Source organism: Triticum urartu, chromosome 1A, assembly GCF_056163025.1.
Source record: "Triticum urartu cultivar PI428250 chromosome 1A, HENAU_Tu73, whole genome shotgun sequence".
Taxonomy (NCBI): Eukaryota; Viridiplantae; Streptophyta; class Magnoliopsida; order Poales; family Poaceae; genus Triticum; species Triticum urartu.
In genome coordinates this window covers 266,006,716-266,078,804 of record NC_141873.1, presented here as the reverse complement: position 1 = coordinate 266,078,804, position 72,089 = coordinate 266,006,716, and the positions used below count along the sequence as shown (strand labels likewise).

Sequence of the window (72,089 nt, the reverse complement as noted above, 5' to 3'; positions counted from 1 at the left end):
GCTACACCCACGAGGAAGCGCAGTGGGAGAGTGAAGAGGAAAGAGAATGATTGCCTCTTACTTAAAGCACTCATTGCCCGGAACCAAATTAACAGCAGCTTGTTTGAATCGGGAGTAATATTATTTCTGACGGCATGGATGATGAAGAATTACATTTGTTGCTTGCTAAAAGTAAAGCAGACGTACTTCAAGCACGCAATTACGTCCATGGCCAGCCATTTCTTGTTGGCAAATAGTTTGATGAGTGCAGCTCCAGTTGCCGCGAGTTACATGAATATTGCATGGATCAAATGTCAGTGGGTCATCATAGTTTGCTAGTCCACTACAACAGAGATCATTTCTGACACGATGCTGGTTCCATCAATGTGAGTTTCGAGGACTTACATCTCTTCTTCAACTTCAACGAGCTCGATGCCACTCTTTTTAGATGCCTGATTTTGTAAGCACTTGACAAAATCTGATCAACTTCTCCATACAAGGTTGTAAATGATAAATAGCTAACTGCATTTTATTCCTCTCAGGGGATTGAACGCGTAGAGAAGAAAAAGGGAGAGTGTGTATTTCATAGATCTTGAATTAGCACATGGCACAACAATACATGGTAAGGACCTATGGGACTGGGCCATTAATACGGTCGTCCATCTCTTCGAAAACACGTCCCATGCAGAATCATTTCTCTGGCCATATCATGAACGGTAAGTCAAGTAAACAACCACGCATACACTGATTGTCTTCCATATTTCGACATAATTCATAAGTTCATGGCTTTCTTAATATGTAGCAATCACTGGATATTGGTATTCATTGTTCCAAACAAGAACACAGTTTACTACATCAATTCTCTCAGAGAGTCAACAAATGCTTAGGATCTGACGCATCTTCAGCAATTCATGGATAGGTAGTGAATTCTATGATGTTGAAATTAATTTGCATTCATATCTGGTTCAATAATTGATGTTGTCAAAATTCATCTTCATTTGTAGTATGCTCGCATTGTGGAAAACTAAACCAGGGAACCTGCTCAAGAGGGAACTACCTCTACAGCACAAGATCGTTTCTCCGGTAACACACCGAAATCTGTTATTTTTGGAAAATTTATCCAACAGTCTGCAAATACCTTTTCTTACGCCAGTTAAATGTTGAAGCTTCTAAATAAACCTCTTTCTGTTTTGTCCAAAGAAAAAATAATACATCTAACACCGGTTAGGTTGTCCTAACAGGACAAATACATGACTAATTCTTTATAAAAAAAATCAGTGTCCTCAGCAAGAAGCAGGGACCAACCTTTGTGGATACTATGTTTGCAGACACATGATCTCCATCTGCAAATCTACTGATAGTTGTGATGATGCTCACAAATTAGTACCAGTAAGTATATGTTAATTAATATCTTCTACTCCACTCATATGGCACATTCTGATCTTAAAAATACTGCAGCTCGTCTTAGAACCGAGGACCCCTGAACCGCTCCCGACTGGTGAATTGCTGATGGTTCGGAGATTTATCAGCAACTTCTTCCTGAATCACTACATCAATCCCACTGGTGATAATGAAGAATTCAGCATGCGTTCTCCTAAAACATTGAGTAAGATTTAGCCGCTAAACATATATGCATGGGTCCATTGTTTTCCATCTGATGAGGTCTTCATATTTTGTACACTATGGTTAATTATGTAATGCATATATGTGTGGACAAATCATTGGAATTTAGCTACCATGTGTTCAATTGCAATTGTTACAAAATCTGATGAATGTTCTTCCTATGGACACTATTTATTCAATTGAATATTGTGGTGAATTTGCTTTTTGCGTGCCGATTCAAAATAGGATATTTTTGTTTATTTGTTCAACTGAATATTGTGGCGAATTTGCTTTTTGCGTGCCGATTCAAAATGGGATATTTTTGTTTATTTGTTCAATTGAATATTGTGGCGAATTTGCTTTTTGCATGCTGATTCAAAATGGGATATTTTTGTGTTAACCTGGCAATTGCTCCGCACACGGTTCAACTAAATGAGTGTGTGCGATCCACATCGGAAAGCATACGTTAATCGTAGCGGAACCGTCGGTGATACACAGCAGATCGCAAATGATTTGCAGCACTACTACGTGTGCGTAGGGTCTCCGGAACCGTTTGTTATATCGCATTATCACACACGAGAAGTCGGAGTAAACCGTGACCAATGTAAAATACAATCCCAGTCGTAATTTTTTTCAGGAAACGTGTGGATCCAAAACGAGAAGCACACGTCACTCTTGTCGCAACCGTCCGTGATACACAACAAATCACAAACATCTGCAACACTTGTATGTGTGCGAAGGGGCTCCGGAATCGTTTGTGATAGAACATAATCACAAACAGTAAATTTTGGGAAAAGTGTGCGACTGAGTCTTGCATGGTAGACGGGTTACGCAGAAAACTCGTGTGCGATGGGGCACAAATTGCACACAGTTCATACGTTGGCTCGTGTGCCTTACATACTATTTCTCAAACGGTTCATTACGACATACCGTTTGGTTTCACTGCATCATTAGAGAAATGTTTAATCACCGATCCCACACGTGCGAAAGAATTTGGTGTATGCTGCATCACACACGATTACATTTTGCAAGGCCTCTGGATCATTGCTCCATATCCCCGACGGTTTCTAGGTCGTGTGGGAAGGACCCCCTATCGCCAACACTCACTTGGCACGGTCCCAAATGTCATCGCGGAAAGGGGTTAAAACCATTTGTATAGCACTGACGCGTACCAGTGATTCCACATCAAAAAATCTGTTTTATCATTTACCTACTCGAGGACGAGCAGGAATTAAGCTTGGGGATGCTTGATAAGTCTCCAACGTATCTATAATTTTTTATTGTTCCATGCTATTATATTATCTGTTTTGGATGTTTTATATGCATTAATATGCTATTTTATATGATTTTTGGGACTAACCTATTAACTAGAGCCTAGTGCCAGTTCATGTTTTTCCCTTGTTTTAGAGTTTCGCAGAAAAGGAATACCAAACAGAGTCCAAATGGAATAAAACTTTCGCGATGAGTTTTCTTGGACCAGAAGACACCCAGGAGACTTGGAGTGCAAGTCAGAAGAGCCCCGAGGCGGCCACAAGGGTGGAGGGCACACCCAGGGGGTAGGGCGCGCCCCCCAACCTTGTGCGCCCCTCGGTGATCTCCTGACCTAGATCTTCCTCCTATATATACTCATATACCCAAAAAACTTCCAGGGGAGCCATGAAACCACTTTTCCACCGTCGCAACCTTCTGTACCCGTGAGATCCCATCTTGGGGCCTTTTCTGGCGTCCTGCCGGAGGGTGATTCGATCACGGAGGGCTTCTACATCAACACGATTGCATCTATGATGAAGAGTGAGTAGTTTACCACAGACCTATGAGTCCATAGCAAGTAGCTAGATGGATTATTATCTCTCTTTGATTCTCAATACAAAGTTCTCCTCGATGTTCTTGGAGATCTATTCGATGTAATACTCTTTTTTGCGGTGTGTTTCTGATATCCGATGAATTGTGGATTTATGATCAGCTTATCTATGAATATTATTTGAATCTCCTCTGAATTCTTATATGCATGATTTTATATCTTTGCAAGTCTCTTCGAACTATCGATTTGGTTTGGCCAACTAGATTGGTTTTTCTTGCAATGGGAGAAGTGCTTAGCTTTGGTTTCAATCTTGCGGTGCTCGATCCTAGTGACAGAAGGGGAACCGACACGTATTGTATTGTTGCCATCAAGGATAAAAAGATGGGATTTTCATCATATTGCTTGAGTTAATTCCTCTACATCATGTCATCTTGCTTAAAGCGTTACTCTGTTCTTATGAACTTAATACTCTAGATGCATGCTGGATAGCGGTCGATGTGTGGAGTAATACTAGTAGATGCAGAATTGTTTTGGTCTACTTAACACGGACATGATGCCTATGTTCATGATCATTGCCTTAGATATCGTCATAACTTTGTGCTTTTCTATCAATTGCTTGGCAGTAATTTGTTCACCCATCATAATAATTCCTTTCTTGAGAGAAGCCTCTAGTGAAACCTATGGGCCCCGGGCCTATTTTCCATCATATAAGTTTCCGACCTACACTTTTAGTTTCCTATTTACTTTCTTTGCAATATTTTACTTTCCGTTCCATAAACCAAAAATACCAAAAACATTACTTTGTCGCTTATCTATCTATATCAGATCTCACGTTGCAAATGACCATGAAGGGATTGACAAGCCCTTTATCGCGTTGGGTGCAAGTTGGTGTTTGTTTGTGCAGGTATTCAGTGGCTTCCGCGTTGTCTCCTACTGGATTGATACCTTGGTTGTCAAAACTGAGGGAAATACTTACTCTACTTTGCTGCATCACCCTTTCCTCTTCAAGGGAAAAACCAACGCAAGCTCAAGAGGTAGCAACGACGCATGAGTGTCCACCGCGCCCTGGATGAACAGGGGGAGGAGGACGACCTCTCTGGTGGGCTGGGCTGCACTGTGCCCACTCGAAGCCCAGTCCACCAGGGATTCTTTTCTTCTTCTTCTTCTTTATATATTTTTCATGTTTTTTTATTTTTGACCTCTGTTTTTGCATTTTATTTTATTATCAACTGATATTTCTTGAACATAAAATTTGGCACACAATTACTAGGAAATAGCATGGGTCTGTTCAACAAGTTTCAAACCATTTGGAATCACTCAAATTTGTATTTCAATTTCTATGGTTTTATTTATTTATTTTGGTCCACAAAATTGGTGCTAGGGACAAGATGAGAATCCCATTGACTTTGATTTCAATTTTACAATACTTTAGGTATTTATACATAAGGTAAACATTTTAGATTTTCCAATTGAAAAATTATTATTTTTGACTTGCATTTGGAATTTGAATTTGACTTTGCTTTTGGACAAATGGCAATTTGCATAGTAATCATGATGACATGGCCACCATTAGTGGGAGATTACTGTAACATGATTCTCGGGGTGTTACAGTGGTACTGTACACCAATATGACATAAATAAATACCAAAACACCTTTGCCCAACACAACATCAAAAATTGTGTTCATCGCCCCTTGGAAGGTAGTTGGTCCTCTAGTTAGTCTGAAGGGCATCACTAGGAATTCATACAGTCCTCGGTGTGTGCGTAATGTCATCTTGAATTCGTCTCCTTCAGCACTCGAATCTCGTGGTAACCAAAGAGCACATCCAACTTGGTAAACCATTGAGCAGTCGAGAGTTCGTCGAGCAACTCATCCACTATTGGCATGGGATGTTTGTTTGTTTACCATGATTGCGTTAAGCAATTGGTAATCCACACAAAAGCACCAGGTACCATCCTTTTGGCACACAAACATAACGGTGAGGCAAATGGGCTGGAACTGGGGCGAGTCGTGCCATTGTGAAGCATCTCCTAGATTTGGTGTTGAATTTCGTCCTTCTGATGAGGTGTGTACCGGTAAGGGCGTGCACTAACTGGTAGAGCCCCTCGAATAAGAGGAATGCAATGATTACTTGTGTGCCTTGTAGGAAGAGCTTTAGGCTCCTGGAACATATCGTCAAAGTCAGCTAGCAATGCCTGCACTTCCAGGGGAACAGGAGCAGACTGGATGATTGACTCCTCCAGTGCCATCATTATGGTTCCAAAAGAGCGGGGTGAACTTGCACTCCATGTTGTATTTCCCCTTGCTTCAACAACCCCTTCAACTTGTGGATGGTTACTGGTTCACATGGTATCAGGTTGACTTAGATTTCTGTCAATGTGACATGACGACACTGATGCATGAAGCTGATGTCTACTATGCAACTTTATCCTTGTAGACGTTGTTGGGCCTCCAAGTGCAGAGTTTTGTAGGACAGTACCAAATTTCCCTCAAGTGGATGACCTAAGGTTTATCAATCTGTGGGAGGCTTAGGATGAAGATGGTCTCTCTCAAACAACCTTGCAACCAAATAACAAAGAGTCTCTTGTGTCCCCAACACACCCAATACAATGGTAAACTGTATAGGTGCACTAGTTCGGCGAAGAGATGGTGATACAAGCATAATATGGATAGTAGATATGGATTTTTGTAATCTGAAAAAATAAAAACAGCAAGGTAACTAGTAGTAAAAGTGAGCGGAAATGGTATTGCAATGCTAGAAAACAAGGCCTAGGGTTCATACTTTCACTAGTGCAAGTTCTCCCAACAATGATAACATAATTAGATCATATGGCAATCCCTCAACGTGCGACAAAAGTCACTCCAAAGTTCCTATCGCGGAGAACATATGATGAAATTTCTTGTAGGGTATGAAACCACCTCAAAGTTATTCTTTCCAATCAATCCGTTGAGCTATTCCTATATGTGTCACAAAAAGCCCTAGAGTTCATAGTAAAATAACACCATATGAAAACACATCAATCAACCCTAATGTCACCTAGATACTCCAATGTCACCACAAGTATACGTGGGTCAATTATACGATATGCATCAAACAACTTCAGAAACATAATATTCAATCCAACGCAAAGAACCTCAAAGAGTGCCCCAAGATTCCTAGCGGAGAAACAAGGACGAGAACGTGCATCAACCCCTATGCATAGATTACCCCAATGTCACTTCGGGAATCCGCGAGTTGAGTGCCAAAACATACATCAAGTGAATCAATAGAACACCCCATTGTCACCACGGGTATCCCACGCAAGACATACATCAAGTGTTCTCAAATCCATAATAGTATTCAATCCGATAATAGTGAAACCTCAAAGGTAAAACTCAATTCATCACAATAAGGTAGAGGGGGAAGAACACCATAATATCCAACTATAATAACAAAGCTCGCGGTACATCAAGATCGTGCCAAATCAAAAACATGAGAGAGAGAAATCACACACATAGCTAATGGTACATGCCCTCAGCCCCAAGGGTGAACTACTCCCTCCTTGTCATGGAGACCGTCGGGATGATGAAGATGGCCACCAGTGATGGTTTCCCCCTCCGGCATGGTGTCGGAACGGGCTCCCGATTGGTTTTTCATGGCTACAGAGGCTTGCGGCGGCGGAACTCCTGATCTAGGTTCTGTTCTGGAGGTTTTGGGATTTATAGGAGGTGTTGGCGTCGGGGACAAGTCAAGGGGGGCACGAGGCGACGACAAGGACGGGGGGCTCGCCCTAGGGGGCACCCTCCACCCTTGTGGTGGCCTCGGGACTCTTCTCTGATATCTTTTCGTTCCAGTATTTTTTATATTTTCCAAAAATATTCTCCGTAAATTTTCAAGTCAATTGCACTCCGTTTGATATTCCTTTTCTATGAAACTCAAAAACAAGGAAAAAATAGAAACTGGCACTAGGCTCTAGGTTAATAGGTTAGTCCCAAAAATCATATAAAATAGCATATAAATGCATATAAAACATCCAAGATAGATAATATAATATCATGGAACAATCAAAAATTATAGATACGTTGTAGATGTATCAAGCATCCCCAAGCTTAATTCCTGCTCGTCCTCGAGTAGGCAAATGATAAAACCATAATTTTTGATGTGGAATGCTATCAAGTACACAAGTTTGATCAAAGATAATTTCAATCACTTTTTCTAGCATCATTATATATCATAACAGTAGCTCATATCATAAAACTTCTCATGATCAAGTAACAAGCTATTCACATGTTAAAGCATAGATCATAAACATTCTTGAAAACTAACAAACTATCTTCTCAGTCATCAAACAATTGCAATTCATCTTATTTTCAGGAAGGGTCTATGTAAGAGCTTTGATTTAGCAAATCCCACATACTCAACTATCATATAGTCTTCCATGATTGCCACCACTCAAAGCATATTTTTAGAACAAATAGCATCCATTGAACACAGAGAAAGATAGGGGCTTAATGTTTCGCATCCCAACTTACTTATCATATAGATAATTGTCAACAATAATAATTCATGATCAAATATATTTGAATGGCCATATATGCTTAGATCTTTCCCCATCACAAGATGCTTGCCAACTAAAGAGTAGGTTGGAATGGGAAGGAATACTACTAACTCTTGCATAAAAGTAAAAGATAGGCCCTTCACAGAGGGAAGCAGGGATTTGCAGAGGTGCCACAGCTCGAAGCTTTTAAAACAGAGATGAAAATAATTTTGAGAGGTATGCTTTCATTGTCAACATAACAACCAAGAGTTCCCAATATCTTCCATACTAGATACATTATAGGCGGTTCCCAAACGGAAAGGTAAAGATTTTACTCCCCCTCCACCAACAATCACATTCCACGGGTGGTCCGAAACAACGGGTACCGTTCAACTATCAACAATCATGGGGGAGTTTTATTTAATTTATTTGTGATTTTATTTTTGATCTTTTGATCATAGGACTGGGCATCCCAATTACCAGCCAATCTCTCATGAATGATAAGTGAATAAACACTCATCATGAAAATAACCCACCTAGCATGGAAGATACTGACAGCCCCTAGTCGCTACATGAGCGATTTGAGCATACAAAACAAATTATTATTTGAAGGTTTAGAGTTTGGCACATGCAAATTTACTTGGAACGGCAGGTAAATACCGCATACAGGTAGATATGGTGGACACTCATGGAAGAAACTTGGTTCAAGGATTTTTTATGCACAAGCAGTATTCCAGCTTAGTACAGAAATTTTGGCTAGCAAAAGATTCTAAATAGCAAGCACCACATGTTGGAGGATCCATAACAATATAACTTCTATACAAATATACCTAAGCATAACTCATTATATTGTCTTCCTTGTCCAACTTCAACTAATTTGCTCGAGTTGAAAATAATTAATGGGGCTCATAATCAAAGAAGATGTCCAAGATAGTATATTTATATGTGAAACCTCTCTTCCTTCAATATTCTTTCATGCATTGTTCAAGTGACCAATACTATGTTTGCTAACTTTCAATAAATTTACTACCTCTACTTCTTATATGTGAAGTCACTACTCCCCATGGGATAAACATATGAAACTTATATAAATCCATATTCATAATATTCAGTTCATTCAACCATTTACTCATAGGATATAAGTGAAGCATGAGAGTAAATGACAAACTACTCCAAAAAGATATGAGTGAAGATCAATGTGTAGTCAAATAATTATTTAGCTATGTGAGGACTCTCTCATTTAAGTATTTCATATCTTAATATTTTATTCAAACAGCAAGCAAATCCTAATAAAATAAAATGAAGCTCCAAGCAAAACACATATCATGTGGTGAATAAAAATATAGCCTCAAGTAAAGTTACGGATGAATGAAGATGAAAGAGGGGATGACATCCGGGGCATCCCCAAGCTTAGGCTCTTGCCACTTCTTATTCTGTAGTCCATCGAATCCTTACCCACAACTTGAAAACTTCACAACAGAAAACTCAACAGAAAATATCATAAGCTCCGTTAGTATAAGAAAATAAATCACCACTTTTGGTACTATTGTGAACTCACTCTTTATTTATATTGTTGTAATATCTACTGTATTCCAACTTATCCATGGTTCATAACCCCCCCCCCCCCCCCGATACAACCCATAGAATTATCAAAATAAGCAAACAACACATAGAAAACAGAATCTGCAAAAACAGAATAGTCTGTAGCAATTTGTAACTATCGAATACTTCTGTAACTCCAACAATTCTGAAAAATTATGACAGACTGAGCAATTTGTTTATTAATGTTCTCAAAACGAATCAGTATTTTATCACGCTTCTCTTAAAAATTAGAATTGTTTTCCTGAGCGCAAAAGTTTCTATTTTTTAGCAAGATCAAATCAACTATCACCATAGATCATCCCAAAGGTCTTACTTGGCACTTTATTGAAACAAAAGCTATAAAACATGATTACTACATTAGCATAATCATGTGAACACACCAAAATAGTAGGTATAAATATTGGGTTGATTCCCAACAAGCGCTTTTCTTTAATGCCTTTCTAGCTAGGCATGATGATTTCAATGATGCTCATATAAAAGATAAGAATTGAAACATAACAGGAGCATCATGAAGCATATGACTAGCACATTTAAGTCTAACCCACTTCCTATGCATAGGGATTTTGTGAGCAAACAATTCATGGGAACAAGAATCATCTAGCATAGGAGGGCAAAACAAGTGCAACTTCAAGATTTTCAACATGTAGAGAGGAAACTTGATATTATTGAGATACGTAGAAGCATATGTTACTCTCTCATAATAATTTTCAGTAGCATCATGAATGAATTCAACAATATAACCATCACACGAAGCATTCTTTTCATGATCCACAAGCATGGAAAATTTACTACTCTCCACATAAGCAAAATTCTTCTCATTCGTAGTAGTGGGAGAAAACTCAACAAAATAACTATCATGTGAGGCATAATCCAATTGAAAATTAAAATCATGATGACAAGTTTCATGGTTATCATTATTCTTTATAGCATACATGTCATCACAATAATCATCATAGATAGCAACTTTGTTCTCATAATCAATTGGAACCTCTTCCGAAATAGTGGAATTATCATTAAATAAAGTCATCACCTCTCTAAATCCACTTTCATAAATATTACAATAAGATTCAACACCCTCCAAAATAATGGGATCATTACCTAGATTGACACTCTTCCAAACCCACTTTCATCAATATAATCATCATAAATAGGAGGCATGCTTTCATCAGAATAAATTTGCTCATCAAAACTTGGGGGACAAAAAATATCATCTTCATTAAACATAACATCCCCAAGCTTGTGGCTTTGCATATCATTAGCATCATAGATATTCAAAGAATTCATACTAACAACATTGCAACCATGCTCATCATTCAAAGATTTAGTGCCAAACATTTTAATGCATTCTTCATCTTACACTTTGGCACAATTATCGGAATCCTTATTTTCATGAAAGACATTAAAAAGATGAATCAAGTGAGACAACCTAAATTCCATTTTTTGTAGTTTTATTTTATAGACTAAACTAGTGATAAAACAAGAAACTAAAAGATTCGATTGCAAGATCTAAAGATATACCTTCAAGCACTAACATTCCCGGCAACGGCGCCAGAAAAGAGCTTGATGTCTACTACTCAACTTTATCTTTGTAGACGTTGTTGGGCTTCCAAGTGCACAGTTTTGTAGGACAGTAGCAAATTTCCCCCAACTGGATGACCTAAGGTTTATCAATCCGTGGGAAGCGTAGGATGAAGATGGTCTCTCTCAAACAACCCTGCAACAAAATAACAAAGAGTCTCTTATGTCCCCAACACACACAATACAATTTTAAATTGTATAGGTGCACTAGTTTGGGAAGAAATGGTGATACAAGCATAATATGGATAGTAGATATGGATTTTTGTAATCTAAAAATATAAAAACAGCAAGGTAACTAGTAGTAAAAATGAGCGAAAATGTTATTGCAATGCTTGGAAACAAGGCCTATGTTTCATACTTTCACTAGTGAAAGTTCTCCCAACAATGATAACATAATTAGATCATATGGCAATCCCTCAACGTGCGACAAAAGTCACTCCAAAGTTCCTATCATGGAGAACATGTGTAGCGACCCGACCTCAAACGGTCAAGTCTCTGTGCTTCAGTGTCATCCCTGGATCGGTAATGCTGACACACAGTACTCGAAGGATTTAGAACAGAGTAGCAATCACACACTTATTACATCGAATGTCTCAAAAGAGAACTTATTACAATAAATATGGCATAAGGTAATCTAATACGATAACAGTAGAAGGCTTGGAAGATAAAGTGAGTCCATCAACTCCAACGGCATAGCTGAGCTGCACGGCAATGACCTAACGAACCTTACTCCTCGTCTGAAAAGTCTGCAACATAATACGTTGGAGCCCGAAAATGGGTTAGCACATGGAATATGATGGCAATGTAACACAGTAGAGCAAGAACAGAATAATGCTATCATTACATGCATATTTGGGCTGGTGGAAAGGCTCTATGGTTATAGTTTTGCGAAAAGCCAATTTTTTCCTACAACAAAGGAATAGATTTTATTTAACTATCATGGTAGTTGAAACATCATTGAGAAGGTTCCTCCAACTCAATCCCAATTAAAAAGTAATTATCAACCCAACAATATTAAATTAGAGTGATGAGATACAAATGATAATTCAAGTACTATATACTCAAGATGTCCTTAACCGGGGACACGGCTAACCATGATTAGATTGTACACTTTGCAGAGGCTGCACACTTTTCCCCACAAGACTCGATCTCCTTCGTTGGATTTCTCGCACTACATGGTGTTTGAGAAACGGATGACCGAGACACAGTCTTTCAGAAGCATTAACTGTAAGCCCGGGTAGACAGCACCAACATAAATCCCTCTACATCTGCTAGCCTACCACTGGAAGAGGTCATGCAACTTACTCAACTATGCTAGAGCCCATAATAGCTTGTGGCTGCACACGGAAGATTCTAGCATGAAATATCTCAGTTCCCTTTGAGCCTGGGTGGCGGACCTTAGGATTATCACACGGGTACTCCGGGATATCCTAGGACAACACTGGATTCTCCAGGTGCGTGACAAGCAATCCACCCAGATGTGTATTAAAGTTGCCACCTTAAGTTGAACCATTATTAACAATATCACATCTGTCATGGATTCACTCACCCAAACCACGTCTACGAGCATAGCATAGCAATATAAGCAATACGTAGAAGTAACTCCCAAGGGTTTGATAATAACAGGGCAATAGGTTCTACCTCATCAACTATTTCCCAAACCCACAAGTTAATCACAACCAAATCATGCAATGTTTGAGGATTGGAACTAATGCATAAAAATGGGTGATAAAGGGTATGATCAAAGTGTTACTTGCCTTGCTGATGATCCGTGAAACCTAGAGACTCGTAGTAGCATGCTTCCCACTCCGGGTGTTCTATCGCAAACAAACAATAGCATACATAAGCAATCAAGCAAAGACGCGCGAATAAAACTCAAGTAAGAAGATCTAACCAGAAAGTTCAACTTAAGAACTCTGGTTTGCAAAAAGAATCAAATCAAACGGAGCAACGAAACTCAAACTGCGAAAGAACCAAGATCCGATACTAATTTGTACTAAAGTCAAATTTTACAGTGACAAAATCTTGTTCAAGTTGGTTAAGCGGAAAGAGGGCTTCGAGGCGAAGATGTAGGTGCCTGAATCGCCTGATTCCGATAAACGAGCAAAAAGATAAACTAAAACGAAAATCGCATCAGAAATCACGATCGAAAATAATCGCGAGAAATCCGAGAAAAAGAAAAACTGACGAACAGGCATACGAACGAACATTCACTGTCTGCGGGTAACGGTTGAAAACCGTTCGTTAAAACGAACGAACGAACAGGCACTCACTAAATAAATAAACCAACGGAAAAAATGATCTAAAAGAATAAACCAGAATTTAAAAAACGGATCTAGATTTAGGGTTTACCGAAATAAACCGACGAGAAAAAACGGCGGCGTCTCCGGCGAAGTCGGCGGCGGCGGCTAGCGCGGCGGCGCGATGGCGGGCTACAGCGGCGACGGCGGGCTGCAGCGGCGGCGGCGGAGCGGCGGCGGCGAGGCGGCGCTGCGGCTCGGGGCAGCGGGGCTGGCAGCGGTGGTGGTGGTGTGGGGGTCGAGGCGAGGCCGGCTCGGCCTTTAAAGGGGCCGGGCGAGGCAGCGGCTTGGGCAAGGGGTCGGGGGAGGAGGAGTCCTCCCCGGACTCGACGGTGGCGGCGTGCACCGGCCGGACTCCGGTCGGAGTCGGTCGGGGCGGGGGCTGGCTGGCGCGGCTGGCCAACTAGGCCTCGGCCCAGTTCGGTCCGGCGGAAAAACTTTTAAAAAAAATCCGTGCAGAAAAATGCCAAAAATAAATACTAAACGGACGCCAAAAATCTCGAAATAAATTTTCCCCGTGCTCTAAAAATCTACCGGGAAAGGTGAACATTTATTGGGTCTAAAATGCAATTTTGAAAAACGCGAATTTTTCCTATGCAAATAAAATAGCAATAAAATCCCAAATAAAATATTTATTTGTTTTTAATATTTTTCCTCCAATATTCCATTGTTTTTGGGGAAGTCATATTATCCCCTCTCATATATTTTTTATATGAAATATTTTCGGAGAGAAAAATAATAAAACAAATTGATCCTCGTTTCGATATTTGATAAAATTCAAATATGAAAACAGTGAAACCACCAACTCTCTCTGAGGGTCCTTGAGTTGCTTAGAATTTCGAGGATCGTGAAACGAATATGCAATAAAATATGATATGCATGAATGATCTATGTATAACATTCCAAATTGAAAATTTGGGATGTTACAAACCTACCCCCCCTTAAGATGAATCTCGCCCTCGAGATTCGGGTTGGCTAGAAAATAGGTGTGGGTGGTCTTTGCGAAGATCATCCTCTCGTTCCCAGGTGGCTTCATCCTCGGTATGGTGGCTCCACTGAACTTTGCAAAACTTGATAACCTTGTTGCGGGTGACTCGGCTGGCAAATTCAAGAATCGTGACTGGCTTCTCCTCATAGTCATAGGTCAGATCACTGTCCAACTGAATTGCTTACAAGGGTACTGTATCTCTTAGCGGTATATCGGCCACCTCAGCATGAGACTTCTTCAATTGTGAAAAATGAAACACATCATGAACTCCTGACAGTCCTTCGTGTAACTCCAACTTGTAGGCAACCTCTCCCATACGTTCCAAAATTCGGTACGGTCCTACAAATCTCGGGGCTAACTTTCCCTTAACTCCAAAACATTTAACACCTCGCAAGGGTGACACTCGCAGATATGCTCTGTCTCCAATTTCATAGGTTACTTCCTTGCATTTCGAATCTGCATAACTCTTCTGTCTGGACTGAGCTACCTTCAGTCTATCTCGAATCAACTTAACCTTCTCTTCAGACTCCTTAATCAAATCTGGTCCAAACAACTGTCGGTCTCCAACTTCATCCCACAACAACGGCATCCTTCACCTTCTTCCATACAGGGCTTCGAACGATGCCATCTTCAAACTAGCCTGGTAACTGTCGTTGTATGAGAACTCCGTGTAGGGAAAATTGTCATCCCAACTAGATCCATAATCTAGTGCACAAGCTCTCAACATATCCTCCAGAATCTGGTTGACTCTCTCGGTCTGTCCATCTGTCTGTGGATGGAATGTACTGAACTCTAGCCTTGTACCCAAAGTCTGGTGCAGCTGATGCCAAAACTTTGAGGTAAACTGTGTTCCTCTATCTGATACGATGGTCCTTGGAACTCCATGCAGACATATGATCCTGGTCATGTATATCTTGGCCAACTTCGCACTTGTATGCGTGGTCTTCACTGTGATAAAGTGAGCCACTTTGGTCAAGCGATCAACTACTACCCATATAGAATCATATCCTGATTTGGTCCTGGGCAATCCGGTGATAAAATCCATGCCAAGCTTATCCCACTTCCATTCGGGTATCGGCATAGGCTGTAACAATCATGCTGGCTTTTGATGTTCCGCCTTCACTCTCTGACATATATCACATACGGCTACATACTCAGCAATATCCTTCTTCATACCAGTCCACCAGAAATGTTCCTTCAAATCCACATACATCTTGGTGTTTCTGGGGTATATCGAGTATGGTGAGTCATGAGCCTCTTGAAGTATTAACTTGCTGATCTCTGTGTTATTGGGCACATAAACACGGTCCTCAAACCATAAGGTGTCGTGCTCATCCTCACGAAAACCTTTGGCCTTTCCTTTGCTCATTCTCTCTTTTATATCAGCAATATCTTTGTCATCCTTCGGAGCTTCTCGAATCTTTCCTAACAATGTAGACTGAACTTCCATTGTTGCAACAAAACCTCTAGGAACAATCTCCAATCGAAGTTCCATGAGATCCTCTGCTAACTCCTTTGGCAATCCTGTGCTTACGAGGGTGTTAGCATAACTCTTCCGGCTCAAAGCGTCTGCTACGATGTTGGCCTTGCCTGGATGATAGTGAAGCTTCATGTCATAATCCTTTATAAGCTCCAACCATCTCCTCTGCCTAAGGTCCAGCTCCTTCTGTGTGAAAATGTACTTCAAACTCTTATGATCAGTGTACACATCACAACGGTTTCCAATAAGGTAATGTCTCCAAGTCTTGAGCGCATGCACTATGGCTGCTAACTCCATGCGTGGCATAATTCAATTCGTGCGGTTTTAGTTGTCGTGAGGCATACGAAACAACTCTTCCGGCATAAGCACACTTCCAAGTCCTAAGCGACAGGCGTCGCAATACACTTGGAAATCCTTGTGTATATCCGGCAAAATCAGCACGGGGGCTGTTGTCAGATGTTTCTTTAACTCCTGAAAACTTGCCTCACATTCTTCCGTCCATTTAAATTTGGTATCCTTCTTCAATAACTCTGTCATTGGCTTCGCAATATTGAAAAAATTCTCAATAAATCTCCGATAGTATCCCGCGAGTCCAAGAAAACTACGGATCTCTCCAACTGAGGTGGGTGCCAACCACTCAGTGACTGACTGAACCTTGGTTGGGTCTACTGCTATACCCTCTCCTTATATAACATGTCCAAGGAATCCCACTTCCTTCAACCAAAACTCACATTTGCTGAACTTGGCATACAACTGATGTTCCCTGAGTTTCTCGAGAACTAAACGCAAATGCTCCTTGTGCTCCTCTTCATTCTTCGAGTATACCATTACATAATCTATGAACACCACAACAAACTTATCCAAATATTCCATGAACACCTTGTTCATCATGCTCATGAAATAGGCAGGGGCGTTAGTCAGTCCAAATGACATGACCGTATACTCATATAACCCGTACCTTGTGGTAAATGCGGTTTTAGGTATATCCTTCTCCCGAATCTTCAGCTGGTGATATCCTGATCGCAGATCAATCTTTGAAAACACCTTAGCTCCTTGCAGCTGGTCAAACAAATCATTTATCATCGGTAGTGGATATTTGTTCTTGATCGTCACCTCATTCAACGCCCGATAATCAACAACCATCCTCAATGATCCATCCTTCTTCTCAACCAAAAGCACTGGGGCTCCCCACGGTGATGAACTTCGTCAGATGTAACCTTTCTCCAATAACTCCTTGACCTGCTTCTTAATCTCCTCCAGATCATTTGCGGGCATCCGGTATGGTCTCTTCGATATAGGCCCGGTGCCTGGCAATAGTTCTATCAAAAACTCGATGTCCCGATCTGGCGGCATGCCTAGTAATTCCTCTAGAAATACATCTGGGTAATCCTTTACAATAGGCACTTCTTCTTGAACAATTCCTGAGAGGGAATTTACTTGGGTTCTCCTTGTCGCATGCCTGGATACATACTTGATCCTTTTTCCCTCCGGGGTGGTGAGATAAATCGACTTACTAGCACAGTCAATGCTTCCTCCATACTTTGACATCCAGTCTATGCCTAATATCATATCCAATCCTTGTGACTCCAAAATTATTAGGTCTGATGGGAAAACATGGCTACCAATGGTTAAGGGTATCTGGTCGCACCATCGGCTAGCCATATACTCTGCTTCAGGGGAACTTACTAACAGAGGGGTCCTAAGGGCTTGGGTTGGTAGTTTAAACTTATCCATGAATACCCTTGATATGTATGAATGTGATGCACCAGTATCAAAAAGAACAAGGGCGGTAAAAGACTTAACCAAAAACTTATCGATAATTGCGTCTGGCTGCCCTTCAACCTCCTCCACATTAACGTGGTTCATGTGTCCTTTGTTGAATGGATTGGGCTTCTTCCCAGCGCTCCCATTACCGTTTCCATTCTTCGCTTCAGGAAACTCCGTGGCATAGTGTACAGTCTTCCCGCACTTCAAGCAAGTAATGTGACTTAGGTCTCTCTTGGCGGGTGTGGCTGGATTGGAGCGGTTCTGATTGTTGCTTGTTCCGTTCCCAGTCCCATTCTTGGAACCATTGTGGTTATGCAAACTTCCTCCATTGTGGTTATGACCTCCATGGTTATGAACAAGTCCTCCTGAGTTCGGGGTTAGACGAGGCTTCTGCTGAGCTCCTGAGTTGTATCTTCCTTGTCCATACTTCCTCTTACGGCTCTTGATCTGCTGTTGCTTCCCTTCAATCATAAGAGCCTTATCTACCAACTCCTGGTAGTTTTTGAATGTTGCCACCATCAATTGCATGCTCATCTCATCATTCAGCCCTTCCATAAACTTCTCCTGCTTCGCGACATCTGTGGCCACATCATCAGGGGCATAACGAGACAGCTTACTAAATTCATCTACGTACTGAGCTACAGTACGGTTCCCCTGGCGTAAGTTGCGAAATTCACGCTTCTTCATGCTCATAGATCCAGTTGAGACATGGGCGGTGCGGAATGCTTGCTGAAACTGATCCCATGTAACAGTGGCTATAGGATAGGTGACAGTGTAATTCTCCCACCATGAGGCTGCTGGTCCAACCAACTGATGTGTGGCAAAACGCACCTTCTCAGCATCTGTACATCCTGTAGTGGTTAACTCCCTTCCAATCCGGCGGAGCCAATCATCCTCCACTATCGGCTTGGTGCTACTGGAAAACACCGGCGGCTGCAACCTCAGAAAACGGGCTAAGTTATCAACTGGTGGTGGTGGTGGGTTGTTTTTGTTGTTGCCTTGGTTCTGAACTAACAACTGCATTAGTGTATTCTGCTGTTGGATCAACTGAGTGAGCTCCGGTGGGAAGGTAAATCTGGGGTCACGTCTCGGAGGCATCTAAGGGTTTAGAGGGAAGAGAATAGAATAGAATAAGGTCTAGTGAGAGAAACACTACCCATATGCACATGAGACAAACACAATCATATCACTCAATCAATCAAGCAAGGGCATACAATCGATCTAACTATCGTTACAAAAGTGCTCGGACTATACTACATACATGGTGGAATACTACTACTGATGTGGTGGTCTACTAGAAATATTGATCAGTCGAAGACTCCATGATGTCCTATCCAGCTTCATCAACATAGTCATCGTCGCTATCGTCGGGGTCCGAGTCGGTGTCGTCGATGAGGATGTAGTCTTCAGAACGAATCACCTTGGGTTCATCGTCTTCTCCTCCTGGCGCGGGGTCTCCCATGAATACTCCTAACTTCCTTTTCAGATCGTCATTCTTATCCACTAGTGCGACGATTTCCTCCTCATAATCTTCGCAAGTAGCCTTGAGTTCTTCCTCCAGTTCTGTGATCCTTGTCATCGCCTTCTTCAGATCTCATGCCTGCTCACATCTGGTTCTCCTGGCGACGAATGTGCTGGTTTAACTCCTGGATGAAAGCTGCGATTAATCTATCCTTCCTGGTGCTGATCATCTCCCATTGCTCATCTCGGCGCCCACAAATCTGGTAAATAGTATCCTTAAGCTCCTTATGGTAAACTTCTCCAATGTGTCCCATGGTGATGTGGGCTGCCATACTCTTTCCTAGACTCCAGGTTGGTGCATCAAAGGAAAACTCTATGGGCTTAGTGACTGGCGCGAACGTCCTTCCTGGAACTTGAACTTGAATCATCCAGCGCTCCTCTTCTGGTAAAGTGGCATTGTAAGTCCCGGTGAAGCTTGGTATTCCAATGTTCAGGTACTTAGTGACTTCCTTCAAGTGTCGTCCAAAAGGTGCTTCTTCATCCAGTTGTGCAAACTTGTTCCTTGCGTCCGCCATCCTAAAGAGTAGAAAAAAGGAGAGGAGTCGGGAATGAGAAGAGAGTAGTGATCTAGGGCTTTAGCTTAGTGGTCGTGTCCTACACTCAGCGTGTGCTCTGATACCATCTTATAGCGACCCAACCTCAAATGGTCAAGTCTCTGTGCTTCAGTGTCATCCCTAGATCGGTAATGCTGACACACAGTACCCGAAGGATTTATAACAGAGTAGAAATCACACACTTATTACATCGAATGTCTCAAAAGAGAACTTATTACAATAAATATGGCATAAGGCCATCTAATACGATAACAGCAGAAGGCTTGGAAGATAAAGTGAGTCCATCAACTCCAACGCCATAGCTGAGCTGCACGGCAATGACCTAACGAACCTTACTCCTCGTCTAAAAAGTCTGCAACATAATACGTTGCAGCCCGAAAACGGGTCAGCACATGGAATATGCTGGCAATGTAACACAGTAGAGCAAGAACAGAATAATGCTATCACTACATGCATATTTGGGCTGGTGGAAAGGCTCTATGGTTATAGTTTTGCGAAAAGCCAATTTTTTCCTACAACAAAGGAATAGATTTTATTTAACTATCATGGTAGTTGAAACATCATTGAGAAGGTTCCTCTAACTCAATCCTAATTAAAAAGTAATTATCAACCCAACAATATTAAATTAGAGTGATGAGATACATATGATAATCCAAGTACTAGATACTCAAGATGTCCTTAACCGGGGACACGGCTAACCATGATTAGATTGTACACTCTGCAGAGGTTGCGCACTTTTCCCCCACAAGACTCGATCTCCTCCATTGGATTTCTCGCACTACATGGTGTTTGAGAAACGGATGACCGAGACACAGTCTTTCAGAAGCATTAACTCTAACCCCGAGTAGATAGTACCAACCTACATCCCTCTACATCTGCTAGCCTACCACTGGAAGAGGTCATGCAACTTACTCAACTATGCTAGAGCCCATAATAGCTTGTGGCTGCACACGGAAGTTTCTAGCATGAAACATCTCAGTTCCCTTTGAGCCTGGGTGGCGGACCTTAGGATTATCACACGGGTACTCCGGGATATCCTAGGACAACACTGGATTCTCCAGGTGCCCGACAAGAAATCCACCCAGATGTGTATTAAAGTTGCCACCTTAAGTTGAACCATTAATTAACAATCTCACATCTGTCATGGATTCACTCACCCAAACCACGTCTACGAGCATAGCATAGCAATATAAGCAATACGTAGAAGTAACTCCCAAGGGTTTGATAATAACAGGGCAATAGGTTCTACCTCATCAACTATTTCCCAAACCCACAAGTTAATCACAACCTAATCATGCAATGTTTGAGGATTGGAACTAATGCATAAAAACTCGGTGACAAAGGGTATGATCAAAGTGTTACTTGCCTTGCTGATGATCCGTGAAACCTAGAGACTCGTAGTAGCACGCTTCGCACTCCGGGTGTTCTATCGCAAACAAACAATAGCATACATAAGCAATCAAGCAAAGACGCGTGGATAAAACTCAAGTAAGAAGATCCAACCAGAAAGTTCAACTTAGGAACTCCGGTTTGCAAAAAGAATCAAATCGAACGGAGCAACGAAACTCAAGATGCGAAAGAACCAAGATCCAATTACTAATCTGTACTAAAGTCAAATTTTACAGTGACAAAATCTTGTTCAAGTTGGTTAAACGGAAACAGGGCTTCGAGACGAAGATCTAGGCGCTTGAATCGCGTGATTTCGATAAACGAGCGAAAAGATAAACTAAAACGAAAATTGGATCAGAAATCGCGATCAAAAATAATCGCGAGAAATCCGAGAAAAAGAAAAACTGACGAACAGGCTAACGAACGAACGTTCGCTGTCTGCGGGTAACGAGTGAAAATCATTCGTTAAAATGAACGAACGAACGAATAGGCGTTCGCTAAATAAATAAACCGACAGAAAAACCGATCTAAAAGAATAAACCGGAATTTAAAAAACGGATCTAGATCTACGGTTTACCGAAATAAGCCGACGAGAAAAAAACCACGGCGGCTCCGGCGAAGTCGGCGGCGGCGCTGCGGAGCTGCGGCGGCGGTGCGGCGGTGGGCTGCAGCGGCGGCGGAGCTGCGGCGGCGGGGCGGCTCTGCAGCTCGGGACGGCGGGGCTGGCGGAGGTGGTGGTGGTGTGGGGGTCGAGGCGGGGCCGGCTCGGCCTTTAAAGGGGTCGGGCGAGGCGGCGGCATGGCAAGGGGCCGGGTGAGGAGGAGTCCTCCCCGGACTCGGCGGTGGCGGCGTGCGCCGGCCGGACTCCGGTCGGAGTCGGTAGGGGCGGGGGCTGGCTGGCGCGGCTGGCCAACTGGGCCTCGACCCAGTTCGGTCCGGCGGAAAAACTTTTTTAAAAAAAAATCTGCGCAGAGAAACGCCAAAAATAAATACTAAACGGACGCCAAAAATCCCGAAATAAATTTTCCCCGTCCTCTAAAAATCTACCGGACAAGGTAAACATTTATTTGCGCCTAAAATGCAATTTTGAAAAACATGAATTTTTCCTATGCAAATAAAATAGCAATAAAATCCCAAATAAAATATTTATTTGTTTTTAATATTTTTCCTCCAATATTCCATTGTTTTGGGGGAAGTCATATTATCCCCTCTCATATATTTTTTTATATGAAATATTTTCGGAGAGAAATGTAATAAAACAAATTGATCCTCGTTTCGATATTTGATAAAATTCAAATATGAAAATAGTGAAATCCCCAACTCTCTTCGAGGGTCCTTGAGTTGCTTAGAATTTCGAGGATCGCAAAACCAATATGCAATAAAATATGATATGCTTGAATGATCTATGTATAACACTCTAAATTGAAAATTTGGGATGTTACAATATAAGATGAAATTGCTTGTAGGGTACGAAACCACCTCAAAGTTATTATTTCCTATCAATCCATTGAGCTATTCTTATAAGTGTCACAAACATCCCTAGAGTTCGTAGTAAAATAACACCATATAAAAACACATCAATCAACCCTAATGTCAGCTAGATACCCCAATGTCACCACAAGTATCTGTGGGTCAATTATACGATATGCATCAATCAACTTCAGATTCATAATATTCAATCCAACACAAAGAACCTCAAAGAGTGCCCCAAGATTCCTACCGGAGAAACAAGGACGAAAACGTGCATCAACCCCTATGCATAGATTACCCCAATGTCACCTCGGGAATCCGTGAGTTGAGTGCCAAAACATACATCAAGTGAATCAATAGAACGCCCCACTATCACCACAGGTATCCCATGCAGGACATACATCAAGTGTACTCAAATCCATAATAGTATTCAATCCGATAATAGTGAAAACCTCAAAGGTAAAACTCAATTCATCACAAGAAGGTAGAGGGGGAAGAACACCATAAGATCCAACTATAATAACAAAGCTCATGGTACATCAAGATCGTGCCAAATCAAGAACATAGCTACTAGTACATACCCTCAGTCCCGAGGGCGAACTACTCCCTCCTCGTCATGGAGACCTCCGAGATGATGAAGATGGCCACCGGTGATTGTTTCCCCCTCCGGCAGGGTGCCGGAACGGGCTCCCGATTGGTTTTTCATGGCTATAGAGGCTTACGGCGGTGGAACTCTTGATCTAGGTTCTGCTCTGGAGGTTTGGGGATTTATAGGAGGTGTTGGCGTCGAGGACAAGTCAAGGGGGGGGGCACAAGGCGACGATAAGGATGGGGGGCACGCCCTAGGGGTGGGGCGCCCTCCACCCTTGTGGTGGCCTCGGGACTCTTCTCCGGTATCTTTTCGTACCGGTATTTTTTATATTTTCCAAAAATATTCTCCGTAAATTTTCAGGTCAATTGGACTCCATTTGATATTCTTTTTCTGCGAAACTAAAAAACAAGGAAAAAACATAAACTAGCACTAGGCTCTAGGTTAATAGGTTAGTCCCAAAAATCATATAAAATAGCATATAAATGCATATAAAACATCCAAGATAGATAATATAATAGCATGGAACAATCAAAAATTATAGACACATTGGAGACGTATCAAAAGCGCATCCACCTCTCGCGCCAGTGCACCCACATGGGACTATATGTATCTCGAGTCAATCAACGCCAACAAACAAATCATAACACCCTAGAGGAATCACTTTGACATCATGAGTGATGGTGAATCCCTGTGTCCACTAGGACAATTGTATGACGCAATGAGAACTATTAATGTTGTAGCACCAACCACCACATATTGCATTGCTGGCATCTATTGGGTCAACTCCTCCACAAGCACACCATCAACAAACAAGCAATTTGCTCTAGAATCAATTGGGTTAAGTGTGTCATGCTTGTCGATAAGTCTGTGCAGATGCATGGTGCGGCAACGCATCGGCACAGCCGCAGATACTTCCTTGGTTGAAAGCACATTTTCTCCCTTTGTGGTTTTGGTAATTAATGTCAACATACGTATTGTTGGGCTAACACCTTTATCTAGTATATTTTGGATAAGTTCAATAATGGCATGGCAAGGACTAGTGAATGTGGGCCCCTTAAAAATGCTAAGGGCAAGGATTGGCAAAGCAACAAGACTCTACATTTTTGGTTAAGTGATCCAAGATCACATTGAGTCCATAGGAAAGCCAATACTATTAAAATGGGATGAGGTTTTGGTCATGACTCAATTGCTCAAGTACTTAGTGATATTGCTCCAAAACCCTCAAATATTTCTCCACTTCCATCATATTCAAAACCCTAAATATCCATCTCGATCCCACTAAAACATTCCCATCCGGACCCACCGAGATGATCCCATAGTGCCATATGCCAAACCCAAATACTTCGGTGCAGCCAAAATGGATCTCGGTCTCATTGAGATGGCCTCACCAAGTTTTTGTAATGAAATTGCTTCATTTCAGAATCAACGAGATGAACCGATCAGAATTTCCAAAACGAGGTCTTGCCCTAACCATCTTACTTTGGTCCCACCGAGTTGGTATGATCGGTCTCACTGAAAAGCCTAACGGTCAAGTCTTTTGGACTAGTTGGTCTCACCGAGACTTTCATGTCGGTGTCACCGAGTTGGGTCAAAGGCTTGTAACGATTGGATTTTTCGTGTTGCTTATTTATACCCCTCCACCACCACCTACTCTCCAAGAGAGCCATTAGAATGAACCACAACTTTCACTACTCATTTTCTAAGAAGAGAACCACCTACTCATGTGTTGAGATCAAGAAATTCCAATCCAACCATTTGAACCTTTTTTGTAGCCTTCCCCAAGTTGCATTCCATTCAATCCCCTTTCCTACCAAAGCCAAATCTGTGAGAGAGTGTTTGAGTGTTGGGGAGACTATCATTTGAAGCACAAGAGCAAGGATTTCATCATCAAAAACTTCGTCTATTAACTTTTGGAGAGTGGTGTCTCCTAGATTGGTTAGGTGTCACTTGGGAGCCTCCAAGATTATGGAGTTGAACCAAGGAGTTTGTAATGTCAAGGAGATCGTCTACTTTGTGAAGATCTACCCAAGTGAGGCAAGTCCTTTTGGGTGCCGGCCATGATGGAATAGGCAAGGTTGCTTCTCTGTGGACCCTCCGTGGGTGGAGCCCTCCGTGGACGCACGCAACCGTTACCCTCCGTGGGTTGAAGTCTCCATCAACGTGGACGTATGATAGCACCACCTATCGAAACCACGCCAAAAATCATCGTGTCTTCATTGTGTTTGATCTTCCAACTCTACCCTTTACTTTCCACACATTGCATGCTTTACTATTTATGTTGCTCTATCTCTAGATATGCATGTGTAGAAAGCCTTGGTGTTATCTTAACTAGTGCCAAAATCTGCCTAAACTTTAAGAGAACTAAAAACTGCATATTTGATTGGTTAAGAGTCAATTCACCCTCCCTCCCCCCCTCTAGACCTATCTTCTCCGATCCTACATTGGTCATAAACATCATGATCTGGAGCATACTGCGGACATCACCATGTCAAGAGTCTATTTGGCAAGTGACACGTGCGACCTCTACTTCACATACATAAAGGTGAATCATCTCCTTTACACGTGTTCACTTGACCCCTTCGAGTATGGTATACTACTTGACATTCCCCTCGTGTGCATGCATAGGTATTGTCGGAGCTTTACGGACAACGAGGAGGAGTGCAAGCGTCAAGGAACGCTTACACCATCGGCAAGGGAAGCATGGAAGCGAAGATGGAAGAAATGGAGCCGCTGCAAGCTATAGCCACTGGACATCCGGACGACATCGAACATCCGGTACCTGACGCAACCCAGACGGCCAGAAGAGCTACAGCCGACGAGTCCTACAACGGTCGGACGACCGACGACCACCGGACGTCCGATGAGTCCCAGCGACTGGACGACCGACACCGACCGGACATCCGGTGCCACCTGTCCAGAAACCAATTGTCGGAAGTCTGACGCCCTCCGGACGTCCGGACCCCCGCGAGTGACCGGACATCCGGTAACCACCGAACGTCCGATGCTGCATGTGTGCAGTCGGGCCTTTGGCCTTGTATCTCTCTCCCACTTACCCCTTCGTGGCTTGGACTATAAATAGACCTCCCCCTCCTCATTTCTAGGGTTAGCAAATGTGATAGCTCATCTTAGTTGAGCTTTGCTCCTACCACTACTCTTGAGAGAGAGAGAGAGACCACTCCCATGGAGTTCAAGGCCTCCATGTGAACATGTGAGAAGATCCCGAGGGATTCAAGACCCCCTTTGTGGGAAGGATCTATCCAGACCATCAAGCCCCCATCTCCTTTGGATTTGGGATGAAGTTTACCATGTATCTTCCCCTTTGTTGTTCATGTACCTTGTGGATCTAGTGTGTTTAATTGTCTAGTGGATGTGGTGGATGTGTGCTTGCACTTGTTCTTGGGTGTTCCTCTTGTGATTTCTCCTCGTTCTTCACTGTGTTCTTCATGTTCTTGAGGAATCCCCTTCCAATTCGTGAAAGATCGGCACCATAGGGTTCCACCCTACATCACATGACCTTCATCTCAGCTGGAACCATTGAGATGTTGCGGATCAAGAGCTTCTTTGAGATGCATCATTTCCAATAGTTCCTCCATAGCGTGAGTCGGGAATTTATCAAGACATTCATGACCTCGTGCCCATGGGTCATCACATGTGAAACAAATATTCTTGGACTCGTGATATGCATGCAGCGCCTCGAGTTTCTAGCAGCCCTAAGGGGCCAAGGGCGTTGACAGCCCCCCAGTTTGCCCATCGTGCAAGAGAAGCATCACAAGAAGCAAAGACACTGACATGCGTGTCCAACTGGCCTGTCGTGCACGATGCACGACGCACACATCGCCTGTCAGGACCGAACGATTTCTCCGACTAGCTCGTTGCGCACAGGGCAACGCGGGACGCCTAAAACCGCCTAATGACAGTTGCCCCGAGCGCGCTGGGCGGTCCACCCGTCATGCACCTTTCAACCGGCTCGCCCGAGTATGAGTCGTCTGGGCAGATCAGGCGAATCACATCACCCTTGAGAGGCTCCACCCAATGGCAAGTCAACCGAGATCCGTCCGTCATCGTCCGGGCAAGCCCGTGAAGCCAGGCGATGGGCGCCACCCAATGACGGGTGGATGCGCGCGAAGCGGTCCACCCGTCATGGACAGTCCAGCCAAATCGCTCGGGTCCAAACCGTCCAGGCAAATCGGACGGCCCGGAGAGGCTCCCGACACAAGCCACCAACCAATGGATGGCTAATGTGGAATTTTGAAGGCCCTCTCCACGATTAACACTAGCCGCCAACCTCGCCATCCAATTCCCGCTCTAGCTTGTGAGGCTAAGGGAGGAGGTTTTCGTCTTTCATTATGTGTGCAGGTTTTCTTAGGTTCGATTCGATGTCGTGGCGACGTTGTTCCGACAGTGACGATGATGTTGTATCCAATAAAATTCCTCCAGCTTCAGTCCCATCTCGGTAACGCTTTGCTGCAGCACTGAAGCTTGGGAGTCTGTATCCATGTCGGCCTTCATGGACGCTGTCTTGGGACTTGCTCGTCGATGTGTCTTCATGGCCATAGAGGACGACAGCATTATCTTCTTCGACAACCATTCATTTGGAGTCGTTGCACGTAAGATCACCAGCAACAATGTTCTAGCGATGGGTACATGTCTGATGCCCCTGCCGACATGCTTGGCACAATTGTCAATTCAGTCTACGCTGCGGTCTACCGTTGTTGCGATTTAACAAGGTTTGGTTGTGATTTGCCTAATATAAGTGTTTAGCTCCTCTTTAGGAAAAAAGGTTCAAGCCTATCTCAATATGAATTGCTGTGCAAGCATATCTAACCATACAAATTCATATCCCTGTGTCAGGTTTGATTAGTCAAAGTTAATGATGCCACATAAAATAAAAGGTTAGCGCATACTTTAAGCTCTTGTAAAAGATTACTACTCTCTCCGTCCCAAAATATAGTGCGTTTTCGATTTCCGCGCTTCAACTTTGACCATAAATTTAGGGTCCCGATAACTGTCACACGTGTGGTGTATCGGGTAGTTGTGCCACACGCCTCGTGTGGCATGGACAGCAACCAGCCCACACATCTACGTGTGGGCAAAACAACTAATGCCCACACACATCTTTTTTTCCCTCCTGAACCCTCTCACACGCGTGCGTGTGGGCGAAGTTGATAACGCCCACACGCCCGTATGTCAGGCCTCGTACCCTTCTGGTCCCGAATGCAACGCGTGACGCTCACCGCGCGCTCGCAGTTGCCATGGTCCAGACCCTCGTCCATGTTCGTTTATCTGCAGTTACCATGTCACTGAACTACGGTTGCCATGTCGGACAATTGCAGTTGCCATGGTTGCTCAACTGCAGTTGTCATGTATGGTCTGATCTAATGTAGTTGCCATGATTTCATAACTTTAGGAGTTGCCACATACTAACACTAGGCAGTTGAGAGAGTTTTCATGTGCTCACAAGCATGTTAGGGCAGTTGCCATGTAAAAAGGAAGAGTTGCCATCTGCTTACGTGCACGTTAGGGCAGTTGCCATGTACGTGCACGTTGGGGCAGTTGCCATGTACCATGCAAAAACACATGGCAACTTGGTAAAAAACAGTTGCCATCTGCTTACGTGCACACTAGGCAGTTGCCATGTACCCTGCAAAAACACATGGCAACTCGGGTAAAAAAAAGAGTTGCCACCTGCTTATAAAGCACACTAGAGGCAGTTGCCATGTGTGCTGCAAAAACACATGGCAACTAGCAGCTTACGTGTGGGAGAGGAGACGGGCGTGTGGGCGAGATGGCAAATGCCCACACACCAGCCTTTGTGCGTGACTGAAAACTGGTGTGTGGGTGAACTGCTAAACGCCCACACACCGGCCCCTCCGTGTGGTAAAACGGATGTGTGGGCGAACTATGTCACACATCACACACACGCCTTATCCTACGTGGCACAGAAAATCAGTCAGATTGTGTCATGATTTGTGCATATAATACTGGACGGTAATGGATGCGTATGGTCGAGATGGTCAACGCCCACACGTGTGGGCGTTAAATTTCCGTAAATTTAATCAATGAAACCAATAGAGGCGGGAGCCAAATTTGTACCAATAAATTTGTATTCAAACAAACTTTTCAATTATATATTTTTTACTCCCACCGCAGTTGGTCTCTTTGGTAAAATTTATGATCAAAGTTAAACCTTAGGAAGCGTGAGCGCACTATATTTTGAAACGGAGAAAGTATGAGACGCAAGCCAATCGGTCAGTCATGTTCTGTGAAATTCAGGCACAAGAAACATCTTTTAGTAGAAAGTGCATAATGCATGTTCTTTAAAATCTCATTAATTCATCAAATAACGGCCTCGGGTAAAAGAAACTTGCATGCCCGTGGCTCGTGCCCTTTGAGATTGTATTCCTCTTCAAAACAAATTATATCCTCATTAGAAAATAGTGAAGCCTACAATACAATAATGTCGCTGTCTGTTTACATCGGCGGACGCCCACGCCATTGCTCCCCGAGGACCCTGCTTTTCCTCATACGCAACCCATCCATCCACTGCCAAAAGAGAGCGCAGGGAGCATCAAACAAGTAAAACCAGGCACACTGCATTTCCTCACTCTGCCGATGGTTTTGCATCATCATCCATTTGATCATCTCCAGGAAGCCCAAATATCCTCAGGTTACGGTCCATAGAGCCGACGGCGATATATTTGGAATCAGTGCCAAACTTTGCAGAGGTCACTTTCCCTGTGAAGACACAATTCACAAGAATGAAGTTACTTCACCTCAACTCTACATGCATGTCCAACTTAATCAGGGCCAGGAAGGAGTGCAAACCTGTTCCTGACAAATCTGGCAAGGTCTTGATAAGATTCCATTCCGTCTTGACATTGGCTACTTGGTAAACCCTGCAAAAGACAGATTGGAAATTGCAAGTATTTAGTTTTACATTGTATAACACACAACTGAAAAACGGATGGATGTTTTTTTTTTGCAAGATAGTCAATATATCATGTCTAGACCTATCAATAGATTCCCCTCCATAAGCAATGCCAAAATGCCAGGAAATCAAGGGCATACCTTATATCTGAACCAGCAACAGCAAGATAGGTACCGCTAAAATCAAATTCCACTGCAGAACAGAAGAGAAGGCATCAAGCTAAAATAGAAATAGAATTGAACCGATAGCCATAAACTAAAAACATGCCTATCACAATCCAAGATAACTATGTAAATAACATGTCAACATGGAATTGTGATGAATCTAAGGAGTGACATACTAGCTGTAGCCATGCATATAGCAGTATTCACAACTTATATGCTCTAAAGTTTACTACTGTATAGAGCACAGAAGTGACGTACAAAGTTCCTTACCAGAATTTGTCGGCGTATCCGAATCATATGGCGAGAAAGTCCTAAAATTTCTCAATTTCCTTAGATCCCAAAGCTTGACACCATCAAGAGCAGCAGTCTGCAAGGGGGTGGTGAAAATATCAGAATAACAAAGACATCAACACTGTGCACATTGTTTTATGGTAACAAACATACCGCCAGGAAGTAACCATTTTCAGAGAAGGACATAGCAGTGACAGGTCCAGCATGCCCCTCAAACTTTGCAACATTGGACTACAGACAAAAAAAATGTTCATTAGGAAATACTACCTCCGTCCCAAAATATAAGATGTTTTTGCAGTTCAAATTTGAACTGCAAAAACATTTTATATTTTGGGACGGGGGTGGCATATTTCAAGCACCGACATATGCATGACCATCTGAAATAATTCCTGAAAACAATTGCAGTACCAACCTGAGTTTTCACGTCCCAAATTTTGACAACAGCTTCAGTAGTTCCTGTTCCAAGGATAAGACCATCTGGGTGGAAAGACGCAGATGTATATCCCTCTTGTCCTGAAGCCTCGCCAACCTAATAAAAAATATCTTAGCATTGAATACACATGTATGCAAGTGCACACAATGATGATTGTAGTCTATGTGAGTGGACCTGTGAGAGGCAAGACCCAGTTGAAATATCATAGAAGCACCAAGTATTATCCTTGGCCGCGGTCACAAAGTACTTCTGAGTCGCATGCACAGTAACAGCTTCGACCTGAGATTTTTTTTAAAAATAAAGAAAGAAAGGATGAGTTAAAAAACATATTTTGTTCACCATCAGGGACATTTTAAAATATGAGTCCAAAATGATAAGAACAAAAGAAAATATTATTAACAATGGCCCGCAAAAAAGGGGCATTTTACATGTAACAGCAGAAAATGAATTGACTGAGACTAACAGGTCAACAGTTAATGGTGCAATGAGCAAGAAAACTTGAAGAAAGGTATCTCATGTGTGAATTTTTGTTTCAAGCACAGTGTGGCTACTGCCATCACAAAACATGTCACTGTAGAACTTTTGTCTCTTTTTTTATTGTCCATTTTTGTTGAGATGGATGTGTGGCCACACGAGGAAGGATCGAGTCCGGAATGATGATACACGAGATAGAGTTGGGGTAGCACCAATTGAAGAGAAGCTTGTCCAACATCGTCTGAGATGGTTTGGGCATATTCAGCGCAGGCCTCCAGAAGCTCCAGTGCATAGCGGACGGCTAAAGCGTGCGGAGAATGTCAAGAGAGGGCGGGGTAGACCGAATTTGACATGGGAGGAGTCTGTTAAGAGAGACCTGAAGGATTGGAGTATCACCAAAGAGCTAGCTATGGACAGGGGTGCGTGGAAGCTTGCTATCCATGTGCCAGAGCCATGAGTTGGTTGCGAGATCTTATGGGTTTCACCTCTAGCCTACCCCAACTTGTTTTGGACTACAGGCTTTGTTGTTGTTGTTGTTTTATTGTCCATTGTTCCTCAACATGAGAAATAAATCAAAACAGAAAAATAGACCTTTGCTACTATTATCAATTTTTCTAAATGTTATTGAATCTAATATGACACCAAGAATAGAATATCAAAAAATGGAATGATGAATATGAATGTAATAAGTGTATCAGCAATCCTTAAACCATAATTCTTAAGACAGGAAATTATAAACTCAAGCATGTGTGATCTGCTTAGCAAAAGCAAGATCCACCTGAAGAGTAAACACTAACCTCGGCGGTATGATCTTTCAAAGTATGGATGCAACTGTAGTTTCCCTCCTCACCCCCTTGCCAAATCCGAACAGTCTGCAGCGTTTGCAAAAGGGTCAGCAATAACTTAAACTACCAAAATTGATATGCTCATATAATTCAAACCCTCAGGCTCGTGCTAGAGGGCTCAAAAGACTGATCAGGTCCTGTGTTTCTTATGAGTGCAACAAATGCAAAGCAGTCCATTTATATAGCAGGGCTGCAGGAGTAACATCAGCAAGTTCATAAAGACCATAGCAACTTTTCAACTTGCTATCTACAAGCGAGCATGTATGAAATATTACACGACTTAGTAGTTTACTGACCAGCATAAGCAGGCAGCTACACCTATATGCTAACAGAAGGTTTCTGGCATGAGGTAAAGCATTATATAAATTATTTCTAGATAGATGACCTCTCAAATTATGATTACAAGTATGGCAGTAATGCAATTGATCTCACCAGGTAGAGGTGGTCGAGTTAGCGCGGTAATAGGGTTTTTACATATTTGAACAAGTCTGTTTAGATGGGTGTTGGTTGGGTCCAAATAGCTGACTAAAAACTGCTTAGCTGTTTTGGATTAAGAGCCATGCCCAGCAGTCAGGTATGAAGTCGGTTCAGTTGGCCTAAATCGAAGCCAAAGTGTCATGCCCAGCTCAGTCTTAGATTGAGTTGGATCATTCTTGCAGTATATATCAGAACATGAACATGTACAACTATGAATTTACTGGCACTAGAACTGGAAACCTGGTGGTATTGGCAAATTTTTACCTACTTTGTTGCCTCTGAACATGAGCAAACACAAGGTGCAAATAAGCAATCCATGCTGGTCAGGATAGATATTAAGAAGGGAGGCCATTGTCTATCTCATACACAAATTAAATGTGTCCAAGCATTTAACTGCCACAAGCCCCATAATTACAACATGACAGAGTCGAGAAACCAATAAAATCAGCATCTGATTGTTTTAACCATATTTGTGAGTAATTAGACGCATCAGAAAGTGGCATACCTTATCTGCTGATCCAGTTACCACAAGCTCATCCCGTGGAACAAATTTCAAAGTGGTTATCTGTCATCAGAAAGTTCACATGTTACAATTTAACTCCAACAAATATATTAAAAATAGTAAATTAAGGATGCATCAGAAGCACTTGGGGGAAAGACCTTCTTGGAGTGACCAGCAAGTGTACAAAGGATTTGACCAGATGTCCTATCAAATAGCACTGCATTCGTATCAATACCCCCAGTTGCAACTATGTCCTGTTAATCCAGATTAAGAATCCAGTAAATGAATAACTCAATCACTTTGACATCAAAGTAAACGAACAAATCGACATTTGTGAAGTCCTGCTCAACATAATGCATCATATTGCCCGACACAAGTAAATGTATTAATATGATGGTGTGTACTTCAATTAACGTGTAACCTTATATACAGTTTAACCCAACATGATGAACATATAGCCAAATCATAATCTAACCTTTGACGGATGGATATCCATAGACAAAATGCCCGGCTTGTTTGTCTTGTGGAGTGGATGGCTAGAGATCTGAGTATATCTCTCCAGTTCATCAATTGATGCCAAACTTGGTGGTACCTGAGAGAAGACAGATAGGATTGCTGACTCATTTCACCAACAAAGTCATAACTAGTTGTACAAAAGTGCATTCATACATGATAAGGGAACATATTATGTGCAAACCCACATCTTTCAGAAAATACCAAGCCACACCAATCAATTGCATTTCAACAGGCAGATCTTCCACACACACCCTCACCCTTTCTTAAAAGAACCCCCAGTCTCCTCTATTCCTCACTTCCCTGCCCTCTCTCTCACACACACACTTTTTCTCTTCCTCCATCTTCCTCTCACAATCAGGCTGTCTGATGTTGATGCCAACATCCTCCTCAAATCCTCCTGAATCAGAATCACTATCACTATCGGATGTGGATGCCAAAACCCTTCTCTGAAGGTCCTCCACCACAAGGTGGCCCTGGCACACTTCTCCCCTCGATTCGGCGGGGGGCTCCTCTACCCAGTGCCACCTCCTTGTGACTGACACCTACATGTGCACTCCTAAGGCGGCTTTGCTCCCCGCCAGAGCCAATGCTGCCGCAGCACCTCCGTTTATCTAATATTCTCTTACATTTTATCTGGAAGCTTTGTTTGGATCCAAATGATGAAATAATGATCTTGATTACCAATCAGTTTCCTGATTCGTTGTGTCTGAAGCAAGTAACTTTGTTGTTTCAGATCCAAAATGTTCCGCAATTCTTCACATTCAAACTGGGGCACAAAAAATCACTTTGTTCAGAACGAACTTTTGTTGCCAGAGGGAATGAGCAATACAAAGGTTTTCATATTAGAAATGATGAAAAATATGCCAAGACGAGGTGTCAGATCTCAATAGCGCGTATGTGCTCTTCCTGTTCATCATATCCAAACCCTAGAACAAAATCAGACGCATGGTTCAGGATAGCTTATATGCCAAGTATGCCATGGAGTTCCGGACTTTCTTTTGGGGAGGGGGGAGGGGGGCAAATAGGACGTTTTGCTGTTTTCCATGAAAATTTGAAAGGTGTATAATTTTATCAACCTTGGGTGGGGGACCATGGCTTCGCCACTGATCTTAAGGGCAGGAATGAAATTCAGATTTTCAATTTTAGGTCCCTTTTCACCTGTTACACTCCCGATAAGATAAAGCTACTCCCTGCATAATGCTAACACCGAACAAGCTAACTCTTTAGAGAGGTAATTGTTTTGAAAACAACCAACACACAATATACAGTTGTAAACTTATTTCTGTTGTGGCTATGCAGTGGGGTGCGTACCTGTCGTTTCTTACGCTGGGCAGAAAGCATGGTATTACACTCTGTTAGTTCATCGATCATGACAGGATTGATACCAGGGCGTATCTTCTTCCCATCAGGGCCAATTTCATCCTCCATTGCTGTATCCAACAAAGCTAAACTATGAGAAATAAAAAAAAACTATACCTAAGGATATACTTGCACAGCTTCAAGCAGTAGGAACCTCTTTTTCCATTGGAGACGACAGCTGCAGGTGCAACTCCCGCCATCGACGCTGGAATCTGTCTCTCAGCTAGAGCCAAAAGTGCTCTAGACTCATCTCTTTCCTTCTTTAATCTGGCTATAACACGGCAGGCAGCATCATGCTGGAAGGGGCAAAAACAAACTAGTAAACGGAGAGCGGATGGGTAATGTTCTTTCATGCAAGACTATAACTGCGTTTGAACAAGTAACTAAACATAAAAGTCTGCTAGATTAAATCAAGCATTGAAAAAAATAGCTTGGCTTAATAAAGTTTGTGTAGATCAAACTTGGCAACCCAGACAACCTCAATACACAGTTTCATAAAAAAGATTTATGCTAAAAAAAACTAGAATGGCTTTACACAATATATTGAATACATGCCATTCCACCTTCCAATTTCCGTTTTTTTGACAGAAAGACTGTAAGGGAACCCCCTACAGTATAATTGGTGCAACAAACCCAAATTGCAAGTACCATGCCTTGAACCCCCTAAATAGTGCATGCCATTCTACAATTCGAGATTTATTTGCACCGTTTTCTATTTGCATACCTCTCCTTTCGGCTGTTAGCAGTTCATTTATTAATCCAAACTAGAGGAACATACATTATCCCAAGAGCAATAAATGGAGTAATGAGGGGCTGGGCGAGACTAATATGGTACTATATGTACACTTTATTATTATCCAAATCCTAGAATAAAATCTATTTAGGGATGGGTGGAGTATGAATGTTTTAATATTTATTCAAGTTAAGAAAACATAAATTGAAGAGTGCAGATCAATTTGACTACTGGTGCACAAGAGAAGAGAGGGTATAATGGTTAGAGCAGACAGATCCCAAGGTCATATTACAGTACAGATAATCATGATGACTAGTTGACTAAAGAGAGGGCAAAATTTGGTAATAACTGGTTACTTGTGAAGTTAGACAGGTCAGCACATAAAGGCCAATAACATTTTACCACTTCGTCATATAAGATGTTCAGATGTGCTAGTGCTACCCACATAAGCGGTCAACCATTTCTACCCACATAAGCACAACTACAAGCATAAAAGACCAGCTGTAAATAATTGTTAGCTTGTTTTCAGTTCTAAGAATGCAAAATACAACTTCATTTGAAGGCCCACAACAAAACAAACTCATCGCATCAAAACTTTCAAAATAATTGAGTCTACATCAGTAATTAAAGCATTGGTTTGAAACAACACCCTCTAAAATCATGTTCAGTTTGTGCATAACTCAAGTTAAGCTACAATTCCAGTATGAACAATTCTGAGTCACAATTATATAATAAGAGCGAAGAAAGCAGGGCTCCAACAATGAATGATTCGACATTCTAGTGCATCTATCACCAGCCAATTTGTAAAACAAGTGGAGTCACTCAAATGTTCAAAAACAATCCACAGCAGCCTAACTACGGACCTACAGGAAGCTCAGATTCTTCCAGCGGGACCTCGGCCCGCGAAAATTGATGGTCCATTTGCTATGAATTAACACGGACTGAGATTTCTAAGAAGAAAATAACCGCGTCCTTACTATTTGACTTGCACGGAAATTTCCTTAATATTTTTTGCATGAATTGAGAAGAAATAATTGCATTGGTCAAACAAAGACCTGGTATAACGCATGACTAAGTTCTTGTCTTGCTGTGTGAAGCTGCTGCTCCAAAGCAAAATTAGAAAGCATAAGAGCATCCCACTCCTGCAAAATCAGAGAAAAACTAGTTCATGAGAGTATTGCAGGGGTCAGGGAAATAGTACCATAGTGCAGACTTCACCATCAAGGGAAATGTTATCAACAGAATTTTAGGATTATCATTCATATATTTGAGCAGTTATTAAATGTGATCATTCTGACTCTATGACAAATATGAAAACGTAAAAAAAAAGGGTGGATCAACAAATATATAGCAGAGTTCCTGATTCCACATTAATATAACTGACGAGCAGGCAATTTTTCTAGCTTTAGCTTAGTGTAAGTTACATCTCTGTAGATGCTAAAGAATACACTTAAACAGCTCCACGGTGTTGCAGCTTGCAGGAAGCCCGGAACTGTTTATCGTTGACGTTAGAAGCACACTACGAATTCACTGTGGGTGGTTGACCTATAATTATATAGTAAACTAACAAGACAACAATGATTATCAACAGTTCAGAATCAATTTAGATATTCAGAATTCCACTTACGTTTTGAAAGATTCCAAGGAGTCCGGGAATGCTTGCAGCCTGCAGAGGCCTGGGCCTCACGACCTGTGAACAATAGAGCTCATCAGTGGGGGTTTTCGAAGATTGAATCCCTGAATATTTGAGGGGTGATGTGGCAAGTTACTTTTAGCTACTTAGTTTAGTGCCGCCACATAGGAGGATATGGCATAGATAATCTACGGAAGCATGCAATTTCGAAAATTTGTTAGCATTCCAGATAGGCTTCACCTTGTTGGTCTTCACCAGCACGATGTCGTCCATGGAGAGTTCCTCCTTCGTAACTGGACACTTTCCATGGTCCTGTGCCACAGCAACCCACGCAATCTTAGCGCAAACAGGATAAAGAAATGAGAGGCGAGATCTAAGACGTATTACCGACCTCAATGTAGCGCTCGATGAGCCGCCGCTCAAAGAGGAGCCCCGACCTCTTTGATACCACCGGCTCATCCGGCACCTCGCCGGAGACTTCAGGTCCAAACGTAGAGGCAACGGAAGACGAATTAGCGCACGGGAAGACGGATCGGGTAGCTAGGGTTTTGAAGAAAATAAAGGATGGGGGACTGAGGCAAAGGAGCTTACTTGCACAGATCATGGTGGCCGCGGCGAAGGTAGAGCCGGGAACAGCACGAGGACGCGGGACCTCTCAGGTCGCAATCTCGCTGGCGGTGGCAGTGGCGGCGCGCCGGCGACGGGTGGACGAGGCGGCGGGGAACGAAGGTTGTAGCCGCTAGGGTTTTAATTCGAGTGGAGTGGGAAATTTTGTCTTCTCGGCGGGGAGGGAAATTACAAGAGGAGGCTCGGCCTTCACGAAATCTTCATCCATGCCCTTGGACATGGGGGATTTCTTTGCTGTCGTCACTGGGCTTTCTTCGGATGGCCCAGGCCCAGCAAAACCTGAGAAAAGGTCTATTTTGAAACGAAGCAAGAAGCTTTCGAATTCACTTAAATTACGGAAGTGTCCCAAAAAAACTTAAATTACGAAAGTGTCTCAAAAAGAACTTAAATTGCGAAAAAATGTATAGAACCTTCCCTCTCTTTAGGTTTTAGCTTCTCCCGGGGCGATCTGCCGCCGCCTTGATCAATCCCTTGGTGCGTGAAGGGGGTTAGGGTTCGTCACAACGCCCGGTCAGATCTATGTTGGGTTAGGGTTCCAGATATGGCATCGGGTGATTCGCCGACGGCAAGTGCTCCTGGCGCGAGCCCTGCTGGTGAACCAGGGAAGATGATGGCAGAGCTCGGCCTCCGCGAGGAAGACCTGGATGATGTGGTCTATGATGAGAAGGAGGCACCACCAGAATCTGTAAGGTGGATGGCCGTAGTGCGAGTTCATATGGCAAGCATTACAGCCAGTTTTGGTTCTTCAAGAACACGAGGGCGTCTCGGGATCTAGCACATGACTGCAAGTTCCACCCCCTACCAGACAAGTTATACACCATGCAAATCTTTTGCCTTGGTGATTGGGAATGGGTGATGCAAGATGGCCCCTCGAACTTTCGAGGGAATGCGATCATCCTCACGCCCTATGATGGAATCACTCAATCCTCCATGGTGGCTCTGGACATGTTGAACATATGGGCGCAGATCCATGACGTTCCAGATAAGTATGCCCATCTTGTCGAAGCTCTAACAGGGAAGGTGAGAGAGGTGCTCTTTGCTGAAACCCAATCACAGAACTTTGTTGGCAATTTCTGTCGAGTTTGTATTAAAATAAATGTCTTCAAGCCGCTCAAGAATGTAGTTTCAATGATCCGAGACACAAAATGACAGATCTATCGGGTGAAGTATGAAAGACTCCCCGACTAGTGCGTTGTATGCGGGCATCTTGGCCATGTTTTTAAGGACCACGGTGATGGCATTCACCCACTGCCAGCTCTGCCCTTCAAGGATCTTTGAGCTGAATGGACAATGTGTGTTGGTGCCAGACCCGATGGTGGCCGAGGACGTCGAGGAGGAAGAAGAGGAGGATGAGGCGGCCAAACTGGCACCAAAAGCGAAAAACCAGGGATCATACCCATAGAACCGAATGAGCACTGATCCAGACTTAGAGATGGTCGATGCTGACATGAACAAAAAATGGATGCCCGAGCAAGTTGCACCAGCGGCTCTGTTGAAAATATGCCCTAGAGGCAATAATATCGTATTATTATATTTCCATATTCATAATTAAGAGTTTATATTCTATGCTATACCCCTATGATCTTGGAGTATGTTTTTCATTGGAAAACTCATATGCACATGTGGAATGATAAACGGTAAAATAAGATTCATAGTCTTGCCTCTAAGACTGGCTCAAGTGTTGTTGATGATCATGTTTTTCGAATCTTAGAATATCGTTAAATGTAATGATGGTCATAAAACAACATTGAGAGCATGACGCTAGAAGAATGGTCATACTGAATCGGCCCAAACTTGGTTGTTATACTTTGAGATAATATCGTTTGAAGTCAATTGTTGTAACATGGAGTGTTAACATGTGTTTTGTTCCTTAGACCATGAGAGTATCGTAGTCATCTCTTACCGTACGATGAACTTTGGGTTGCTCAAATGTCATTTGTAACATGGCCATCATACCACAACGTGTAGGTTCATCGGGAAGTTTGACAAGGGACTAGATAGCTCGAGAGTGGAATTTGCTCCTCCGAGATGGAGAGATATTCTTGTCGGGAAATGTAGTAGAAAACAAAACAAATTCGATCTACGATCAACCAGGAACAATATGAAGATGCATATAGGGTTTGGATCAACGATCATTACCGACTCCGGAGTGTAGCGAAAGTAGACAATTCGGTGTAGACCGTACTTGGACTCCCTCGAACCATTGATGACGATCCCGCGAACTGCCCTTGAACAATCTCTCGAATGGAAGACCGAAAGCATGGTCTCTCTACTTGGTTGCAAGCGTACGGTCTTCACGATCCGGCAGCGCTTTGCCATCTAGAGCTAATTGTTGCCATCCCATTTTATATGTTCAAGTACAAAAAACATTATATTCTTAAAAAGGAGAAACCTGGTACTGCAAAAAATCGCTTCATTGTGGCATGGTTTTGCATAAAACATAAAAACACATAAAGGGGGATGAAAGTTTTGTCGACTTGGGGTGTGGTTTTTCCTGGGGGGAAACCAATTGTGGCCCTATATGTTCAAGTAGTTGGAAAACAACTTGGGCACGATCTGCACCATCGAATCAAATATGAAACAATTCATAAATAATCAAAAACATCTAACCGACGTGCCATTACTTGCACACATAAAATCTTCCATTACTAACACACTATGGAAATTGTTTCTGCCACACGAAACTAATAAAATGCCATCTTACATAAAATCTGCAATCATAAAAATGATTACATGAAAAAATGTCACAAAGAAAACATGATTAAAATGCCATCCAGTAGAAACATTTTATGCCATGTGAGAACAACTAAAAATGCCAACATAGCTATGAAAGTGCCACACAAGTGAAAGTGAAAAACTGCCAGCTACATGCAAGATGGCTAACTATAATTCCAAAATGACATCTGCAGGTGCCAACCGAGAACAACTAAAAAAATGCCGACTACAACAACTATAAAAGTGCCATGCAAGTAAAGGTGAAAAATCGCCACCTACTTATAAGATGACTAACTATAGTTCAAAAATAATGTTTGTACATGTCACAGGGCCATCAACATCAATGCATCCAACAACTCTGCATGACAAAACAATAAAAAATGTGATGATCAAATGTTGCTGGGAAAACTAGCAATGCCCGCTCTAAGGGATCATTAACGCCACGACATTTCCCGCCTGGAATATCCATAGAATCATCATCGCTATTGTTCAAATCCTCTCCGGCATATTGCAAAATCGAAAACATGTGAACAACAACAACAACAACAAAAGGACCCATCATGTAGGTGGACACAAAAAGCACAAGTTTAAATAGATATCATAAACACACATGTCGACCATACCCCACCATAAAAAGAACCAACCTAAAAATAAAAACATGGCATTTCCCCCTGAAAGGATTGATATGGTTGATTAGAGGGGGGGTGAATAAGCAACTACCATTTTTTTACTTTTCTTAACAAATTAGGGTTAGAAACAAATAGGTTGTCTAGATAAGCAACTAGGTGGGTGATACGTCCATTTTGCATCATGTTTACCTACTGTTATTTATAATGTTTTATGCATAATAATGCTTTTTGGAGTAATTCTAATGCCTTTTCTCTCATAATATGTAAGGTACACACAAAGAGGGAGAATTCCGACAGCTGGAAATCTGGACCTGAAAAAGCTACGTCAGGCCACCTATTCTGCACAACTCCAAATGAGTTGAAACTTCACAAGGAAATTTTATGGAATAAATAAGAATTATTAGAGTGAATAACTACCAGAGGGGGCCCACCGGGTGAGCATGATGACCCACAAGTATAGGGGATCAATTGTAGCTCTTTTCGATAAGTAAGAGTGTTGAACCCAACGAGGAGCAGAAGGAAATGACAAGTGGTTTTTAGCAAGGTGATGTCTGCAAGTGCTGAAATTGTAAGTAACAGAGTAGTTTGATAGCAAGATAATTTGTAACGAGCAAGTAACGATAGTAGTAACGAAAGTGCAGCAAGGTAGCCCAATCTTTTTGAGGCAAGTGACAGGCCAAAACGGTCTCTTATGATAAGCAAAGCGTTCTTGAGGGTACACGGGATTTTCATCTAGTCACTTTCATCATGTTGGCTTAATTCGTGTTCGGTACTTTGATAATTTGTATGTGGGTGGACTGGTGCTTAGGTGATGTTCTTACTTGAACAAACCTCTTACTTATGATTAACCCTCCCGCAAGCATCCGCAACTACGAGAAAAGTATTAAGAATAAATGCTAACCATAGCATTAAACTTTTGGATCCAATCGTCCCCTTACGGAATAGCGCATAAACTGGGGTTTAAGCTTTTGTCACTCTCGCAACCCATCATCTAATTGCTACTCCACAATGCATTCCCTTAGGCCCAAATATGGTGAAGTGTCATGTAGTCGACGTTCACATGACACCACTAAGGGAATCACAACGTACATACTATCAAAATATCGAACACATATCAAGTTCACATGATTACTTGCAACATGATTTCTACGGTGACCTCAAGAACAAAAGTAACTACTCACACACGATAATCATGCTCAAGATCATAGGGGTATTAAATAGCATGTTGGATCTGAACATATAATCTTCCACCAAATAAGCCATATAGTAATCAACTACAAGATGTAATCAACACTACTAGTCACCCACAAGCACCAATCTATAGTACCGGTAACAAGATTGAACACAAGAGATGGACTAGGGTTTGAGATGAGATGGTGTTGTTGAAGATGTTGATGGAGATTGCCCTCCCAAAGATGGGAGAGTTGTTGGTGATGATGATGACGATGATTTCCCCCTCCGGGAGGGAAGTTCCCCCGGTGGAATCGCTCCGCCGGAGGGCAAAAGCGATCTTGCCCAAGTTCCGCCTCGAGGCGGCGGTGCTCCGTCCTGAAAGTCATCTCCTTATTTTTTTTCTAGGTCAAAATGACTTATATACCAGAAGATGGGCACTGGAGGTGGGCCTGGGTGAGCACAATCCACGAGGGCGCGCTTGGGCTCCCTGGCACGCCCAGGTGGGTTGTGCCCACCTGGTGGGCCCCCTCTAGTAGTTATTTGCTCCAACATTCCTCAAATATTCCGTAAAAATTCTCCGTGAAGTTTCAGCTCATTTGGAGCTGTGTAGAATGGCCTGACATAGTTTTTCGAGGTCCAAATTTCCAGCTGCTAGAATTCTCCCTCTTTGTGTATACCTTGCATATTATGAGAGAAAGAGCATTAGAATTACTCCAAAAAGTATTATTATGGATAAAAACATTATAAATAATAGTAAGAAAACATGATGCAAAATGGACGTATCAGGGCACAACCCAGGCGCGCCCTAGTGGGTTGTGCTTTCCTCGGCCCACCTCCGGTGCCCATATTTCGATACATAAGTCATTTTGACCTAGATAAAATAAGGAGAGGACTTTCAGGACGGAGCGCCGCCGTCTCGAGGCGGAACTTGGGCAGGAGCACTTTTTCCCTCCGGCGGAGCGATTCAGCAGGGGGGACTTCCCTCCCGGTGGGGGAAATCATCGTCATCATCATCACCAACAACCCTCTCATCTTGGGGAGACCAATCTTCATCAACATCTTCACCAGCACCATCTAATGAAGCTATGTACCTAGGGTAGGGTCATGGACCTGTCCTAACTGCCCTACCTAAGGACATCTCTAGAAGAAATCACCTTTCAATCGACTTGGAGGTGTTCCACTCGACAGACTCGAAGACACTCGACCAAGAAGCAATCACTCGACCAAGATCCAACCACTTAACGGCCAGGAGACCTAAAGTCACTCCGCATGCTAACGGTCGGTCATTAAGTAGCTTTTATGGTCACCATAGCACCTTATTAGGGGCGTTACCAGTAACGCCCGACCTTAATGTACTTAAAACCCTGCATAACTGAGGGCCGGAGGGGTCTGGCGAACTCTATATAAGCCACCCCCCTCCTCAGTGTAAAGGGTTCGCACCCCTGTAATTCATACACACATAATCCAGTCGACCGCCTCCGGGCTCCGAGACGTAAGGCTATTACTTCCTCCGAGAAGGGCCTGAACTCGTAAACCTCGTGTGCTTACAACTACTCCATAGCTAAGATCTTGCCTCTCTATACCTACCCCCCTACATTACTGTCAGACTTAGAACCACGACAGTTGGTGCCCACCTTGGGGCCGGTGTCTTAGCGATTTGTTGGAGGAGTTGCGATCTTTTCCGATCTAAATCATCATGGTTTCTGGCGGAGTTTTGGTGGAGGGCTGCGAGATCCGTCTCGGCGCGGTCACGTTCATCGCCGACGACTCCGCTTGGCTTCAGGAGGCTCCGCTCGACGTCGACGCACTCCCTGTCCGCGGGGCAATGCACTTTCACGCGTGCGTTTGCGGCGTCCTCTTGCGGCAACCGTCGACCCATTATCGGTCGGCCCCTGTGTTGTCCTTCCTCCCTGTTTCCCGCCGGCGCAAGTGCTCCGGTCGGTCGAGACTTCAGCGATGGGTGAGACACGCGATGGCACGTCAGTCGGCCACCCCTCAAGTCGCGGCGATCGAGCCCGACGAATCGCTCTATGGCCTGTTCGACCTGTCGACTGGCTCCGCAGAGACCGCATCCGAGTGCGACAGCAGTGATCTGGCGGCGGAGGTTCTAATGGTTGATGGACCATGCAGTCCTCCCGGTTTTCCCCGCACCGACGGAGGCGCAGGTGGAGGCGACTTGTCGCATCCCCATGAGGAATATCTCCCCGAGCCTCTCACGTCGCTGCAGAGAGAAGAACTTTGTCGCCGGAACATGGATGCACTGCACACTCCTGTCGTTGGAGAAACCCCCGAGGCTTGTGCCTTGGAGGACCCGCGCCTGGCAAACTTGGTTGAGTGCACCAGACTGGAGAACTTCGAGCGAGCACTCGACGAGCATGCGCGACAACGGGTTCCAGAATCCAGTCGACGTTAGCTCTTTCCGCCCCCGCAGGTATATCGAACTCCGATTCATAATTTAGCAGCTGCAACCCGTATAGCAGAGTCAATTCAGCCTTCCCAGTCAGAGGCTGGCAGAGGCTTGCTGCAGATCAGAGTGTTACTCCGGGCAGCAGGAGACCAGAATTCCGTTGTTTCTCAGTCGCGAAACAGGATTCATAGCAGATCCATTGCTGCAGACACAGTCCAGTCGGCTCATAGCCCAAGATCGCCCTCGAGGCGTGAGGGACGTGGGGACCGGCGTGATCAGTACGGAAACCGTGAGCAGTATGATCACCGATTCGATCGTGACGATCGACGTCGAGTGCCCACCCCTTCCCCGAGAAGTGGATCGTATGTGCCTCGACAGCAAGATGACAGGCGCCCTCATAGTGTTGGGCGAAGGATTCCAGTCGACCCCAGGGAACCAGGCTTTGATGCAAGATCCATTCTCGTTCAAGGTTTGGTCGACAGGAACAGAGCTCACCGAGAAGGTCACGACAGAGATGCACCTACCAGCAGCAGAGTACATGTTTCGGGGCCAGAGTGCTTTAGTAGAGCCATCAGGGCCGCTGTGATTCCTCCCAACTTCAGGTTGGCGACTAGAGTCAGTAAGTTCACTGGTGAGTCCAAGCCCGATACTTGGCTTGAAGACTACCGAGTGGCTGTCCAGATTGGCGGTGGCAATGATGAAGTGGCCATGAAGCACCTGCCTCTCATGTTGGAGGGCTCGGCCAGAGCGTGGCTGAATCAGTTAGCACCCAGCAGCATTTACACTTGGGAAGATCTCGCCCGAGTGTTTGTCACCACATTTGAAGGAACATGCAAGCGACCGGCAGGGCTGACGGAACTGCGGTCTTGCGTGCAGAAGCCGAATGAAATTTTGAGGGATTACATCCAGAGATGGATCACGTTACATCACATGGTAGAGAATGTGCTTGATCACCAAGCGGTCTATGCCTTCAAAGAAGGCGTCAAGTACAGAGAACTGAATCTGAAATTCAGTCGAACCGGAGACATGTCTCTGAATTGGATGATGGAGATTGCCACCAAGTACGCTAATGGTGAAGATGAGGATCGACTCCGGAGTGACAAGCACAAGTCAGTCGCCCAAGAAACCGGAGGAGGAAATTCCAATCGGAAACAGAAGCAGAAAGCCGAGCCAGCTGCTCCTGGGGAAGCCTTGGCCGTAACTCAAGGAAAGTTTAAGGGGAAACCCAAAGGGCCTTGGAACCCCAAGAAAGTTAAAGACCAAGACGGAAATGATGTGTTGGATTTGCCATGTCACATCCACACCAAGAAAGATGAAGAGGGTAAGCTCATTTACCCGAAACATACCACTCGACAGTGTCGGCTCTTGATCCAGCAGTTCCAGGGCAAACAGCCCAAAGATAAGGAAAAGGAGTCGGACAAAGTTGAGGACAAGGAAGATAGTGATGATGGATACCCCCAGGTCAATTCCACCTTGATGATTTTTGCTGATGTTGAAAGCAAAAATCGACTGAAAGTTATCAACCATGAGGTGAATATGGTTGCTCCGGCGACACCCAGTTATCTGAAGTGGTCTCAAACTGCCATCACATTCGACCAGTCCGATCACCCAACGCACATTGCCACCCCTGGGAGGCAAGCTTTGGTGGTCGACCCAGTTGTTGAAGGCACTCGATTGACCAAAGTCTTGATGGATGGTGGCAGTGGTTTGAACATACTGTATGCTGAGACGTTGAAAGGGATGTGCATTCCGATGTCCAGACTCAGTACCAGCAACATGAGTTTTCATGGAGTCATTCCTGGGAAGAAGGCTGAGTCACTCGGCCAAATTGCTCTTGATGTGGTTTTCGGTGATTCCAAGAATTACCGCAAAGAAAAGTTGATGTTCGAAGTTGTGGATTTCCAGAGTGCTTATCACGCTATTTTGGGCAGGCCAGCTTATGCACGCTTCATGGCTCGACCATGTTATGTGTATCTCAAATTGAAGATGCCTAGTCCCAAAGGTGTGATCACTGTTACGGGCAATCAGAAGAAAGCAGAAGAGTGTTTTCAGAAAGGCTCAAAGATCGCTGATGCTCAGATGGCAGTGGTGGAGCTGCAGGAGTACCAGAAGACTGCAGACCCGAGTGATTTGTTGCGAGCCAAGAAGCCCGCTACAGAATCAGCTTTTCAGTCGTCTGGTGAAACGAAGCTGGTTCACATTCACCCGACCGATCCCAGTGCTTCTCCAACTCATATCTCAACAACACTCGACTCCAAATAGGAAGAAGTGCTCATCCAGTTCCTCCGTGAGAACTGGGGCATCTTCACATGGAAGCCTTCTGACATGCCGGGTGTTCCCAGGGGGCTGGCTGAGCATCGCCTACGAGTCGACTCAAAAGTAAAACCTGTCAAAGAACATCTCCGACGGTCCGCCGTCCAGAAGAGAAAGGCTATTGGTGAGGAGGTGGCTCGGCTCTTAGCAGCGGAGTTCATCCGAGAGATTTATCACTCCGAGTGGCTCGCCAATGTTGTCATGGTCCCCAAGAAGGACAAGTCACTTCGCATATGCATTGACTTTAAACATATCAATCGGGCTTGCCCGAAAGATCATTTTCCTCTCCCCCGCATCGACCAGATAGTCGACTCGACTGCGGGATGTGAGCGACTGTCTTTTTTAGACGCCTATTCCGGGTACCATCAGATCCGTCTGTATGGACCTGACGAGATCAAAACAGCTTTCATCACTCCATTCGAGTGCTTCTGTTATGTTACCATGCCATTCGGCCTCAAGAATGCCGGAGCCACATTCATGAGGATGATTCAGAAGTGTTTGCTCACTCAAATCAGTCGGAATGTGGAAGCATACATGGATGATATTGTGGTCAAGTCACGGAAGGGTTCCGACCTGCTGACTGACCTTGGTGAAACCTTTGCCAACCTCAGGAGGTATGATATCAAGCTTAATCCATCAAAGTGCACATTCGGAGTTCCTGGCGGAAAGTTACTCGGTTTTCTCATTTCCGAACTGGGAATCGACGCCAATCCAGAAAAAGTCGGTACTATACTCCGGATGAAACATCCAATGCGCGTGCACGACGTCCAGAAGCTTACTGGTTGCTTGGCCGCTTTAAGTCGATTCATCTCTCGTCTCGGTGACAAGGCATTGCCACTTTACCGATTGGTGAAGAAGTCAGACAAGTTCGAGTGGACTCCTGAAGCTGATGCAGCATTTGCAGAACTCAAAGCTCTGCTCTCCACCCAGCCGGTGCTTGCTACCCCAATCAGCAAAGAGCCTTTGCTGCTTTACATCGCGGCCACAGGACAAGTCGTCAGTACGGTACTTACGGTCGAGCGGGAAGAAGAAGGAAAAACCTTCAAAGTTCAGCGCCCAGTATATTATGTTTCTGAAGTTTTGACCCCGTCGAAGCAAAGATATCCTCATTATCAGAAGCTTGTATATGGGATTTATATGACCACAAAGAAGGTTGCTCACTACTTCTCTGATCATTCCATTACAGTCGTCAGCGACGCTCCATTATCAGAGATCCTGCACAACAGAGATGCAACTGGTCGAGTGGCAAAATGGGCGATTGAACTCCTTCCTCTAGATATCAAGTTTGAGACAAAGAAAGCTATCAAGTCCCAAGTAATAGCAGATTTCGTCACCGAGTGGATTGAACAACAACTGCCGACTCAGGTTCACTCAGAGCATTGGACCATGTTCTTCGACGGTTCCAAAATGCTGAATGGTTTCGGTGCCGGGGTAGTATTGGTCTCCCCCCAAGGAGATAAGCTCAGATATGTTCTTCAAATCCACTTTGATTCCTCCAATAACGAAGCAGAATATGAAGCACTTTTATATGGGTTGCGCATGGCCATTTCACTCGGCGTCCGTCGCCTCATGGTCTATGGCGACTCAGATTTGGTGGTTAATCAAGTGATGAAGGAGTGGGACGTCAGAAGTCCGGCCATGACTGGTTATTGCAATGCAGTGAGAAAGCTGGAGAAGAAATTCGAGGGGTTAGAACTTCATCACATACCCCGACTGAAAAATCAAGCAGCTGATGATTTGGCGAAAATAGGTTCCAAAAGAGGAGCCATTCCCAGCAATGTGTTTTTGGAACACATCCACACACCATCAGTTCAGGAGGATCCCTTCACTGAAGAAGCCCCGCAGCCAAAAAGTGCCACGGATCCGATTGAAGTTGAAGTTCCAGCTGTAGTCGACCTGATCATGGAAGTTTTGGTCATCACTCCCGACTGGACGAAGAAGAGGCTCCATAGATCGTCCGTCGATCCAAGGCCTTTACAGTCATAAAGGGACAGTTGTATAGAGAAAGCGCGACTGGAGTCAGTCAGAAGTGTATAACACCAGAAGAAGGTCAGATAATCCTTGATGATATCCACTCGGGGACCTGTGGTCATCATGCGTCCTCTCGGACCATTGTGGCTAAAGCATACAGAGCGGGATTCTACTGGCCAAGGGCGAATGAAATGGCGAAAGAGATAGTCGACAAATGTGAAGGATGTCAGTTTTACTCCAATATGTCGCACAAACCCGCGTCAGCCCTGAAAACCATTCCACTCGTCTGGCCCTTCGCTGTTTGGGGACTGGACATGGTTGGACCACTGAGAACGGGCAGGAGCGGCTTCACTCATGTGCTAGTAGCAGTCAACAAGTTCACCAAATGGATTGAAGCTAAGCCTATCAAGAATCTTGATGCTTGCACTGCTATCAGTTTCATCAAAGAGTTGATATTCAGATATGGAGTTCCGCACAGCATCATCACTCACAATGGGTCAAATTTCGATTCTGACAAATTCAGAGCCTTTTGCGCCTCTCAAGGCACATGAGTCGACTACGCTTCAGTCGCTCACCCCCAGTCGAATGGACAAGCGGAAAGAGCAAACGGCTTAATTCTCAAAGGACTGAAACCCCGACTGATGCGCGATCTCAAGCACGCAGTAGGTGCATGGGTCGACGAGCTTCTATCAGTTCTTTGGGGATTGAGGACAACCCCGAACCGATCGACTGGAAGAACCCCATTCTTTCTGGTCTATGGAGCCAAAGCAGATTTGCCGAGTGACCTGCTTCACAACGCACCCCGAGTCGAGCTCTACTCTGAAGATGAAGCAGAACAAGCCCGGCAGGACGCAGTCGACCTCCTGGAAGAAGAAAGAGAAATGGCCATGATCCGATCGACCATCTATCAGCAAGACTTGCATCGATTCCATGCCAGAAATGTGAAGAGTCGAGCCTTCCAAGAAGGAGACTTGGTCCTCCGAGTGGATCAACAGAAACCACACAAACTCGCTCCTACTTGGGAAGGTCCCTTCATAGTCACCAGAGTCCTCCACAATGGAACGTACCACATTTATAATGCCGATCGCCAGATTGATGAGCCACGAGTCTGGAATGCGGAGCTGCTCCGCCCCTTTTATACTTGAATTCTTACTCGGATGAGATGTAATAAGAAAAACTTCTGTAGTTTATTTATCAAAGACAAGAGCGTTATAATTTTCCCAGTGATTGTTATTGTTTTTGTTTGCGTGAGAAATCCCCAAGTGGGTGGCTTAGCTGCGAATCCGTTTTGCCTAAGTTTGTAAAAATAATTTCCTACCAAGTGGTGAGCCAGCCTCCCACTCGGGGGCTTAGCTGCGAACCCGTTTTGCCTAAGTGTTTGAAAATCCTACCGAGTGGTGAGCCAGCCTCCCACTCGGGGGCTTAGCTGCAGTCCAGTACTCGCCTAAGTATTTGAAAATCCTACCGAGTGGAGAGCGACCCTCCCACTCGGGGGCTTAGCTACAGTCCAGTACTCGCCTAAGTATTCGAAATCCTACCGAGTGGTGAGCGACCCTCCCACTCGGGGGCTTAGCTGCAGTCCAGTACTCGCCTAAGTTTGAAAAATCCTACCGAGTGGAGAGCGACCCTCCCACTCGGGGGCTTAGCTGCAGTCCAGTACTCGCCTAAGTTTGAAAAATCCTACCGAGTGGTGAGCCAGCCTCCCACTCGGGAGCTTAGCTGCAGTCCAGTACTCGCCTAAGTTTGAAAATCCTACCGAGTGGAGAGCGACCCTCCCACTCGGGGGGCTTAGCTGCAGTCCAGTACTCGCCTAAGTTTGAAAATCCTACCGAGTGGAGAGCGACCCTCCCACTCGGAGGCTTAGCTGCAGTCCGGTACTCGCCTAAGTTTGAAAAATCCTACCGAGTGGAGAGCAACCCTCCCACTCGGAGGCTTAGCTGCAGTCCAGTACTCGCATAAGTACGAAACACATCCCAATCCGCAAGGACGACGAGGTGCAGGTCGACTGCCACCTTCTCCTTCGGAGCTTCGCCACAAATGCAACGTGCGCTCCATCCCAATCCGCAAGGACGACGAGGTGCAGGTCGACTGCCACCTTCTCCTTCGGAGCTTCACCACAAATGCAACATGCGCTCCATCCCGACCCGCAAGGACGACGAGGTGCAGGTCGACTGCTACCTTCTCCTTCGGAGCTGCGCCACAAATACAAAAGTTGTCTTGAGTGAAGAACGAGTTCCACTCGACGAAGAATTCATGAAGATATTCAACGATAAACCAAGTTCAGATAAATCCTAAAGGTTCCAGACCGCAGATCGAAGTGCTCGGGCATTCAGCCCGAAAGAGTTTAACGGTTACAAAAACCACTCGGCATTCCGAGGCAAATTTAAGGTGGGGCATAAAAGTTCGTTCACTCCGCAGGAGGAGGACTGGCAGGCTCGACGAACTCGTCCAGGTCGACGCCGTCGGCGATCCGAGTGGCTGCAGCAATAAAAGTCTCCATAAAAGATCGGAAGTCATGCCTCTGGGTGTTGGCGACCTTGATTGTTGCCAGCTTATCTTGTCACGCCTCCTTGCAGTGGACATGAACCAAAGACAGAGCCACATCAGCACCACACCGGGCAGAAGATTTCTTCCACTCCTGCACTCGACCAGGGATCTCGTTAAGTCGAGTCATCAGAGACTTGAGATCACTCTAGAGCGTGGCCCCTGGCCAAAGTGCCGTGTCGATCCGTGACGTGGCGACCTTCAGTCGAGCCAAGTAGTCCACAACACTGTCGATGCGGGATTCCAGTCGGAGCAGATTCATGGCAGTTTCATCTTTCACGGGAGAGTTGATGGGGTCCAAACCTGGCTCAATCCGTCCAGTCTCCTCCTCGAAGTTCTGGCAAAACTCTGCATTCGCGATCCAAGGATAAGTCAATTTTCGTATGCTGAGTCGACAAAAAACATCAGTCGGAATGAAATGTATACCTTCAAGCTTGATGAACAACTTCTTGGCAAGGCTCCTCAGATAGCTCTCCAGATTGTCCCTCCTGCGAGCGATGCCTTCCATCTTCTCGTTCAGGTTGACCTTGTCCTTCTTCAAGCGTGTGACCTCCTTCTTGGCTTCGTCCAGGGCAGATTTCATCTTGGCGTTCTCTTCTTCCAATTGGCCAACTGAAGCCAGTTTCTGTTCAGCCAGAGCGGTTCTGTCGTCAGCTTTCTTTTGAGCAGCAGCCAAATCCTGATCCTTCTTCGCCAGAGCTCCGTTCAGTTTTTCTGCAAAGAAATGGTGCTTGATTCAGAAAGAGCAGAAGAGTACTCAAGCCTAAGACAAACCAGCCGACAAGCTCGCCTTACCATTGGCGTCGTCCTTGGCCTTTTGCAGCTCTGTCTTGGCCAATTCCAAGTCAAGGTTTAGCTGGATCTGCTATTTCTCCAAGTCAGCAAAGCGAGCTCCAAGATCACAAGATTTCTGCAATTAGGGAGGGGAAGTTATTTTACAGCGAAAAACGACAAAGACAATAAACACTAAGACTACGGTCAACTGCCCGCAGTCCACCATAGTCTCGGGGACTACACCCAGTGGGTGCACTTTGCGTGCCCCCACCGGTTCGGTTTACACTCGACACAGCCAGACCAGATTGAGCGAAAGAATCAAAATACAAAGACTACAGTTGACTGCCAGCAGTCCACCGTATTCTCGGCGACTACACCCAGTGGGTGCACTCAGCATGCCCCCACTAGTCCAAAAATTCAATCGACGCACCCAGTGGGTGTACAGATGCAAAGATTTTCGGAAAGAGAGTCTTCAGATAGCATATCCTAAGAGAACAAGCGGTGACCAACTAACCTGAACATTGCTTTGGAGAGCCGAGCTGGCGTCATAGGCGGCCTGACTGGCGTCCCGCACCGCCTTCATCTTCTCCATCATAATGCCCGCCTGGCATATGGCTTCCTTGGCAGCATTCACTTCGTCCTCTGGGACATGATGGATCGCAAAAACTGATGGTGGGTCTGCAGGAGCTTGAGCAGTCGACGAAGAAGGCAGGGCACTCGACAATGGTACGGCGAAGGTAACAGAACCCCGATTGGCATCACCAGCGTCCTGAACGACTGGTTCCGCCATCGGCGTTGACTGTGGCACCCTGCTTGCAGGAGCTTTCCTATTTTTCCTCGTCAAAGGCCTCTCAGGCTCTTCATCATCATCATCGGGGAGGTCAATAATGTTAGGAGCTGTTCAAAAATCAATCGCCAAAATCACATCACCCAATGGTACACATTGCAGTTGAGTCGACCAAATAAAGACAGAATGACAAAAATCATACCCAGATTGGAAGTGACTGCATCCTCCATTACCTCATCCTCGTCCCTGTAAGATGAGGTCCCGGAAGTAGCAGCGCTGCCAATTCCAAAGTTCGTCTGGTTAAATCAAGAAAAAATAAACAACACGGAGCGTCGAGTGAATACAAAGGGAGACACTCACGCAGAAGCGACAGGGATGTTAATCTTAATCCTCGGCAACGCCTTCTGAGGCTTCTGCTCTGCAACTTTGGGATGCTTTGACGCTTTTTTAGTTGGGGTTGGTGAAGATGTCCGAGGATGCTTTGAAGACTGACCAGTCTGAGCAATCGCCTTTTCACGGGCGCTCGGTCGTTCTTGGTCAAGCTTGGATCGCCTCTCCCTGCGAGGAGGCGACTCGACTTCTTCTTCTTCACTTGAGTCGTCGCTTTCTTCGTCCCCTTCTCCGTCAGAATGCCATTCGCTACTGTCGCCGCCGCTCGCCTCTCCTTCCGGGTCTTGCTCTTGCTCTCCGTTGGGCACTGAGTACATTTCGATAAGGGCCTGAAAGAAAGCAGGAAGAATAAAGTCAGTCGACGCAGTATAGACAGCTGTGCGAGTGAATTCAGATTATAATCAAAAGCTCAGAATCGGACCTTTTCTGGTTCATGGGACTGGTCGAATGGAGGAACTCTCCTGGCTCCCCTGGGGTTGTCCTTGTTTCCGGTGATGCCCGACAGCCACCCCTCCAGTGTGTCGTCATCGACCTCCTCCGGGTGAATCCGAGTGGTGTCGTCAAGACCCGAATACATCCACATCGGATGGTCTCGAGCTTGAAGAGGCTGGATGCGCCGCCGAAGGAAAACCTCCAAGAGATCCATACCAGTGACCCCGTCACGGATGAGCTGGACCACCCGTTCGACCAGCACCCTAACTTGCGCCTTCTCCTCCGGGATCACCTTCAAAGAGGAGGGTTTCCTCACTCGGTCCATGGTAAAAGGAGGGAGGCCAGTCGACTGCCCTGGCGTCGGCTGGTCTTTGTAGTAAAACCAGGTCGACTGCCATCCGCGGACCGAGTCGGGAAGAATCATGGTCGGAAAGGAACTTTTCCCTCTCATCTGAACACCAAGACCCCCACACATCTGAATCACTTGTGTTCTCTCATCACTCAGATCAGCCTTTTTCACCGTTTGAGAACGACAGGTGAAAATGTGCTTGAAAAGACCCCAGTGAGGCCGACAACCCAAGAAATTCTCGCACAAAGACACGAAGGCAGCGAGATACACGATTGTGTTGGGAGTGAAGTGGTGGAGTTGTGCCCCAAAGAAATTCAGAAATCCCCAAAAGAAAGGGTGAGGAGGCAAGGAAAACCCACGGTCGACGTGAGTGGCAAGAAGAATGCGCTCACCTCCCGAGGTTGCGGCTCGGATTCCTTCCCCGGAAGCCGCGCCGATCCTTGGGGGATCAGTCCTCCGTCGGCTAGGTCATCAAGGTCTTCTTGGTGGATCGTCGAGCGGATCCAGTCGCCCTGGATCCAGCCCTTCGGCAGGCCGGCTCATGAGGAAGATCCACCCCGACTGGTCGCCTTCCCCTTCGCCTTTGCCGTCGCCTTCTTCGCCCGCTCCAGAGCCACCGTCTTCTCCTTCCCCATCGTCGCCGGCGAGACACGTACGGAGCGGCGGCGCTGGGGCGAGAGCGAGCACGACGAAGAAGCCTGAAGAGGAGAAGAGGAAATTGTTGGAAATATGCCCTAGAGGCAATAATAAATTAGTTATTATTATATTTCCTTGTTCATGATAATCGTTTATTATCCATGCTATAATTGTATTGATAGGAAACTCAGATACATGTGTGGATACATAGACAACACCATGTCCCTAGTAAGCCTCTAGTTGACTAGCTCGTTGATCAATAGATGGTTACGGTTTCCTGACCATGGACATTGGATGTCGTTGATAACGGGATCACATCATTAGGAGAATGATGTGATGGACAAGACCCAATCCTAAGCCTAGCACAAAGATCATGTAGTTCGTATGCTAAAGCTTTTCTAATGTCAAGTATCATTTCCTTAGACCATGAGATTGTGCAACTCCCGGATATCGTAGGAATACTTTGGGTGTGCCAAACGTCACAACGTAACTGGGTGACTATAAAGGTGCACTACGGGTATCTCCGAAAGTGTCTGTTGGGTTGGCACGAATCAAGACTGGGATTTGTCACTCCGTGTGACGGAGAGGTATCTCTGGGCCCACTCGGTAGGACATCATCATAATGTGCACAATGTGATCAAGGAGTAGATCACGGGATGATGTGTTACGGAACGAGTAAAGAGACTTGCCGGTAACGAGATTGAACAAGGTATCGGGATACCGACGATCGAATCTCGGGCAAGTATCGTACCGCTAGACAAAGGGAATTGTATACGGGATTGATTAAGTCCTTGACATCGTGGTTCATCCGATGAGATCATCGAGGAGCATGTGGGATCCAACATGGGTATCCAGATCCCGCTGTTGGTTATTGACCGGAGAGTCATCTCGGTCATGTCTGCATGTCTCCCGAACCCGTAGGGTCTACACACTTAAGGTTCGGTGACGCTAGGGTTATAGAGATATTAGTATGCGGTAACCCGAAAGTTGTTAGGAGTCCTGGATGAGATCTCGGACGTCACGAGGAGTTCCGGAATGGTCCGGAGGTAAAGAATTATATATAGGAAGTGCTATTTCGGCCATCGGGACAAGTTTCGGGGTCACCGGTATTGTACCGGGACCACCGGAAGGGTCCCGGGGGTCCACCGGGTGGGGCCACCCACCTCGGGGGGCCACATGGGCTGTAGGGGTGTGCGCCTTGGCCTATATGGGCCAAGGGCACCAGCCCCAAGAGGCCCATGCGCCAAGAGATAAGGAAAGGAAGAGTCCTAAAGGGGGAAGGCACCTCCGAGGTGCCTTGGGGAGGAGGGACTCCTCCCTGGCCGCACCCTTCCTTGGAGGAAGGGCCAAGGCTGCGCCCCCCTCTCCCTTGGCCCTATATATAGTGGGGGAAGGGAGGGCAACCAAACCTAAGCCCTGGCGCCTCCCTCTCCCTCCCATGACACATCTCCCTCCTCCCGCAGCGCTTGGCGAAGCCCTGTTGGAATCCCGCTACTTCCACCACCACGCCGTCGTGCTGCTGGATCTCCATCAACCTCTCCTTCCCCCTTGCTGGATTAAGAAGGAGGAGACGTCGCTGCTCCGTACGTGTGTTGAACGCGGAGGTGCCGTCCGTTCGGCGCTAGGATCATCGGTGATTTGGATCACGACGAGTACGACTCCATCAACCCCGTTCTCTTGAACGCTTCCGCGCGCGATCTACAAGGGTATGTAGATCCACTCCTCCCTCGTTGCTAGATGACTCCATAGATAGATCTTGGTGACACGTAGGAAAATTTTGAATTTATGCTACGTTCCCCAACAGTGGCATCATGAGCTAGGTCTATGCGTAGTTTCTATGCACGAGTAGAACACAAAGTAGTTGTGGGCGTTGATTTTGTTCAATATGCTTACCGTTACTAGTCCAATCTTGATTCGGTGGCATTATGGGATGAAGCGGCCCGGACCGACCTTACACGTACTCTTACGTGAGACTGGTTCCACCGACTGACATGCACTAGTTGCATAAGGTGGCTAGCGGGTGTCTGTCTCTCCCACTTTAGTCGGATCGGATTCGATGAAAAGGGTCCTTATGAAGGGTAAATAGCAATTGGCATATCACGTTGTGGTTTTTGCGTAGGTAAGAAACATTCTTGCTAGAAACCCATAGCAGCCACGTAAAACATGCAAACAACAATTAGAGGACGTCTAACTTGTTTTTGCAGGGTATGCTATGTGATGTGATATGGCCAAAAGGATGTGATGAATGATATATGTGATGTATGGGATTAATCATGTTCTTGTAATAGGAATCACGACTTGCATGTCGATGAGTATGACAACCGGCAGGAGCCATAGGAGTTGTCTTAATTTATTTATGACCTGCGTGTCAACATAAATGTCATGTAATTACTTTACTTTATTGCTAACCGTTAGCTGTAGTAGTAGAAGTAATAAGTTGGCGAGACAACTTCATGGAGACACAGTGATGGAGATCATGATGATGGAGATCATGGTGTCATGCCGGTGACGATGATGATCATGGAGCCCCGAAGATGGAGATCAAGAGGAGCAAAGTGATGATGGCCATATCATGTCACTATTTGATTGCATGTGATGTTTATCATGTTTATGCATCTTGTTTACTTAGAACGACGGTAGTAAATAAGATGATCCCTCATAATAATTTCAAGAAAGTGTTCCCCCTAACTGTGCACCGTTGCGAAAGTTCGTCGTTTCGAAGCACCACGTGATGATCGGGTGTGATAGATTCTTACGTTCGAATACAACGGGTGTTGACGAGCCTAGCATGTACAGACATGGCCTCGGAACACATGCAAAACACTTAGGTTGACTTGACGAGCCTAGCATGTACAGACATGGCCTCGGAACACAAGAGACCGAAAGGTCGAGCATGAGTCGTATGGTAGATACGATCAACATGAAGATGTTCACCGATGATGACTAGTCTGTCTCACGTGATGATCGGACACGGCCTAGTTGACTCGGATCATGTAATCACTTATATGACTAGAGGGATGTCTATCTGAGTGGGAGTTCACAAGATGAACTTAATTATCCTGAACATAGTCAAAAGGTCTTCGCAAATTATGTCGTAGCTCGCGCTTCAGTTCTACTGTTTAGATATGTTCCTAGAGAAAATTTAGTTGAAAGTTGATAGTAGTAATTATGCGGACTAGGTCCGTAAACTGAGGTTTGTCCTCATTGCTTCATAGAAGGCTTATGTCCTTAATGCACCGCTCAGTGTGCTGAACCTTGAACGTTGTCTATGGATGTTGCGAACATTTGACATACACATTTTGATAACTACGTGATAGTTCAGTTAAACGGCTTAGAGTTGAGGCACCGAAGACGTTTTGAAACGTCGCGAAACATATGAGATGTTTCGAGGGCTGAAATTGGGATTTCAGGCTTGTGCCCACGTCAAGAGGTATAAGACCTCCGACGATTTTCTTAGCCTGCAAACTAAGGGAGAAAAGCTCAATTGTTGAACTTGTGCTCAGATTGTCTGAGTACAACAATCGCTTGAATCGAGTGGGAGTTGATCTTCCAGATGAAATAGTGATGGTTCTCTGAAGTCATTACCACCAAGCTGCTTGAGCTTCGTGATGAACTATAATATATCAGGGACATATATGATGATCCTTGAGATATTCGTGATGTTTGACACCACAAAAGTAGAGATCAAGAAGGAGCATCAATTGTTGATGGTTGGTGAAACCACTAGTTTCAAGAAGGGCAAGGGCAAAAAGGGATGCTTCATGAAACGGCAAATCAGCTGCTGCTCTAGTGAAGAAACCCAAGGTTGAACCCAAACCCGAGACTAAGTGCTTCTGTAATAAAGGGAACAGCCACTGGAGCAGAATTACCCTAGATACTTGGTAGATAAGAAGGCTGGCAAGGTCGATAGAAGTATATTGGATGTATTATGTTAATGTGTACTTTACTAGTACTCCTAGTAGCACCAGGGTATTAGATACCGGTTCGGTTGCTAAGTGTTAGTAACTCGAAATAAAAGCTACGGAATAAACGGAGACTAGCTAAAGGTGAGATGACGATATGTGTTGGAAGTATTTCCAAGGTTGATCAAATATCGTACGCTCCCTCTACCATCGAGATTGGTGTTTGCGTTGAGCATAGACATGATTGGATTATGTCTATCGCAATACGGTTATTCATTTAAAGAGAATAATGGTTACTCTGTTTATTTGAATAATACCTTCAATGGTCTTGCACCTAAAATGAATGGTTTATTGAATCTCGATCGTAGTGATACACATGTTCATGCCAAAAGATAGTAATGATAGTACCACCTACTTGTGGCACTGCCACGTAAGTCATATCGGTATAAAACGCATGAAGAAGCTCCATGTTGATGGATCTTTGGGCTCACTTGTTTTGAAAAGTTTGAGACATGTGAACCATGTCTATTGGTGTATATGCATGAAGAAAATCCATGCAAATGGTCCGTTTTGACTCACTTGATTTTGAATCACTTGAGACATGCAAATCATACCACATGGGCAAGATGACTGAAAGCCTCATTTTCAGTAAAATGGAACTAGAAAGCAACTTGTTGGAAGTAATACATTTTGATGTGTGCAATCCAATGAGTGCTGAGGCATGTAGTGGATATCGTTATGTTCTTACTTGACAGATGATTTGAGTAGATGTTGAGTATATTTACTTGATGAATCACGAGTCTGAATTATTGAAAGGTTCAAGTAATTTCAGGGTGAAGTTGAAAGATCGTCGTGACAAGAGGATAAAATATCTATGATATGATCATAGAGATGAATATCTGAATTACGAGTTTGGCACAGAATTAAGACATTGTGGAAATTGTTTCACAACTAATACAGCCTGGAACACCATAGTGTGATGGTGTGTCCGAACATCATAACTGCACCCTATTGGATATGATGCATACCATGATGTCTCTTATCGAATTACCACGATAGTTTATGGGTTAGGCATTAAAAACAACCACATTCACTTTAAATAGGGCACCACGTAATTCCGATGAGATGACACCATATGAACTATGGTTTAGAGAAACCTAAGCTGTCATTTCTTAGAAGTTTGGGGCTGCGACGCTTATGTGAAAAAGTTTCAGGCTGATAAGCTCGAACCCAAAGCGGATAAATGCATCTTCATAGGACACGCAAAACAGTTGGGTATACCTCCTGTCTCGGATCCGAAAGCAATAAGGGATTGTTTCTAGAATCGGGTCCTTTCTCAAGGAAAAGTTTCTCTCGAAAGAATTGAGTGGGAGGATGGTGGAGACTTGATGAGGTTATTGAACCGTCTCTTCAACTAGTGTGTGGCAGGGCACAGGAGTTGTTCATGTGGCACCTACACCAATTGAAGTGGAAGCTTATGATAGTGATCATGAAACTTCAGATCAAGTCACTACCAAACCTCGTGGATGACAAGGATGCGTACTACTTCAGAGTGGTACGTAATCCTGTCTTGGAAGTCATGTTGCTAGACAACAATGAACCTACAAGCTATGGAGAAGCGATGGTGGGCCCGGATTCCGATAAATGGCTCGAGGCCATAAAATCGGAGAAAGGATCCATGTATGAAAACAAAGTGTAGACTTTGGCAGAACAACTCGATGGTCGTAAGGCTGTTGAGTGCAGATGGATTTTAAAAGGAAGACGGACAATGATGGTAAATGTCACCATTAAGAAAGCTCGACTTGTCGTTAAGATGTTTTCCGACAAGTTCAAGGAGTTGACTACGATGAGAATTTCTCACTCGTAGCGATGCTAAGAGTCTATTGGAATTATATTAGCGATTAGTGCATTATTTATGAAATCTCGCAGATAGGATGTCAAAACATTGTTTCCTCGACGTTTTTTGAGGAAAGGTTGTATGTGATACAAACCGGAAGGTTTTGTCAATCCTGAAAGATGCTAATAAGTATGCAAAGCTCCAGCAATCCTTCTAGGGACTGGAGTAAGCATCTCGGAGTTGGAATGTATGCTTTGATGATGATCAAAGATTTTGGGTTTATACAAAGTTTATGAGAAACTTGTATTTCCAAAGAAGTGAGTGGGAGCACTATAGAATTTCTGATGAATATATGTTGTTGACATATTGTTGATCAGAAATGACGTAGAATTTCTGGAAAGCATATAGGGTTATTTGGAAAGTGTTTTTCAGTGGAAAGCCTGGATTAAGCTACTTGAACATTGAGCATCAAGATCTATAAGGATAGATCAAAACGCTTAATGGTACTTTCAAAAGAGCACATACCTTGACATGATCTTGAAGGTGTTCAAGATGGATCAGTCAAAGAAGGAGTTCTTGCCTGAGTTGTAAGGTATGAAGTTAAGACTTAAAGCTCGACCACGGCAGAAGAAAAAGGAAGGACGAAGGTTGTCCCCTATGCTTTTATCATAGGCTCTCTCTACAGTATGCTATGCTGTGTACCGCACCTGAAGTGTGCCTTGCCATGAGTCAGTCAAGGGGTACAAGAGTGATCCAAGAATGGATCACAGGACAGCGGTCAAAGTTATCCTTAGTAACTAGTGGACTAAGGAATTTTCTCGATTATGGAGGTGGTAAAAGAGTTCGTCGTAAAGGGTTACGCCGATGAAAACTTTGACACTAATCCAGATTATTCTGAGTAGTAGACTGGATTCGTATAGTAGAACAGTTATTTGAAATGGCTCCAAATATAGCGTAGTAGATGCATCTACAAGATGACGTAGAGATTTGCGAAGTACATACGAATATGAAAGATTCAGACCCGTTGACTATAACATCTCTCACAAGCATAACATGACCAAACCCAGAACTCATCGAGTGGTAATCACATGGAAATGTGAACTAGATTATTGACTCTAGTAAACTCTTTGGGTGTTAGTCACATGGGGATGTGACCTTGAGTGTTAATCACATATTGATGTGAACTGGATTATTGACTCTAGTGCAAGTGGGAGAGTGTTGGAAATATGCCCTGGAGGCAATAATAAATTAGTTATTATTATATTTCCTTGTTCATGATAATCGTTTATTATCCATGCTATAATTGTATTGATAGGAAACTCAGATACATGTGTGGATACATAGACAACACCATGTCCCTAGTAAGCCTCTAGTTGACTAGCTCGTTGATCAATAGATGGTTACGGTTTCCTGACCATGGACATTGGATGTCGTTGATAACGGGATCACATCATTAGGAGAATGATGTGATGGACAAGACCCAATCCTAAGCCTAGCACAAAGATCATGTAGTTCGTATGCTAAAGCTTTTCTAATGTCAAGTATCATTTCCTTAGACCATGAGATTGTGCAACTCCCGGATATCGTAGGAATACTTTGGGTGTGCCAAATGTCACAACGTAACTGGGTGACTATAAAGGTGCACTACGGGTATCTCCGAAAGTGTCTGTTGGGTTGGCACAAATCAAGACTGGGATTTGTCACTCCGTGTGACGGAGAGGTATCTCTGGGCCCACTCGGTAGGACATCATCATAATGTGCACAATGTGATCAAGGAGTTGATCACGGGATGATGTGTTACAGAACGAGTAAAGAGACTTGCCGGTAACGAGATTGAACAAGGTATCGGGATACCGACGATCGAATCTCGGGCAAGTATCGTACCGCTAGACAAAGGGAATTGTATACGGGATTGATTAAGTCCTTGACATCGTGGTTCATCCGATGAGATCATCGATGAGCATGTGGGAGCCAACATGGGTATCCAGATCCCGCTGTTGGTTATTGACCGGAGAGTCATCTCGGTCATGTCTGCATGTCTCCCGAACCCGTAGGGTCTACACACTTAAGGTTCGGTGACGCTAGGGTTATAGAGATATTAGTATGCGGTAACCCGAAAGTTGTTAGGAGTCCCGGATAAGATCCCGGATGTCACGAGGAGTTCCGGAATGGTCCGGAGGTAAAGAATTATATATAGGAAGTGCTATTTCGGCCATCGGGACAAGTTTCGGGGTCACCGGTATTGTACCGGGACCACCGGAAGGGTCCCGGGGGTCCACCGGGTGGGGCCACCCACCTCGGGGGGGCACATGGGCTGCAGGGGTGTGCGCCTTGGCCTATATGGGCCAAGGGCACCAGCCCCAAGAGGCCCATGCGCCAAGAGATAAGGAAAGGAAGAGTCCTAAAGGGGGAAGGCACCTCCGAGGTGCCTTGGGGAGGAGGGACTCCTCCCTGGCCGCACCCTTCCTTGGAGGAAGGGCCAAGGCTGCGCCCCCCTCTCCCTTGGCCCTATATATAGTGGGGGAAGGGAGGGCAACCAAACCTAAGCCCTGGCGCCTCCCTCTCCCTCCCATGACACATCTCCCTCCTCCCGCAGCGCTTGGCGAAGCCCTGTTGGAATCCCGCTACTTCCACCACCACGCCGTCGTGCTGCTGGATCTCCATCAACCTCTCCTTCCCCCTTGCTGGATCAAGAAGGAGGAGACGTTGCTGCTCCGTACGTGTGTTGAACACGGAGGTGCCGTCCGTTCGGCGCTAGGATCATTGGTGATTTGGATCACGACGAGTACGACTCCATCAACCCCGTTCTCTTGAACGCTTCCGCGCGCGATCTACAAGGGTATGTAGATCCACTCCTCCCTCGTTGCTAGATGACTCCATAGATAGATCTTGGTGACACGTAGGAAAATTTTGAATTTATGCTACGTTCCCCAACAGAAATGAGAACGCACTGTTCAAGAAACCCCGGTCCGGCGCCTTATATGAGGTTACATCCGAATGGCTGACTGGTAGGCCCGGACGATCCTGTCAAATCCCACAACAGTCGCGCGCGCGATACGTGGCGAAAAGGTGGTGCAGAGATCGAGGCGGCTCCGCCCTATCCCATTCGATTACTGCGGCCTCCCCCGTCCCGCGCGCTTCCCAAAATTCGAATCCCGCGAAATCCGCGGGCAGCAGAACAACTTGTTAGACGGAAGATCTCCTCCACACCATCACTCGGAGCTTTTCAAGTAAAGAAACTCACTCGACAAAAAACTAAGAATGGATCAAGGCGACTGAAAAAGAAGTTGTTGTCGTCACTCAAGTTCATTGATTCGAAACAAGATATGCTCATGGCATGAAAAATGAGTCGGAGAAGTCCTCAACTCCTTCCCCACTCAAACCTCGATCCATTCGAGGGCTAATGATGAAGCTATGTACCTAGGGTAGGCTCATGGACCTGTCCTAACTGCCCTACCTAAGGACATCTCGAGAAGAAATCACCTTTCAATTGACTTGGAGGTGTTCCACTCGACAGACTCGAAGACACTCGACCAAGAAGCAATCTGTAAGTGCATCAAGTGCCACCCCTAGTTGGTTTTGGAGTATTGACGACAAATCTAGTTGAGGGACTAATGTGTTTGTGAGAATTGCAGGATAACACAGGTAGAAGTCCCTCACTGATTCGGTTTTCCTACCAGAGATGACCCCTAAAAATGTATGAAGACATTGATGTCAAAGGTGGTATATGAAGATATTCACATTGAAGACTATGACAAGAGAAGACATCGCATGAAGCCTATGGAGCTCGAAGACTTAGATCTTTCGTAGTTCTTTTTCTTCTTTGTTGAGTCATAGGAACCACCGTACTGTTAAGTGGGGTCCAAGAGAACCAGTCAGAATGACTGAAGTGATGCTTAACCAAAACCTATGTCTTTGAGTGAAGACTATGAGAGCGAATCTTGTCCAGAGTCGGACAAGTTAGCTTTGCTTGTAGCCCAAGTAAAGTTGTCGTGTGAGTTTGAAATCTGACCGTTGGAACATGTGTCAGTTCCTTAGTGACCCAGGGTCATTTCAGACAAATCAGGTCGGGTTGCCTAGTGGCTATAAATAGCCCACCCCCTACAACCATAAACGGTTGGCTGCTCAGAGTTAGAGTACGGCTTTTGTCGTTTGAGAGCAACCCACCTCGAAGCCTTTGAGAGAGAATTCCTTGCGAGGATAAAGCCCTAACCACCCAGAGCCAAAGAGAATTAGGCATGACTTAAGTCTTCTTGTCTGTGTGATCTGAAGACTTATTACACTTGAGGACTGTGAATCCTCCAGCCGGTTAGGCGTCGCGTTCTGAGCATCCAAGAGACATTGTGGATCGCCGGTGAACGAAGTCTGTGAAGGTTTGGGAGTCTACCTTGAAGACTTACCAGAGTGATTGGGCGAGGTCTGTGTGACCTTAGCTCAAGGGGAATACGGTGAGGACTGGGTGTCCTGAGCTGCGTGTTCAGGACTGGGTGTCCGGGACTGTGTGTCCTCAGGTTTAAATACCTAGCCGCCCTAACCAGATGTACAGTTGTCACAGCAACTAGAACTGGTCCAACAAATCATTGTCTTCAACGAGTCACTGGTTTCATCCTTCCCTTCCCTTTACTTACTGTTACTCCTTGTGAAGTCATTGTATGTTTGCACTATCTTTTGTCTTCACTGAGTGACTGCGTGTTCTGTTTGGCTTCATAATATCTTCCTACCTGATCCTTACTACATTGCTGCTATTAGTCATTGTGCTCTCACTCCATTGAATACTTGACTATGGTTTGCCTAGTGTAGTCTACCTTCCGCTGCATGGTAATAGGTTTATTTCTATCATTTGTCTTCGAAACTTCCACGTTTTGAAGACTTTCATAAAAATCGCCTATTCACCCCCCCTCTAGTCGATATAACGCACTTTCACAATCACTCGACCAAGATCCAACCACTCGACGGCCAGGAGACCTAAAGTCACTCCGCACGCTAACGGTCGGTCATTAAGTAGCTTTTATGGTCATCATAGCACCTTATTAGGGGCGTTACCAGTAACACCCGACCTTAATGTACTTAAAACCCTGCATAACTGAGGGCCGGAGGGGTCTGGCAAACTCTATATAAGCCACCCCCCTCCTTAGTGTAAAGGGTTCGCACCCCTGTAATTCATACACACATAATCCAGTCGACCGCCTCCGGGCTCCGAGACGTAAGGCTATTACTTCCTCTGAGAAGGGCCTGAACTCGTAAACCTCGTGTGCTTACAACTACTCCATAGCTAAGATCTTGCCTATCTATACCTACCCCCCTACATTACTGTCAGACTTAGAACCACGACACCATCTCCTCTCAAACCCTAGTTCATCTCTTGTCTTCAATCTTTGGACCGGAACCTCAGATTGGTACCTGTGGGTGACTAGTAGCGTTGATTACATCTTGTAGTTGATCACTATATGGTTTATTTGGTGGAAGATTATATGTTCAGATCCATTATGCTATTTAATACCCCTCTGGTCATGAACATGTTTATCACTTGTGAGTAGTTACTTTTGTTCTTGAGGTCACGGGAGAAATCTTGTTGCAATTAATCATGTGAATTTTATATGTGTTTGATATTTTGATGGTATGTATGTTGTGATTCCCTTAGTGGTGTCATGTGACCATCAACTACATGAAACTTCACCATATTTGGGCCTAAGGGAATGCATTGTGGAGTAGTTATTAGATGATGGGTTGCTAGGGTGACAGAATCTTAAACCCTAGTTTATGCGCTACTTCGTAAGGGACCGATTTGGATCCAAAAGTTTAATGCTATGGTTAGAATTTATTCTTAAAACTTTTATCATAGTTGCGGATGCTTGCGATGGGGTTAATCATAAGTAGGAGGTTTGTTCAAGTAAGAACAACACGTAAGCACCGGTCCACCCACATATCAAATTATCAAAGTAGCGAACACAAATCAAACCAACATAATGAAAGTGACTAGATGAAATTCCCGTGTACCCTCAAGAACGCTTTGCTTATCATAAGAGACCGTTTTGGCCTGTCCTTTGCCTCAAAAGGATTGGGCTACCTTGCTGCACTTTTGTTACTATTATCGTTATTTGCTCGTTACAAATTATCTTGCTATCAAACTACTCGTTACTTATTATTTCAGTGCTTGCAGACGTTACCTTGCTGAAAACCACTTGTCATTTCCTTCTGATCCTCGTTGGGTTCGACAGTCTTACTTATAGAAAGGACTATGATTGATCCCCTATACTTGTGGGTCATCAGTGGGCAATCTATATGATGCTAACAATACAAGCCACACGAGCAAGCAAATGATATAACACAAGTAAAGCTTGCACAAAGTAAAGGTAAGAGATAACCACAAGTTGAGACGGTAGTACCACTCGGATGAGCGGTACTTCCGCTGACACGGAAGTTCCGGCCACAAGGTTCAGTCTGAACAAGTCAGGGGGATGGTGGTGCCCCCGGAGTGGTACTACCGTTCTCACTAGCTGTACTACTGTGTGTTGTTGAACCGCAGCCGTAACCCATGGTAGTAGGGGAGGGCAGGGCGGTAGAACCGCCCGGGGCTGTACTACCATAGGAAACTGTCGCTCTACTGTCGCTTGTGGAACAGACCAGTCCAGGACAGCAAAGTTAAGTGGTACTCCACGTGGCATAAGCCAGCATTAGTTCTGCCGGAGCGGTACTACCGTGGCGTGGCGCGGTACTTTTGCCTATCTGTAGAGGGTTTAGTAAACCAGCGGTACTAGGGTGGTGGTTATGCCAGCAATACCTCAAGAGCGCGGTACTACCGTGCATAACGGCCGCTCTACTACCGCCCATTCACAGAACCATCAAAATAAGCAGAAGTGGGGGCCGAACTACACAATGGCAGTACATCAGGAGCGGTACTACCGTGGGCAGAGCGGTACTACCACTTAGCCTGTTTTGACAAGGTCTAAACACAAAGAGGGACAAGCTCAAATGTCGGGAAAGAACAAGGGTGCAAAGAGAAAGTGTACGTGTTGATTCCACCCAAACCTTTTTGAAGCAGACCTCCTCTTAATAGTACGGTGTTCCTATGACTCAAGTCCACTGAGAAAGAAACGCAAGAAAAACATCGCCTTCATAATAATCCCGAGGGGTAGAAATCGTCTCGTGCCATAAGATAACTTATTTGAAATGCTCAATGCACACGATTAGTCCACAAAAGCATTGTCATCAATCACCAAAACCTAAGGGAGAAATATGCCCCAACAGTCTCCCCCTTTTTGGTGGATTGATGACAACATGAGATTTGCACAAGGATATGATAAGATAACATGCAATCCCAACATCTACAAAATATAGACGGGCTCCCCCCTAGATGTGTGCACTATTTGAGTATGCCTTTGAAATGCAAAGCACACACACTTGGAACGACATTCCTCCTATATTTTATAGACTAACCATACTTGCAACAATAATATGAGATGAATAAGCAAGGATGCAAGTAAATAGCATGTGTGCATAAAGATAGGGCACAAGATAGATAACATCTCACAAGCCAATACGAAGACATAAAGATCAAGATAAGGTAGCATATGTCTCACACCATATGATAGGTACTAAAGGTTCCACATACGAACATAAAGCCAACCGAACGGAAGAGTTCATGAGAGAACGAAAGCAACAACAAAGAAGACACACTCGTGACTCGGCAAATCCCTAAGCTCTCCCCCCTTTGGCATAGAGACACCAAAAGGGCAAGAGCACTAGACACGACCAAGGTGATGGTGAAGCGCCAGCTCATTAGTACTCCTTGTGCTCATCTGAGTCCTCATGCTCCTCGGACTCCTCGTGCCCCTCAGGCTCCTCTATTGTTGCATGTTGATGCTCTGTCTCCGAGTCCGAAGACCTATCGGGTTGTCTTCTCCTTCATCAGCAATGCCCAAGCAATCCATGAACTCCTTTCAATCAACCCTAAATCTTCCCCCACTAGTCATCCATGACATAGATCTCTCCTCATTGGCATGAAAGTGAACCGTGGCATAGAATTGAGCCACAATCTCCGGATCATAGTCCTTATTGTAGGTGATGAAGAGAATGATTCCCCATTGATGGCAAAGAGCAAGAGCCTCTCCAAAGTATGTCGGATCCTTCTCCATACGAGAGACATCAATAGAATTGACGTTCACAAACAAGTTTTTCTTGGCCTTCAGAATGTCCAGGTAGATCAACGATTGCTCCTTGGTCCAGAAGGGGCGCCCAACAAGAGCTGCATCCTGAGTACGGCGATACGGATTGCAAATGTGGAACTCCTCAAACTCCTTTGCAGTCATCTCATTAGGAGGGGTGTACTTCTCCTTCTCCTTCCGCTTGCTTGCAGTTGTCTTCACATTTTGCCCGGGAGGACCACTGAAACTTGCAGGAGTGCCATCTGCGGTACAGTAGCGCTTGGAACCGGGATGATCGGGGTTCTTGCGATGGGCTTGATGAGCGGAGCTACCACCACCTGGAACCCACAAACACAGGATGAGGGAAAAGCAGGTGTAAAGCCATTGCATAAGCCAAGGGACACAAAATGTGGATACAAGTAAGTGCAAAAACTTTGAAGTTCCAGGTCACTGCGGTAGTATCGTGTCCAGCCGCGGTAGTACCATCGAAGGGTAAGCGGTAGTACCGCTGGACACGAGCGGTAGTACCGCTGCAAGCGGTATTACCAGCCGCGCCCAATTGGTACTACCGCCCACCCGATGGGGAAACTTCCACGGAGTGGATCTGGTAGTACCGGTGACGTAGACAAGCAAAATCTTGGCAAAGACTACTATACTCCTATCTAGCAGTCATACCTCATCCTACTCATGCCTAGCTTTAGCCAAAAATCTAAGAATACCACATGCATTGCCCTAAACCCAAGATTCAAAAAATAGAACTGTAGGAGAGGAAAACGAGGAAAATAACGGTATCCATGGCAAGAGGAGAAGGTGGGGATCGATCCCACCGGTCGGAAATGGAGAAGACGACACGGATTTGGAGAGCCGGAGCCGGCCTCCGGAGCAATTTTGGGTCGCCTGAGAGAGAGAAGTCGGGGGAAGAAGAAGTGAATGGGTATGGGGGGAGTTAGAACTCCCCGTGCCCAGCACTTAACCCCCACACGAGTCCTCGAAGCGGTAGTACCACTAGGGTCAGTGTTTCCTGCTACTTGTGATATCATGTTGGTTTTTCCCTTCAAGCGTAAAGGGTGATGCAGCACAACAACAATAAGTTTTCCCTCAGTTATGAAACCAAGGTACCGTACTATGTAAGTAGTACCTTCACACAAATAACAAAAACTTGCAACCCAACGCGTAAGAGGGTTGTCAATCCCTCCTCGGTATTGAGATAGATTAAATTGTATAAGATTGGAGAAATAGATCTAACAAAAACACAAAAATAAAAGAAGTAAAGAAAAAGTGCAGCAAGGTATTTTTGGATTAATAGATATGAAAACAATATGATAGGAAATAGACCCGGGGGGCATAGATTTCACTAGAGGCTTCTCTCAAGAATATAGCATACGGTGGGTAAACAAATTACTGTCGGGCAATTGACAAAAGAGCAAATAATTATGATGATATCCAAGGCAATGATCATGTATATAGGCATCACATCCAAGATTAGTAGACCGACTCCTGCGTGCATCTACTACTATTGCTCCACACATCGACCGATGTCCAACATGTATCTAGTGTATTAAGTTCATGGAGAAATGGAGTAATGCAATAAGAACGATGAGATGATGTAGACAAGAACTATTCATGTAGGAATAGACCCCATCTTTTTATCCTTAATGGCAACGATACATGCGTGCCTCGCTACCCCTTCTGTCACTGGGTGAGGACACCGCAAGGTCGAACCCATCACAAAGCACCTCTTCCCATTGTAAGAAAAATCAATCTAGTTGGCCAAACCAAACCAAAGTTTCGAAGAAGAAATACGATGCTATAATAATCATGCATAAGAGAGTTCAACAAAGACTCAAATAACATTCATAGATAGAACTGGTCATAAACTCGCAATTCATTGGATCCCAACAAACACACCTCAAAAAAGAGTTACATTAAATAGATCTCCAAGAACATCGAGGAGAACATTGTATTGACAATCAAAAAGAGAGAAGAAGCCATCTAGCTACTGCATATGGACCGTAGGTCTGTGGTAAACTACTCATGCATCATCGGAGGGGTAAGGGTGTTGATGAAGAACCCCTCCGTGATTGTTGACCCCTCCGGCAAGGTGCCGGAAAAGGCCTCTAGATTGGATCTCGTGGTTTTGGAACTTGCGGCGATGGAAACTCTGATCTCTCTACTCTCCTAGGGTTTTGGGGATTTTAGAGTATTTATAGAGCTGATAGGCGGTGGAGAGGGGGCCTATGGGCCCCATTACCCACCAAGGCTAGGGGCCTCTAGCGCTCTTTGGTGCCATGTGGGCCCCACGGGCCTCCCCTCGGGCACTTCCTTGGCTCCCAAGTTGTCTTCTGTCCAGAAAAAAATCACCAAAAAGTTTTGTGGCATTTGGACTTCGTTTGGTACTGATATTCTGCAAAGTAAAAAACAAGCAAAAAAACAACAACTCACACTAGGCACTATGTCAATAGGTTAATCCCAAAAAAATGATATAAAGTTGCTATAAAATGAATATAAAACATCCAAGATTGATAATATAACAACATGGAACAATAAAAAAATATAGATACATTGGAGACGTATCAATCAGTGGCAGTTACCGTGCCCCACATCGGTAGTACCGCCTGAGTGCGTTGACAGGAGGTCAAGACACTACACTCGACGTAGTACTGCCCGCGAGTGCAGTAGGACTGCCCAAAGCGGTAGTACCGCCTGCTACCAAAAGAACTGCCCATGATCAAGACGAGAATAAGGACTTATGGAACATATGAGAGGTTGAGGCATGAAAAGGATTAGGTTGCAGACACGATAACACAACAAAAGGGAAGGAGTACTCCAAGGTTAGAAACAACAAAAAAGAGAGCACACATGGAGTAATCTAACAACCGAAAGCCAAAGAAATGAAAGCACACCTTGAACCAAAAGGAGCCAAACCTCTCAAAGAGAGAGGGTGGTGATCGAGGTCACCTATG

General features: G+C 44.6%; 1 protein-coding gene across 2 annotated transcripts; it reads right to left on the bottom strand.

Annotated features, from left to right (window-relative positions):
• Positions 1-29,409: 29,409 nt before the first annotated feature.
• LOC125528067 (pre-mRNA-processing factor 19) lies at positions 29,410-38,332 on the bottom strand. Of its 2 annotated transcripts, XM_048692583.2 has the most exons (18): positions 38,088-38,332; positions 37,888-37,973; positions 37,737-37,808; positions 37,491-37,553; positions 36,919-37,005; positions 35,285-35,426; positions 35,083-35,201; positions 33,731-33,847; positions 33,414-33,509; positions 33,259-33,318; positions 32,229-32,303; positions 31,132-31,236; positions 30,937-31,053; positions 30,678-30,755; positions 30,504-30,600; positions 30,210-30,261; positions 29,967-30,037; positions 29,410-29,876 (listed from the first exon to the last, which is right to left on the bottom strand). In XM_048692583.2, exons 1-18 carry the CDS (start codon positions 38,098-38,100, stop codon positions 29,743-29,745), a joined length of 1,584 nt encoding a protein of 527 aa, XP_048548540.1. In that variant the 5' UTR covers positions 38,101-38,332; the 3' UTR covers positions 29,410-29,742. The 2 variants fall into 2 exon arrangements, with proteins under 2 accessions (XP_048548540.1, XP_087374590.1); XM_087518464.1 differs by having other exon boundaries at positions 37,888-38,289.
• Positions 38,333-72,089: the final 33,757 nt, after the last annotated feature.

Bases quoted from the DNA above. Each gene is read 5' to 3' on its own strand.
- LOC125528067 (XM_087518464.1), bottom strand. From the start codon at position 38,100: ATGATCTGTGCAAGTAAGCTCCTTTGCCTCAGTCCCCCATCCTTTATT. The intron at 35,202-35,284 runs GTTCCTACTGCT...TGTTGGATACAG, and splicing joins CGTCTCCAATGGAAAAAGAG to CAATGGAGGATGAAATTGGC. The intron at 31,054-31,131 runs GTCCACTCACAT...ATTTTTTATTAG, and splicing joins CTGGGTCTTGCCTCTCACAG to GTTGGCGAGGCTTCAGGACA.